Genomic DNA, 60,948 nt, shown 5'->3' on the forward strand with positions numbered 1-60,948 from the left:
ATGATAGCTTCGGGCACATCGTTAGTGATGGCGGGTCATCGGCGGCTCCGAGCACTTCCGCAACGATGGCGGGTCATCTGTGGCACAAAAAAGATACTCCCTCCGTCCAACAAAGGATGTCTCAACTTTTATTAAATTTAAATGCATCTATATACTAAGTCATGTCTAGATACATCCAAATTTTGACAAATTTGAGACATCTTTTGTTGGACGGAGGGAGTAGAAAATGATAGTGCTAGGGAAAACAGAGTAAATTTGATATATAAGCATTTGTAATGGCATTACTGGATAGAACCATTATTATTTTTCCTTGCCATAAGCTAGTGGAAGGCCATGCAAGAGGTAACAAAAACAAAGTCAGCACCAAATTAGAAAATAAATAAGGACTTTGTTGATGCTTTATTTGGGTTAAAATAGACTCAATTTCTAATAATCCTCACATCACACCCAAGAGAAAATAAAGTCTTGCTTTTGTAGGATAAAAATACAGTGAATAATTTAGTATAAATTGCCATATAAACATTAATCATACCCATCCAGATCAATGACTACAACGTACGGTACCAAGATAATTAAATCAGAAAAAGATAATGGAAGGAAAACATAGCACATGTTTCAACCAATTTGCCATGGCCATCCAGATCGATTTGTACCCAGATGATTAAATTAAAAAGAATAATTGGGTAGTACCCAGATGGAGAAGCAATTTACCTTGCGCTAATAAGAACTGGGATTGAGGGGATCAAGGGGACGATGCAGGGATGGATCGGTAGCCTGTGCGAGTCGGGGAAGACATGCTGGTTCTGTAGAGAGGAGGCGTCGATGGGGGAGAGATGAGGGAGGTGGGGGCAGAGCTTGGTGGCGGGGTGTTGCTTTGTGGTAGGGCGAGGTGTGGGATCCCCAACGGGAGCGATGCAGCGGAAGGCCGTCCGTGGATCTTGGCGGACGGAGGCACCGGCTTTCGTGCAGTGGGAGGGCGGCGGCGGCCAGGGCGAGGTAGCGAGATGCGGCGGCGGGCGCAGGAGGCCGCGAGAGGGAGCGGCAGAACCGAAGAAGAATCGATGAAGAGGTGGATGAAGAGGAACGAGCAGATCGGGATTGGGGACTTCAGGATGGCAGATCAGTCGGACGTAAATTAATAGCTAAACGCATCCCCAAAAAAGAATTAGCAGGACGTAAATTAATAGCTAAACGCATCCCGGAAAAAGAATTAGCAGTTGTTAGAGCTGATTTGTGAGCCTAATTGTTGGTAAACTATTAGGTGGGAAGGGTTGGTGTACGTTTTGCGGGGGAATTTATGAATAAAATATGTCGATGTCTTTATAAGCAGTGGAGATAAAAAAAAAATGCGGCAACGGTCTGTAAGCCTAGTCTCTTTTCCAGCTTCAATAACCGAGAACAAGAGAGGGTTTTGTGTTCGGCTGAACCCAGGACCCATCATCAATTGCCCACGCTATCACACGAGAATCCAGACTTCTATCTTATCCCGCCATTGCCAATGGCACGAAGGAACAAGATGCTCAACTATTGTTCCATGTCGACACAAAGCGTCCAGGAGCAAGGTTCAGATTCCGCGTCTCCTCTCGCCTTCTTAAGACCGCCGCAAGCAATCGAGCCGATCTCCAAAATCCAAACCAAGAGCCAGCCATTACTACTTCACAACAATCACAACCAAGCTCGCCCGTGCCCGATCGCGATGGCGACGCCGCAGCCGCTGACGGTGGACTTCGAGGCGCTGAGCTACATCAGCAGGCTGGTGGAGGCGTTCCAGGCGTTCGACGCAGACGGCGACGGGCTGATCACGGCGGCGGAGCTGAGGGGCCTGCTGGGCTCGCTGGGCCTGGAGAAGACGGAGCCCGAGGCCCGCGACATGCTGGCCCGCGCCGACGGCGACCGGGACGGGCGGATCTCCGTGGAGGAGCTCCTGGACGTGATGAACGCGGGCGAGCTCGGGCTGGGCGCGCTCGGCGCGCTGCTGCAGGCCGCCGTCCCGGCGCTCGAGTCCTTGGCGAGGGCCAACGGCGACGGGGCCCTGCTTGGCGCCGACGAGATGGCCAGGGTGCTGGGCACCGTCAGCGCCGAGGACTGCGCGGAGATCGTCGCCTGCATGGGCGGCGACGGCGCCATCAGCGTCGAGGAGTTCAAGCTCATGGCCGACCTGCTCTAAATCGATATTCTAAGCTTAGCCAGAGCGCACGCGTGTATGCATGTGCATTTGGGATTTGAATTTGATCGATCCAGTTATGTATTGTGATGTTATGATCGATAATTAATAAGCATGGGTACGATATGAGAGTTGTGCAGTTTGTGTATGCCTTATCACCGTTCCATCTGTTGGTTCCATTTTTGAGAAAAATATACTCCCTTATGAACGCACACGCATATTAGGGGGTAGTCCAATAGTAATATAGATGCAGATACTATACATCATTTTTTTTAATAGTACGTACTCTCACCCCATTCTAAAACATAAGGCGTATAAATTTTGTTGAGTCAAATTTTTGACCAAACTTATAATACTCCCTCCGTCCAAAAGCAAGTGACTCAAATTTGTCAAAATATGGATGTATCTATACCTAAAAAGCGTCTAGATACATGTAATAAAAAGTCACTTAATATGAGACGAGGGAAGTAGCAAATATCATCATCTACAATATATCAAATCATTATAAAAAAAAAAGCTCTACCATAAAATATTTTTTCATAGTGTATTGATTTGGTATAGTAGATGTTGATATTTTCTCTATAAGTTTTACAAAACTTACGGTGATAAATTTACTTATGTGACTCACAATTTGTAACCGGGGTATATGTTCAATCTTGTCACCAATCTTCCTTTCTTCTCTCTCTGTCCTGGGCCTGTTGGGCCAAAAGTCTATGAACATCTGCATCATGCCACGGCAGTTCGGGTGGAGAGCCACAATTTTTAATTTTTAATTTGAGTGAAGGAGAACCAGAATTTGACGGACACCACAACGTACAACATGTTTGTTGGGCTAAAGGGTCGAATGCTCGGAGATTATGGCTCTTCAAAATATTCTACTTTCAGAAGAAAAACAACAAGACGGCCCAATGGCCCATATCTTCTTCTCTTTCTCTTTTTTTTTTACCACACTCTTCTTCTCTTTCTTTTGTACAGCACCATGTCTTCTTCTTTGTGATCCACAAGAAATACCTCGGGATGCCGTTGGATAATCAATGCCCGTTCCCCATCCATTACCCATGGAATTGGGTCGGGTATGGGTAGAAAATATTTTGCCCAAAAGATGGGTCGGGTGTGGGGAATTGTCCACAAAGGAAACGAGTAAATGGGTACTGGAGTAATAGCCAAGCCTCAACCCAAGAAGGCAAGAAAGATAAAAAAGGAATCATAATCCTTCCGTATTGGAGAGGGATCTCCTGACTTAAAGTCGGTGACTTTACGCCCCACCTGTCTGGATGGATCCCCAATCCTTTCGTATCCCAAATTTACCAATCGTTCGAGGAGGTCGTGGGCGGCGGCAAACATCAACGTGCGGGCGGCGGCCGGGCAGGGGGCGGGCGGCGGCCGGCGCCGACGGGCGCGCAGGCGGCGGCCGGAGGCAGGGCGGCGGCAGCCAACCGCTGATGGGAGCGCGGGAGGCGACCATGGCGGTTCATACTCTCCTCCGCCTTCTTTCCGGCCCCTCGACTACTTCGATCCCCATCCTGATCGACGGCGACGTGCCTCGACGCCACGGCACGCGAAAGATCGGTGCGGGTAGGTGGTGCTGCTGCGGTTGCGGATTTACCTGCATATAATTAACCGATTTTGTGTCTGGATTTGCCATTGTTTAGGTGGTAGCATGGTTTGTATTATTTGGTATGAAATCTAAAGACCTCTTTGGATTGAAGGATTTCATAGGATTTTGGTTGGGTTCTTACCCATAGGAAATTTTCCTATAGAGACTCTTTGGTTCAAATGAATTCATTCTTCCAAAATCATATGGATTGGTTTCCTACACCCTCTTCCTATGGGAATTTTAGCAAGAGGTCTAACCTCTTGAAAAAATTCCTATGTGTCAATGACAGTGTGGCTTATACTAATGCCTATACAAGATCCATGTATTTTTCCTATGCTGCAACCAAACAACTTGTATTACTGATTCCTGTGTTTTGAATTCTCATAGGTTTCAATATGTCATGGCATCATATTCCCTTATTTTTCCTATTCCTCTGTTTTACAATTCCTATGATCCAAAGAGGCCCTAAATTTGTTCTGATGATTCAATATTGTCCTAACTAGCGGGTTACTCGCGCAGATTGCGCGGCTAGACTTATATAACAAATGATATTTTTATATTTTTAATTTTGTTTTTGTTGTCTAATAGATTAAATTCTGTATTTCCTCTGATTCATAATAAGTGTTTCTGATTTAGTACAACTATGGATCGGAGGGAGTATGCAATTAGATGTATTATATCTGGAATTATTCAAAGATTTTCATAAAATACTTGATTTGTTTTTTTTCACCTACCAAAATATATAATTTTGAATGCTTAGATTAGATGGGTCATTACATGTTTTTGCAAGAGAGTTTTGTTTTATTAACATCATGTGCAATACAAAAGTGTTAAGCTTCTACACGTAACATATGTATGTTTCAATTTCTATGTTAATTTTTTATTGTAGATATTTGAAAGATGTTTAGATCTATTTTATCCTTAATGTTTTTGTAAGCATTGATTTTTATCCAGCCCAATTTGCATCTATTGTGCCCATCACCCTTTTGCTTGTATGACTTTTACAAAGAAAAATTACGTTTGACACGAAATCTCCCTTATTTTGTATTATTGAAATTCACAAATATGACTATTAATTGTCAACAAAGTTGGTTAGCATTTATCTTTTACTCTCCTCCCCGATAGAGTATTCTCGGAAGCAAACTCGAAGTATTAATTTAGAAAATTATCCGATAATCTTTTTCCGTACTCTTGACTTTGTATTATCCGCATAGTAATTTATTTTCATTGCTCGATGGGTGGTACTCTTCTTTCCCAATTTATAAATATTTTTATCTTTTTTCCTTTTCCTAAATTACATGTCGGCTTGGTAAATCATGTTTGTATTTTTCTTTTTCCTCTCCCTGACTTCTGCAATTAACTCTCTTGCACGCAGAGAACTCAAAGAGTCCCACTTAATGGCAGCTTCCATGAGTAGTCTAATTGGTTCCATGTACATCTTGAAGTAATTAAGTATCATTAGTATTCGGATGGAATACACTTAGCGACGAAACTGATTATGAACTTGCATGTAGATCTTGAAGTGATTAGGGGTCCTCGATGAGTTGAGAAGAGAGGGCCTATTTAGTAGACTCTACAACTTGAAAGCTGTTAAACATAGATCGAACTCTCATTCTATTTTTGTCTATTGATATATCACAGCAAAAAGTGGAATAAGTTGACATGGAGATAGCATTGCATGCATGAACTTGACCTAGAGATTACCTAATTGATGCGAGAAGCAACTTGGGAAAATTTGTTTGGGTTTCATTTTTTGCGCAGAAGTTTGGATTGGCCCTGCATAGGATTCGATGAGCGTGTGGCTGGGTCCATGTGTTGGGCTGTTGGCTGAGGAGACGCCGGTGGCCGGAGAGGATGAGATTGCCGTAGGTGCCGGACAGCCGGGCGATCGATCCATCGGTCGTTGCCTCGTTGGCTAGGCGAGAAGAGGATTAGATGGTCACGGGTGTTCCGGTGTTGTGTGTGGAATAGCGTGGGTTGGCGGCAGGGGATGGCCCTGTATTTAGTTCTCTGCATGCGTACGTATAGCACCTGAACTCCAATTGCGTGCGTACAGTACCTGAACTCCGTATAGCACGTGAACTAGATATTAGATACCCACTGGATATGGGTAAAATGTGTAATGTGCAATACGGGAAGGATGAATACGGGGATTTTTTTTCTTTGGGCATAGGGAGGGCAATGCATGGTTAAACCCATACCCTCCCCGACAGCACCCCGAGAAATACCACCACTGTACACCACGTGATCGCGTCTCTCACGGTTAAATTACCGGAGATGAGTATAAATAATCCGCGCCAAAACCCCATTATTTCCTGTAGAATCCATCTGAAATTCTTGTGCTCTGCCTGACGCACTGGAACTTAACAAATTTTCCTTCTAGTGGGGCGTTGCCGTACTGTGTTCGGTCTTCTCGAAGAGCATGCATCTTGCACGGTGGGGTTGCTTCGATCTTTTCCAAACGTAAATCATTTCTGTACCTATGTGCGTGAAAATGTGCACGTGCTAGAGGAACGTTATTGGAGATGCGCGAAGAAAGAAAGACAGAGTTGTACGAGATATTTGGGACTAGTGCTTTTCGAAGACACCGCACGTAGGCTAGTTTTCTCCCAGCGGCGGCGCGTGCGGTAAAGAGTGTGGCGGCAGAGAATTTCACCAGAATGTTTTAGATCCTTGATTTGGACGCCGCCAGTCCGCCGGCGTGGAATCGATGATTATCCGTCTCCTGGTCTCTTTTTTTTTTTTCAAGTCTCCTGGTCTCTGCAGCAGGCTTAATCCTTGACCAAGTAACGGAAAACGGAGGCTCACAAAGCAGTCGCAGGAGTTGGAAGACACACCTACGTCATGACGCTGATCTCAAACACCACGACAAGGGAAGAGACGCCAACCGAAAAATATTGTCACGGCTTTGGACTAGAATTAGTTCAAAACCGTAACAATTTTTATGAAATGGAGGGAGTAAGAACTACCCAAAGTTAACCAGACAGCATCAGGAGACCCCTAAAGGCACAGATATCATTTGCCTTAGTTGGAAATGGCTGCGTACCGTTAATTCTGTCATGTGGGATATGGCCCCGTGCGATGCAAGTCTGCCGCCCGATAGGGAAAGGAGATGGCCCTCGGTATATGGCCCATGCGTTCTTCAGTCCCCTTCCGATCGTACCCTCCTTTTGGCACTATTATACGACACTGGTGTGTGTAAAGGAATTAGGAAAGGTCACCACTCACAAGGTGTGCTTATCTAGCAAAACCCAGTGGTTAACTGACGGACTGACAGTGACCCGTCAGAGCCTGGACGAGATCAGACGCAAATTTAGAAACACCACACTACCAAGACACTCTAACATACGAAAAAAAAATCCTCTAGCAAGCACGAGCTCTTTGCTACAAGTAGAGACAGACCTCTGCAGGGCAGCGGTGCAGCAGCGCTGGTCCCAGGAGGGAGCGCATGGACCAATTTCCAGGGTAAGGAGATGGATCACCTGCGGGCGAAAGGGATCGATCGATGGCTGCTAGATCTCCGCCGTTTCGTGGTGGTTCACACAGCCTCGCACAGCGTCTCCAACAACTTGACTTGGCCACGGATGCATATGGACGTATGGTGATTGCGTGGAGCGCCGGCGACGGTTGTGTCCAACTTGGCGAGAAACGCAGGGGATCGATCGATCCTGGTGAAATTGGACACGTTGGTGGATTGAGACTTCAGATTAGATTGCTGTGTGGATGAGCACTGATTCGAAGAGTGCGTTTCAGTTCCATCCACGTTGGTTGGAATTTTCTTTTTCGAAACGGACGTTGGTTGGAATTATTGGCTTCCACAAAATAATGCGGGGACGATATTATTTATTCCTGTGGAGAATAGTGCGTTATATTATGAAGGAGACTTGATGTCCTCTTAAATAAGGTAAGCTAGCTTGATTAGAGGTGGAACCAATGAGGAAAACGTGTGGTAAAATGCGATATTTTGTGATCTTTACGAATAAAACATGATTGGTTTGTGTTGAGCGCATCTTTAGATGCAGAGGTCGGATATTTTCCAGTTAGGCTCCGTGGGTGGTAGTAATACGGAATAGAACGATCGATCAATTCCCGTATCAATCGCTCGTCTTACTCCCTCCCTCAAGTTGGATCGTCTGTCTGTCCCTGAGTCAATCGGCGAGCCACTCTGAATTCCGGTCGGCTGAGGCGCTGATCCAATCTCCGGTCCGGCCCATCCCCTACTCCCCACCGGCGATCAATCCGTATGCCCTAGACGGACGGGCCTTGGAAGAACGAAGCCACGCAGTCATGAGCTCGGGACCGGACAAACCGACGATATCTCTCCGTTAAATATGTTTGCGCGTTTTTTCCCCATAGTAACCTAACCGAGACGGTCTCGTTAAAGTGGGTTTACTGCTGGTGCCCGAATCCGTTTCTCCTCCCCGCCTCCTCTTTTTTACTTCGATTGTAAGATTGTAAGATTTTGTTGTTTCCGTTCCGTATTGGAATGGAAAATGAGGGAGAGGCCCGATTCGAAGAAAAAAATATGTTTGCGCACAGACTATACTTCTTGCCATGTCAATTAAATATTGTTCATATATTTTAATGTGTCCGTTATATTGTTACTTCACGCATGGTCACTCCAGTGCTACCGGTTTCGCACACCAAAATTTTTGGGCAATGAAAATCAATGATCAAAATTGTAGTGTAGTAGTTACGTCCCAAAACGCCAACTTTGTGTAAACCGGGAGATCGCCAACTTTGTGTAAACCGGGAGATCGCCAACCTGAATTGTTTCCACCAGGTGCAGGCGTCACATTTATCTGAAACACTGCCTTGAAGCACCCATACCCCAAACATGGAAGAAAACGAAGACAGCAAGCAAGCCACTAGTATACCAGCTAGCTGCCAAGCTGGTGATGACCCCAAAAATGAATACATGCGTCCAGCGTGAGCCATCTCGGTGCCCCAACATCCGCATGCATCGCTACAAGAAAAATTTAAAAGGCGCCGTGTGCAGCCAGTGGTTTTGCTGTTCTGCACCGCCGCCGGGTTACCGGCATTGAATTCCAGCAACCAGATGCAGCTGATGAGGAGGAAAAAAAATCCCCTTAATCAAGGAAACGTTGCGGAGATTACCAGCAAAAGGCGACCGTTTTTCCTATGGGCGGCGCTAGCTGCTGAAGCTGAACGCATGTGTCGTTTCTCCGATTGCCATTGCTACTTACCATATGCTCTCTTGGTCACACTAAAAAAATCCAAGCTTATCCCATGCTTTTGCGCCAACTGCCAAGCCATTAGAAAAAAGTAAGAAAGCAAAGGCTCACGCTAGCATAAACCATAATCTAGCAATTTATCTGCTAACTCTGGTGCCGATAGCAACTTGCACGCACCTTTTCCTTTTTTTTCTTCTACTGCAGGGATGTCGATCGCAACGTGATTACACGAGACACCCACATGAGACACAATCTAACAGGGCAGTGCTAATAGGAAACGCACGGACTCAGTTGGGAACCATCAGGGCTCCACTGGCGCCGTCACTGTCGCGCGGGCCCCCACCCCGGAGGGCTGCAAATGATGCGAGAGCCAAGCCGTGATACAAGCACGCGGGGCAAATTGAAAAGGAAAAGAGCCGGAAAAAGGGACGGCTTTTATTTTATTGCCCTGTGAGTTGTGACAGGTGGCTTAATTTAATCCCCTTCCATTTCGCCCGTCTCAGAAGAAAGAGCGAGAGTACGTTGCCGCTGTGTAGGCAGTGCAGAGCAGAGCAGAGCTCGCGAGCGCAATTACGCTATGGAGAGCACAAGACGGCATGCGGTTTTCGGGCTTCTCTTGCTGCCGCTCCTTGTTGTGTCCGCGGCGGGCTCGGTGCCGGCGCCGGCGTTCTTGGAGGAGGACGTGATCCTCGGCGCCACGGTGGCAGCCTCGGCGGCGGGCTCGATGGGCAAGGGCGCGAACGCGAGCACGAGGAGGAGAGCCGGAGGAGGAGGGATCGGCGTTTGCGTGGGAGGGGAGAAGTGGAAGGAGGAGATCGCCGGGATGGCGGGGCGGGCGGAGATGGGGGCGTGGCTGAGGCGGGTGCGGCGGCGGATCCACGAGCGGCCGGAGCTGGCGTACGAGGAGGTGGAGACGAGCCGGCTGGTGCGCGAGGAGCTGGACGCCATGGGCGTCGCCTTCCGCCACCCGCTGGCCCGCACCGGCGTCGTCGCCACCATTGGCACCGGTCGCCCGCCGGTCGTCGCGCTCCGGGCCGACATGGACGCGCTGCCCATCCAGGTACACACCCCTGCTCCTTCCTAGCTACTACGCCAACACGTGCTTCCTTTTTAATTTTTGTACTTTTAAACGACGAACGACGACGACGACTCATCATGCAGCGTACTCATCTTCTTGTTGCTTTGAGTCCCGTTATATAGATATTGTTTTTGTAGAGTTCAAACACGTGTTTTATTCTGGTTTTTCGAGATGTTTATCTTCTTTTGGAATTCGGAGAGTGGACAGCCACTTGGTTGATGCGATGATCACCAATGCACTAACTTTTCTTCCCCTGAAAATGGCCGATTTCCTGCAATTTCCGTTTGGCCTTTGCTCTTCATTCACCTGAACACGTAGTTTGAGAAATTTTGGGGTGGGGTCGATAGTCCGTGTATTTGCACGTGCTTGTTTGTGTGGGGTCTGGTCACACTGGTCCGTCCTTACAGATAAGAGTGGGAATAAAAGGTTCTGAAATGCGGTCTGGTGTGGCCGTTTTGGAACAAGTCTCCCTGACTTTTGCAACCCAGCTGCAATTGCTCGCGGATATGAAAAACAGAAAAAATAGCTTTGCTACATTTCTATTGAAAGCTTTACAACACCATGACCAAATGTGTATATACATGAGCAGGAAAGCAAGAACCCAAAACAAAATGATTCCACGCCGATGCCTGAAATGGCACCTGTCGTTGGTTAAATCCCAGGACGTGCAAGCCGCAATTGCCCAGCGAAAACCCCCTCTTTCTGAGTGCCCAGAACTGGCAGCTTTCACGTCCACTAGAAAGCAAAAGAGACTTTTCTGCGAACCTCTTTATTTGTTGCATCCCATCGCCTTTTGTCTCTTCAACAACACCTGACTGATGTTTACTACAGCACTCTCTTCATTCTTGTACAATTATTTCCGAACTGTTAATCAAATTCTGTTTGACACGGCTCTGTTTCTGCTTGTGCCGGTTGGGTCGATCATCTCAGGAGGCTGTAGAGTGGGAGCACAAGAGCAAGAACCCGGGGAAGATGCACGCGTGCGGGCACGACGCCCACGTTGCAATGCTCCTCGGCGCCGCCAGGATACTCAGCGCTCGCCAGCACCACCTACAGGTACGTATAACGCCAACAGGCCAACTCCTTCCCTGAAGGGTACCGAATCACTCCATTATTATTCAGTGGCTTGCTAGCAATCTGCCCGGCTCTCTGAACTTCCAGTGGCTCTCTTATCATGATCTAGCTGTAGCTAGCGGTACGTTTTTCGTCTGTCTGCACGCCACAGGTCTCGCCACTCTTGCCGTGCAAGGGACTTTATGTATGTTCCTGATCACTACGGTAGCTTCTAGCTGTCCTGTGCTGATGTGATTTGCGGTTTGGGAGGAGTACTACTACTAGATTTGCTTTGGGGAAAGTAGATCCAAAGGTGCTTAGCTAAATCATTATCATAAGACTGTAATACTAAGATATATATAGCTAGGCACGCCTGAAGTGTGCAGCTGTGGTCTTGAAGTTTGTCGGGGTTGGGTTGGTGCGGTTGTTCGTGCAAGGCTCCGCAGTCATGGTACGGAGTACTACTATAATTTTCAACTGGCATCTGTCTTATTGCAAAAATGGAAGAACTTTGTTCTTCTTTATAAGTTAAAATCTGTTTTATCAATGCTTTGCACGCTGGCTGGTACCGCATTCCGTCAATTTGGTTCGCAGCTTTGGAAGCAAGGATCAGATGCCCCCTCGTGGTTAGCTGAATCCTTGCATTATTACTTTTAGCGACCGCAACTTGTGCACACATGCTGTTTATACATCATATATGACTAGTTAAAGTGTTTAGGCCCCTCTCGTAAAAAAGAACTGATATAATAGTTAGATGTGTTGAGGTGCTCAAAGCACTGATTCTCCCTCAGTGATTGACACGTTCGGAAATTCAGAAAGTGAACTTGATATGTTTAAACTCTTGACCTAACTGAGACCCCCAATTACAAGATGCAACTATGCGCAAGTGTCACTAAACCGAGCCTTTGCAAAGTGCATTCCCGCGAAAAAAAAGAGTGGCGTAGAAATTAAACAAGCCTGGTCCCTTATTGTTATACTACGTGTTGCCATCAAAAAAATTTTGTTACCGTCATTTATTTTCTTTGGTACGTAGTAAACCTGAAGAGCAGTGTAACTCCTTCCATCCATACAGAACAACAGAGTTCTTCAGTTAATTGAGAAAACACACCGGTGAAATTGCCGGCCTACGACAACCGTCATTTGACTCATTTTTCATCGGTGGCCGTGACAGTAAGATGCACGTTACTTTACCTCACCGGGCACATGTTATCCTGTCGATGTGAAATTTGTGTCGCCGTGTTCATCAAATCCGTCCCTACACCAACCACTCCGTTAACCTGTCCGTGGCGACGTACGGAGTCCTTCCTGCAGCAACCATAGGGCCCCAAAGTTACACTTCACCTTCCCAAAGTTAATAATCCTTGCTGCTCTTTGTCACGAGAACGAGAAAACTGAATCGTGTCGACGACAACTTGGTTTGTAATTGCGCAGGGCACGGTGAAGCTGCTGTTCCAGCCAGCGGAGGAGTCCGGCGTGGGTGCGAAGCGGATGATAGAGGACGGCGCCCTCGAAGGCGTGGAGGCGATCTTCGCCGTCCACGTGTCGCACCAGCACCCGACCTCCGTCATCGGGTCCCGGACGGGGGCCCTCCTCGCCGGCTGCGGCTTCTTCAAGGCCGTCATCCGCCCTCTCCGCCCCGGCAGCGGCGACCCAGTCCTTGCCGCTGCTTCCACCATCATCAACCTCCAGAGCCTCGTGTCCCGCGAAGCCGACCCGCTCGACTCCCAGGTGGTGTCCGTGGCCCAGGTCAACGGCACCGGCGACCAGCCGGAGCCGTTGGTGCTGGGGGGCACGTTCAGGGCGTTCTCGAACGCGAGCTTCTACCAGCTGCGGCGGCGGATCGAGGAGGTGGTCACGCTGCAGCCGCGGGTGCACGGGTGCGAGGCGGCCGTGGACTTCTTCGAGGACGAGAGCTTCTACCCGCCCACGGTGAACGACGGCCGGATGTACGAGCACGTGAAGCGCGTGGCGGGGGAATTCCTGGGCGCCCGGATGTACCGCGACGTGGCGCCCATGATGGGCGCCGAGGACTTCTCCTTCTACTCCCAGGTCATCCCCGCCGGGTTCTACTACATCGGGGTGCGCAACGAGACCCTGGGCTCCGTGCACACCGGGCATTCGCCCTACTTCATGATCGACGAGGACGTGCTCCCCACCGGCGCCGCCGTGCACGCCGCCATCGCCGAGAGGTACCTCGCCGCCGCCGCTGCCCGATCCCTGGACCTGGTCGAAGAACAGGAATTGTGAACTTGTGATCGATCGACCCGATCGAGACGCGAGTCCGGTTATTTCCGTTGTTGAATTAATCGGTGGACCGATGAACGCATCGCGTGGTCGGGTGATGGGTCCGGTGCGTGCATTCCGACGGAAAGAGGTGCCTTTTTCGGCCGATCACGCAGTGATCTGGGCTGTTTTTGCCTTGCTCATGTTTGGGGTGAAGCCGGATTCCCTGCGTTGAATCGCGGTCTCTGTTGACTGTTGGGTGCTTCTTGGTAGGCGTCGGGCCGTCGGCTGTTTGAGGCTTTGAGCGTGCGTGTTTCTGCTGCCGCGCCGACATGGGTTATGAATCGGGATGAGACGATGAGCTGGATTTGTAAACATGTAACTTGCCCGTCGTCTTCTGGATATCCTGGGTATCAAGAGGAGGTTTTAAGTGAAGTTTGTTGTTGCAGCTTTTCCTTTTGATTCTCTAGAAAAGCTGCTTTCTTTAGTTTGTTGTGTTTTTTTTTTAGAACAACTTTAGTTTGTTGTGTTGGAGCTGCATGGACAAGAATATGTCGTGGGCCTCAGCAGACGAAAAGAAATGACTTTTGGGCCTTTCAAGATGTAGCAAAATGGAGGAGTACACACCAGAGACAAGAGGATGCTCTGTATGCAGCGTTCGGCCTGGTAAACTAATGAGGCCTGTTTGGAAGATGACTAAACAGGCCTCTAACCCGTCTTTTTTTTAGAGAGAAAAGGAGCAAGCTTCCGATTTCATTAAAGAAATCAGCGTAATTCAGAGTTGTCTAGAGGTTCCAACAAGCGAAAATTAAAAGGAACTGCCAGGATAACGCCCAGCAGAACCAAACTCCACGCCTCGAACCAAAATTACAGCAGCCTAACAAAGTACCAAGCAGCCTTCAGAAACAACGGCAAACAGCATAAGAAGTGGTCGTTGCAACGCCCCCAGCCGTGCGCCTTGTTCAAGATATCAGTCACCATCCTCCGTAGCACCCAGGACTTCAGTTTCTCTTTTGACTAAAGCTTCTGAAGCGCCGACCAAAAATCAAGCCGTGAACCGTTTCACTAAAGAAAAAAAAACGGAGAACCGTCCATCTCCGGATGGTAAGACTCTGATCAGAAACACCTACACAAGTTGCTTGGATTGATGGTTCCCAGTCGCGGAGCCAGGAGAAAAATGGAGAAGGGGCAATTAGACATCCTGAAGAGGATAATACTCAAATTAAAGAGGACATTAATGGTGAAAATCTACTATTTACGCTTGTGTATTAAAATTGAGTGGGGACATTGGCCCTAACGGAACATGAGCTGGATCTGCCCAATGATTCCTCCCAAAACTCGCACACGGAAGATCAGGAGCAAAAGATTGGAAGAAACTCTAGATCTTCCGTATGAGTTTTCGGAGGAATTTCAGCAAAACGCTTACAACTACTCCTTCCCTACACAAATAATTTCTAGAATATGTCCTAAGTCAAAAAATTTAGGTTTGACCAACTTTGTTGTAATATGTGGCAATACATATAGCATCAAGTCGGTATATTATGAAATCTAATGATACTAATTTAGTGTCATAAATGTTGCTATGTCTTCCAACAAAGTCACTCAAACTTTTAATATATTTGACTTAGGATAAAATTAGAAGTACACTTATTTGTAGATGGAGTGAGTACGTGAGACCATCTTTGGTTGCGAATGACGCGAAGCGAATGGGAAGGCGCATAGGCTAGCTCTAGTATCTTGTATAAATGTTGGTTGTTATGTTTGGCTGAATCATCCACAACAAATCTTTATGTCCGTGTATATATATACATTTCTACTTCTCTGTTTCATAAAAAATGGCGCGGCTTTGACCTAATAAAGATTAGGTCGTTTCTCTTAAGAATAATAATTCAGAACCTCCTTCCTTCAGAAAAATAAGTTTAATTATATTGTTCTTTCCCGCTCAAAAACAAATTCAATTTATCTTCTTTAGGACCTCTATAGGGAGAGAGTACAAATCATCAATAGTAGTACTTTCTTCGATCGATAAAAAGTTTCATCCGTTTTGTACTAGGTTAGTACAAATTTTATACTCTCTCTGTCCAACAAAAGATGTATAAATGCATTTAAATTTAGTCAAAATTGAGACATCATTTATTGATTGGAGAGAGTATTAATTTTTTTTATGGATCGGAGAGAGTAACAACCAAGGCTGTCGACTTGTCGTTGCTAAGAGTTGTTACTCGTATCTAACAAGCACAATTATAAAGTATCAAGTAATCCTCGTGAAGCCCTGCTAACCGTTGACAGATGGCAATAACCTAGAACGAATAAACCAAACCGCGACTTGCCAGGACCTTTTCATCAAACATCGGTCTGATCGAGATTCGAGAATGTCCATTTCTTTTGGCCTCTGAAGACTTTTTGCAGGGGACAAGAACGCCAGAATACCGTGGTGCTGGGAGAGTTTGGAGTTGCCATTATCGCGACGAATTAACAAGACATTGGCGAAGGGCGGATGTGCGCTCGTGCACTCCATTCCAAATCCGGGAATCGTGTGACCGGTCGTGTCAACTTTTGGCTTGACGCATCCCTATTTTTCGTGCAACAGAAACGACCCCCGATAGAAAAGCAGCCCCTGCCGTGCCATAGCCGCCGCCGCCCTCGTCTTCTGGCCGGCCGGCAAAGAACGACGTCTTTGGTTCCTCTGGGCTTCGTGCTATCATAGGTTTTTAAATTAGGTTTTGATCAACCGAGGTATTATGGTGATGATGATGTCACTTTGTGGGTCAATAATAAGGTTTTTCCGACTCCTTATCCACCTCGTCAACGGCGATCCTGTCGGTGGCGTTGAGGAGGGCGGAACAGTTGGTCGCGTTCTTCTGGAGCGGTGGATCTAGTGTTTGTGTTTTGCAGGTTGTCTGCGTGTTTCGGTTTATTGGTTCTTTTTTCGATTGGTGAGGCTGGACCTGTTTCGACATCAACGTGAAGTTAATGCGGCTGGTCTTCTCGAATCCTTCTGGCCGGATCTGGGATGGTCATCCAACTCTCTTGGTCGTTTTCTTCTCCGGGACAATGGTCTGTTTCTCATATCATGGTCACCAGCGACTTCTGGGTCCAACCGATGACTTCACGGCTGCTACGTCAACAATGTTTTCGATTCAGAGCCCAAAAACAACATCGAGTTTCGTTCACGGCGTGCCACCGGCGAGTGCAGAGGAAGACAACGACTTATTTACAAGTACTCGGTGTAAAAAATTTTTACTTCAAAAATGGTTCTGTAAAAGTTGGTAGATTTAAATATGACCTTGACATTTTTGAAAAAAACTTTTGGCTTAGACGAGGATGCAAAGTGATCAAAATACTACTGCTCGTTCTCATTCAACATACATTGGAAGAAGATATTCCTCCGTCCCGAATTAACGTTAGATTTGCAAAGATTTTTATAAAAATCCACGTCTAATTTGGAATTAAGGTTGTATAACAATTCAAATCTTCATATTTGACGCACTAAAACTTTCAAGCCGAAAACGAACCCACCACGTCAACAAAGAATTTTTTTAAAAAATCGGTAAAAGACTCAAACTAAATATGCAGCTGACAAACCGCAGACCATGCGATGCCGTGCAGCGCTTTGGAATTGGGTGTTTGGAGGCGATCACTTTGCCCGCCTATCACATCATGCATTCATGCATGTGCTCTCTGCGTTCCTCCCCTCTACCGTTTGTCCATCTGTACCTACGATCACATGACCCGAAGAAAAAGAGCAGAGATCAAAAAGGAGGTCACGCCTGATCCATCATGTGACCTGCTACGGCGTAACGGGGGAACGATCGGTCCGCGTAGTTGTTGGATCATGAGCATATTTGGTCTGGATCCCCTCTTAAAAAAGCTTGGATATCCCGTCGCGTTGTGTCTCTCTCTATATCTCTGCAGATTACTTTGGTCTTTCACGGCTGAGATCCAACACGAAAGATCTATCTTCAGTCGTAACGATTGCGAGGCGCCGTATCTGAAAAGAGCCGTTATAGCGCGCTACGAGACGAGAAACCATGGTACAACGCTTTGAGCGTGAGTTCGTAGTGCCGTGCGACCCTTCAGCGTCGATGCACGGCAACTTTCTTTCCCACCTCGTGTAAGTGGCTGCACGGCCAAGTTGGTACGTACGTTATTGTGCTTGCGCTGCCCCGAAAAGGAAACAAAAGCTGGAGTAATCGACTGCACTTCGCTTTGCCTGGTGGACGTACGTACGGCTGAACCGGTCTGATGCGACAACGTTCATCAGAGGATCCTAAGTTCCCTAATAACTGCAACGTGCCACACGTACTGCTTCTGGCTCGTGCTACCGACTAGCTTTGTGGCAGTAGCAGAGAGAGTAGTACATCAATGTTTGGAGTGCCAACGAGCTTGTCGAGTCTTCGTTCATCTGCCTTGCTTTCAAAAGCTAAGAAAAATCAAATCGACTGAACACACCAGCAGCCAGCAGCCAGCAGTGCTACTAGCTCGTACCAACATTTGAATTCAAATCTGCTATTGAATGTTTCTTGTAAGTTATAAGTTTCCAAAGAGGTTCTCCGTTTTCAGCGGAGATACACAGTATACGGGATTTTTAGGATCAAAATATCAGCTGGGTGAAATGGAGCCCGGCTTTGGGAGTTTTGTGGCTGCATTTTGCGGAGCCCGATGACCTTTCGGTCGGTCTGTCTGTCCTTGGCCTCGGTTTAGCCCCGCCTCGAATCCTGCTCGTCCTCCTCCATTATGATGTTCCGTGACAAAAGCTCCTGCTACCAGCTAATGCGGCGCCCTGCACGACGCCCTACGGACGATAATCGTAGCCTGGCCAGATACAGGGATGCAGTGCTCAGTGGTCAAGTTTCAGTTTCAGATCTGAAGAACACTTTTACAGTACAGTACGTGTACATTCACAGATCTGAACAACCAACACCCTCTCCGCGCTCCACGCGCTTGAGCGAAACCAAGATGCAAAAATCCCAAGCAGTTGGGCGCAAACGCAAGCACAAAGGAGCACAAACACCATCAACGAGAGTCCCAAGTAAAGAACATAATTTCTAGCATATACCCATATACCAGTCCAGGGCCTCCAGGCCCCTAATACAAAAGCATCACCAGTTTCACCACGCTACAATACTCGCTAGATACTAGTGTATTATTATCCCGACGCTAACACGAGATGCAACGGCAGCGAGAAGCCGAGAACTAAGAAGAACAGCGCAAGCACGCGGTGGCTCCTACTGAAACACGGTGCCTCTAGCCGTCGGTGAAACGCCATTTTCATTTTGCTCCATGCACCGTTTAGCTGGATCAGCGGCGGTGGGGGCAGAAGGTGACGACGTAGGAGGTGCCGGGGGCGCAGGTGAGGATGGAGGTCGGGTCGTCGTAGGCGTAGGAGTAAGCCTTGGGGCACGCCTGCTTGAACAGCTTCGAGTACGCCGTGGGCTTGCACGTCTGCGGACCCCCAAACTGGCCCGTGCAGCAGTACTGCGGCGACCCGTAGGCCGCGCACGCGCTACGGCACCCCACGACACGCCCACCGCCGCGGACGGCGAGCCCGGCCGGGCACACGCGGTTCAGATCGCTGACGCAGCCAGCGGGGAGGCAGTTGGTGCCGGACCCGTGGTACGGCGTCATGGCGATGGGGATGTTGTAGCCGTCCACGAGGCTCACGTCGTAGAAGTCCTGGGACGTGCTGCCGGATGCTCCCAGGGTGATCTCGGCCAGGGTTGCCGGCGGGGCGCCGCCGGCGCCGTTGCAGTAGAGCGCGCCGCCGCAGTCGCCCGTGGCGCACTTGCCCCGGCCCGCGGCGTCGAAGCTGCAGCCCTGGCGGCCCCAGACGCGGCCTGACCAGCCGGCGGGGAGGCGGATGGATGTGGCCCGGTTCGGGAGTAGCTGCAGCCCGCCGCGGGCCAGGATCTCCTTGCCGGCGCCCGGCTGGATCCCCGGCCACACCGTCTCCCCGCACCGGTTGTACAGCGCCATCGTCGCCGCCGACGCCTCCCGCGCCGCCAGGAGAAGCGCGAGGATGGACACCAGGCCTGCAACCGTTGCCATTGTGTGTTTGTGTATTCTGAGCTGGTTGCTCGCGCACTCACTCACTGCTGGACTGGAGAGTGGAGTGAGGATGGGGACGATTTTGTGGGGTTTCTGGTGTGGTGTATTTATTGAAGGGTTTTGGGCGTGGGAAAGGTTGGTGGCAGCGGCCAGCGGGAGAGGGTTTTGGCAAGCTGTAAAGTTTGGGGATCGGCCTACCGGCTTTTGCCATGTGAGAGTGAACAGAGTGTTACCGTTCGTGACACAGAGCCACAGAGGAGGCCGCAGAGGGCACACCTACTGCTGGTAAAATCGTGGCCCTGCGTCGACTTCTTTTCCTTTTCTTTTAATCGTGGCACATCTCACCCGGTAATTCTTCATCCTGGTCTCTTCCGTTTCCGGATGGGATGAACCGAAGAACACACGAGGAATTCACGTGATAATCTCCTGCATAACGTCCACCACCCTCCCTCATTTAATGTTGCCAGCGTACGGACAAGACAAGTTTCAGACGCGTTAAATGTCTCCGCTACCGTGAGCGTGTGCGCGCAGCTGGGAGTATCTGTGCTATTCATGCTGGTTTGTACTAATTGAATGCTCGTGGCCCGGCCTGCTGTGGCTGTGCTACTCTTTGCTGTGTAGACGCGGCTAGCGATCTGCGGGACACGCCTGCGTTGATGTGCACATGTGCTGTATGGTTTGGGGACTGCCTGTGGCTTCAGGCCTTCATCCCGTGACATGTCCAGCCAGCTCTGCATGGCATGCCGATGCCACCATCTGCTCCTACAAATCCTCCTACACGGATGCGGACATGGATAATTGACAAAGGCATGGGTCCATCGATGCCGTGCCATAGAACCGTGAAGTCAACTGAACCAGGACCGACGTCAAGACTGATTTTGAAGCATCGATGCCGTGTCCATTATTTTGTTCAAGTGTCTTGGGCCCTAGGAGGCGCCGATGCCTTGCAAAGTCGGCACGGTAGCGCGCGCGAGGAGATCGGTCTGATGATCTTTTGCCGCAGATCGACCGGGAAGATGGGGTGCAAAGGGCCATGTGTATGCGGGCAGGCGGCGACGCGACGGTCGTTGAGAAAGGCAGCGGTGAGAAACGAAAATAAAGTGAGGGGACGCCGGGCAGAGAGATTCCCCTTGGGGCCGCGGCAGCATGGTCTGTCGTATGCATGCATGTCTCGCCTCGATCTGCGTGCAAATGTCAGGAGATAATTTCGACGGGAGAGAGACGTGGGAGAGGAGGAGGAGGAGAGTGTGAACGCGAAGCGGTCAAGCAGCCTGACTGAGTTCGCGCCGTATCGGTTTGCAGCGTGTGCTGGCGTGGGCTGCCACTCCGCTGCAGCTACAACCTACAGGCGACTCACCGGCGCAGGCACAAACCGGCGGGCCGGCGCAGTTACAATTGTGTAGCAGCCCTGTCAATTTTGTTAACTACGAGTGGTACACTGCGGAGTACAAAAATGTATGTGTGGCTGACAATATTTTTCAAGAAGATTTGGAACAGACGGTTTGCGAACAACCGAGTGTTTAATTTGCTTCGAATGAAGATCGCTCGAGGATTCTGGAATCAAGTACGTAGAGAGCAGAACGACCAATGCTATCAAAAAGAAGAGAGAGTGTTTTTTTTTTCATTGGACAAAAAGGAAGGTTGGAATGCTTCGCAGCCCAACAAAGGCCCAAGACACTAGAATCTTGTTCACTGACTGCCCAAAGGGCAAGGCCGAAAGAACATAGAGAATTAAAGGCCGAAAGGTCGAGTTCATGACACTCTAATTTCGTAATTTCAAGCAAATAGCCCGAACTCTGTTTGCGAGGGACAGGTGAGATGGCCGGAGACACTCATCTTGCGCCAAGAGTTACCACGGTTCTTTTTCTTGTTTTTACTCTGCATTTAAATAAAAAATGAACAGGAATTCTTGGTTTCATAGCCCTCCGTCTGGTATCGTGCCTCTTTTAATCAAATTGAGAAGTTTCTAATGGTATACTTTTTCAAGGTATAACCTATCATCCCAATTTTCAGAATGTAGGATGTGCTAGGTTTCGTTAAAAACAAAACCGGCAACTACCATTTAATATGAAACCATAAATTACTAATAAGTACTTTTTCAAAAACAAAATTATGAGTCAAAGTCCTACTTTAGTGGAAAACTATGGAGTGTTCTATTTTTCCTTTCTTCAATCAGCTTAATAAGAAATCAACTTGTATCAATCAATCTAATTGCTTAAATAATTAGACGCAAGATAGTCTAAACAAAGGAGTACATATAATAATAACCACTAATATGTAAGAAGAATTGAAATCTATTATTATTATATTTAATAACGTCCCTTTTTTGTAGGTTATTCCATAGTATTCGTTTTTACTCAAATGAGTTTTGGTAATCCATCGATATTGCAACAATTTATATTGAAAAGACAGTATCCATTTTATTTGATAATTCTAAATTCGTACATAGTACAATTAAGAATATACTCCTGTCTTTTAAACTGAAAAGAAGAGAGTAGCAGTTTACCTTTCTCTATAGCATTTCTGTATTATTTTTATGCATTTCAAAAAGACTACCGTGTTTCTGCTTCACCTGACAATTTTGGCTTTTCCAGTTCCGTACATAGGATCTTCGCTTCTGTTCCAGTCTATTCATGCAGTATTGAAGTGAAAAAGGGGCTGCATTTCTTTCCAAATGAGAGAGAAAATTCAGTTCCTACCAGGAACGAAATGCGTAGAAGATTCTTGTCAGGCAGTCAACTCAAGGTAAAAAGTGTAATCCTAGCCAGGCGTATCCTGTCACTACAGTCCAGGCAAAAAATACATCAGCTCAAAAAAGCCTGCACCAGCAAGGGCGTTTGGGGTTATCAAATAAATAAATAAAAACTATAAAAACAAGGGCGTTAGGTTTTTTTCTACCCTAGTTCTGCTACTTTTTAGGACCAACCAGAAATCCAGGACACATCATAAATTAATAATAAACCGGAAAAGGTCCAAGTCAATGTTTCAGTATATACTAGCTTACCCTTTCTGAGCCTAGTCACCACAGGAAGAGTTTTTCCAACAAGTACAAGTCAATGTTTGTTTCGAAAAGGAACTTCATATATATCACATTATGACAGGAAAAGGGAACCATTGCATCCAACTTACATAGCAGTATAGCACCATGAAGCTAGAACAACCAGTTAGAACATATAACTCCTTGGGTTCACTTCAACCTCGAGCTTTGAATTCCACAAATCATTATAGGCAAGTGAAGCAAGCATGAGACGAAGGAGCGACGTGTGTGTGTGTGTTTGCATTGGGGAAGAAAATTACCCAAGCACATGGATCAGCACACATGTCTGTGAACCTCCGAATATGACTTCCATAACCATATCCACTTGCAAGTCTGCAAGAGACAAACAGGTCTACATTTCCATCCCAATTATTCAACAGGAATTGCTTCAAGGCTACAACATATGATCAAATGAAGCAATGGCTCTTACACGAGTACTTGCAAGAAACGGCAAAACAATTGCTAGAATATCTCTCCAAAGCTTGAAAGAAGAAACGCTGCAGAAGTCAACATTTCAATTAGAACATTCAGATAATACAATCCATTAAACTTGTAATTCCATGTATACATACCTTTGACAGTTTGTGCGCTCTCAGAGTCTTGACCATGCGATATACTTTGGGTCAGCTCAGAAACACAAACTTGAGATAACAAAACAGTAGCAACTGCATCATCTATAAGTGATCTCTTAGATGCATAACACTAAATGATTTTCAGATAATCCATCATATTAGCTGCATATGATGGTTGTCAATTCTATAGATTATACAGCTCAATTTTTGCTCAGTCGTACAAATTTGACAGGATGAATCAGTAGCAATCAGCAACTACATGTATATAAATATTTTCTCTTCATTTCTTCAATGACCTCTCCAATTAATGAAACAACAACAGCAACATCACTCGAAATACCACAGAGAAAGATAAGGAAAAGCTCAGATTTCCTCGCTCGCAGCTTACACCACTGAATTATTCACATATCGAATCAACGTGGTAAGAAAATAAAAAAGAAGAAGAAGAAAGAAAGTAAAAAAAAAGCAAGAATTATCCATTCCTAGCGAGAGAGAGAACACCACCAGATCATCATCGGAAGAAGGACCAGAGCAGAACGGAGCGGGGGCAGCGCTTGTCTCGGTCTTTTTTCTAGTTCCCCCTCCCAATCCTTGCTATTCTCATGAGCTAGAGGCGGAGCAGCGTGTCGTAGCGGAAACTCATCTGATCGGCCTCGGCGGAGGCGTCGGCCCCGTCCTGAGGGGGCGGCATGTTCAGATCGAACGGCAGCGGCGAGCGGGAGGCGGCCGCGTCGTCGCCGTCGTCTTCGCAGACGGAGGACGAGGAGCCACAGTAGCTGCGGCAGTCCTCCTCCTCCTCCTCCTCCTCCCCCGTGATGTCCGTCGGGGCGGCGCTTCGGGCTACGGCCGGGGCGCGGGGGGCGCCGCCGCTCCAGGACTCGACGGTGCTGCTGTGGCTAGAAGTCGCGGCCGCCGCGGGGGGCCGCGGCAGCGGCGTGGCGGAAGGGAAATTGGTGCGGGCGGTGGGCCCGCGGAGGTTCCTGGCGGCGGTGTCGTACGCGCGGGCGGCGTCCTCGGCGGAGTCGAAGGTGCCGAGCCAGATCGGCGTCTTCTTCGTGGGGTCACGGATCTCGGCGGCGTAGCGCCCCGACGGCCGCTTCCGCACGCCGCGGTACCGGATCTCGACCTTGGGCGAGGCCTGCGGCTGCGGCTGAGGCGGCTTCGCCTTGCGCATCGCGGCCCCCGGGGCTAGAGGCTAGGGTTTGGTCAGTGGCGTGTTTTCCCCCTTTGGTTCCCGTGGTTTTTGTTTTCCCCTTGCTGGGCAGAAGGGAGAGAAGGGGCAGGCAGGCAGGCAGGCAGCGTTTGCTTTGGTTTCTCCTCCCCCACCTCGGCTCGGCTCTACCCGCCGCGTTGCCTTGCGCCCCTCGCTGGTGGTGGCCGCGCTGCTGCCAATTCTGCTTCACCACAATTTCTTTGGTTTCGCCTTTTCCTATTAAAAAAACCATAGCGTCGATTTTGGGTTGGCCTGCTCCTGTTTCTTATGGTTGGGCGCCGCGCGCAGCTGCAGCCGGACGGAAGGGGTACCACGCGGTTGACATATTCGGCTGCGTGTAAAGTTATTTCAAAGGATCTATTTGTCTCGGCGGGTGTTTCTGTGAGCTCCTTATTAGAGACTTCAACGTCTACCAGGCGGCTTAATATTTCGTCACAACAATCTAACAATTAGATGGATGTCAAATTGATTTGCCAATGTTTTAACTGTGTCTATAAAAGTTACTAGCTTTCGGTAAATTTTGCACCGCTAAAATGATTCTGAGACAAAATAGGATATGATTTGGCTGCTGGCCATTCTGCTCCACCACAATTTCTCCTTTGGTTTTGCCTTTTTCCGATTAAAAAAACCATAGCCTGGATTTTGGGTCGGCCTGCTCCTTGCTCCTGTTTCTTGTGCTTGGGCGCCGCGCGTTGTGATTCTACGGCAGCTGCATGCGGGCGGAAGGGGTACCACGTGGGGTGACATATTCGGCTGCGTTTAAAGCTATTTCAGAGGGTCTATTTGCCCCGGCGGTGTTTCTGTCAGCTCCTTGTCAAAGACTTCAAAGTATACCAGTCGGCTTAATATTTCGTCACGACAATTGGCAGGCAATTAGATGGCTGTCAAATTGATTTGCCATCTTTTAACTGTGTCTATCAAAGTTGCTAGCTTTCGGTAAATTTCGCACCGCTAAAATGATCCTGAGGCAAAATAGGATATGATTTGGCCAGCTCCGCCGGATCAAACTCTTGGTCGTGGCGATTCGATTTGCCCCAAGGAGCATCTCGGTAATGGTGTGTTGTTGGTTTTTGACACCGATCTATTTGAAAACCGGACGACCATTGTTCTCTACTTAATTGGTAATAAAGGATATCATCATTTTTCAAGTTTTCCGGAAAAAAAATCAGCTACCAATGTATGTGTGATTGTTGTAGCCGGAAATCGTTTAACTGAAATAACATTTGGTAGAATTGTTTTCTATAAAATTTCATCCGAAATTCAAATTTATAAGTCCACACATGCACCGTCTCATCGGGATCTACATGTTCTAACAACCGGTGGATCCATGCCATATGACAACTTCCTTTCATCTCGAGCTCTACTATCATTGTCGTGGCATGTTGATGTTGCTATCTCTATTAACACATTACACGCTCTAACTCTAATAATTTATTAGGCCGACTGTATTTCTCCACTCTTTCACTTCTATAAAGAACACATGGACCAACAAAACATCCACATGTGCAACTCTTATCTTATTTCCTCTCCTCCTGCCTGGAATGACATGGTCGTTCTTAATACGATGTCGATTAATTGTGATGAAGTGGAGGAGTATGATGGACCCCACTTAGAATGTGGATAGAAGCGGCAACGTTAATGTGTCTATCCTACAACTCTCTTTGACCACTTTTTCCTTTTTTTCTCCCATGTGCATAAACATAAGAGGAAGAGTATGATCCGCAAGCTGCCAACAATCCTCAAGTTGAAGTTGGAGCGGGTGGCACCGTTAAACGCGTTGAAGCTATCAACAAACCGCAAGCAGAAAGGAGAAGATAGTTGCGTTGACGAATGCGTGCATGCTACTGATGAGTCGCAAGAAGTAGGAGAAGGTACACCCAGTGAACACACACATGCTATCGACGGTTTTCGAGCCAGGATAAAGGTGGGCAGTCGCTGCTGCTCTGACCGCCAAACTCGACGACAGTGACAAGGTCTTCTGAGTTGTCACAATGTACGCTCCCAATTAGGTCAAGGAGTATGAACTATCAACATTGTTTATGGAATCATCCTCATGAAACTCGTGTGGGTAGAGGCAGACGAGTTGAGAGTCTTTCCAACGGTTACAAAGTTGGAGTGGGGTGTGTTTGGATGGAGAACAAAACCATCATGCAAACTTTTTTTATAGTGACCAAAATTTTGACTCTTACCTTTACGGTAACCAATATTTTGAAATGTCGATACTTCTTAGCCATCGCTAGTTAATTTTCTTGCCAGCATTGGTCAAAGAATGGGCAACCAGGATTAGGGTGGCTTCAAGCCAGAAACACCCTCTATCTCAGCATATCATTTTTCTTGAAGCCTTAATCGACGGCGATAACGTGGAAACTAAACAAAAGTTGCACGCTTCCCTAATTGCACAAAACAATTTGTAGCACAGAGGCATACGAAAAATCCCAAGACAACCTCTAAATTGAAAACGAGAGAGTACATTTTAAAATAATTAAAAAAAGAATACATGAAGATGCTTCGAAAATTTACTCATCTTCTCCCAAACTTTTGCAAGTACACAGCACATTCTGATGTCTACCTGCCACAATTTCTGGATTTTTAAAAACCAGAAAACACATTTCCTTTCCAAAATTGAAACAGCAATGTTGTCCCTAATGGTGTAGAAAACACATTTTCTTAGAGAAGATAACCAGTGATGTTCTCAAAAAAGAAAAAAAAAATAGAGAAGATAACCAGTGCTTCCACCCCTTAGTTTTTAAAATTTGTGACATGCGTTGGGAGCACGGTAGCACCAATTGAATGGGTTCATAAGACATGTGTCTACCATGTCACAAAGTTTCAAATCCAAATTCATTACAGGCATAGAGAAACAAAAAAGACAAATTCAGATGTGAGTAGGTCGCAAAAAGAAAAAAACACAAAGACAAAATTTCTGGCGTTCATGCTTAGATTTGTCTTTTTTTTTTCTCTGTGTATAATGAATTTGGAGTGAAAACTTTGTGACATGACAGACACATATCCTATGAAGCCACTCGTGTCGGAAGAACGGTATCATCCTAAGGAGTGAGAGCACCGGATATATTCTTCACTCAATTTATTTCAAAAATTTTGAAAACATTTTAGGAGTGCTAGTTGGGATCGCTGAATATCTTCTCCAACCTTTCAGCCCCTTTGCCCTTTGCCTTCTCTTGCACCGCTATTCGAGTCGCCCGCTCCCAACTTCCTCGCCGCGCGCACCGCGCATCTCGCCTCGCCCGTGGCTTCCCCCGCAATGAGCTCCTGCTCCTCCGGCCGCCGCTCCTCGCCGCCGATGGCCGCCTCGCCCGGTCAGAAGAGGGCGAGGGGCGACGACCCTGCTTCGCCTTCTAAACCCGACTCCGATTCCGCCCCCGCCAAAAACCCTCGCCGCGCCTTCTCCTCCTCCCCATTCGCCGACTTCGGGAGCTACATGTCCGCGAAGAACAGCAAGCTTGCCGCGCAGTTCGATGCGGACGCGGCCATCTCCGCCGCGACACCCGGCGGCGTGTTCGCGGGCGTCTCCATCTTCGTGGACGGCTTCACCATCCCCTCTAGCCAGGTGCCCGCTGCTTATATTGTAGTCGTGTGTTCTAATCGATTTTTTTCGAGCCTGGAGGTTATGGGAATTTATTATCTTCTCATCATTTGTTGTTTGGCAGGAGCTCAAAGAGATTATGCTGAACAACGGAGGTCGGTTTGTCAACTACTTCTCGAGGCATACAGTGACGCACATCATCTGCACACACCTCCCGGAGAGCAAAATGAGAAATATGAGGTATATAATTGCAGGGAGGTGATTTTAAAAAACTAAAATGAAGTGAGGCAAACTCTTTCTATGCTAATGTATACGGGGGCCATAATTATGTTTTTTTCGTTTCCTTGATATTGTTGCTGCTTAATCCAGAGCATTCAGTAAGGGACTTCCTGTCGTGAAGCCAGCGTGGGTGGTGGATTCCCTGGCAGAGAACCGTCTTCTCAGCTGTATTTTCTTTTCTCCTTCCTTTTTGTAACAAGTCTGTTAGTGCTGAATGATGTGCTTCATTGTTGCAGCTTTTGCTTGAATGCTTAGATAAACCATGTTGCTAGCAATATTGTTTATTAATACTAGGTTTTCTTGAGTTGTGAGTTGCATCTGTGCACAATGAATCCAAACATTGCCTTGGATAATATATGGGGTACTTTGCTAAAACTTCAGCACTATTTTGTAATGATGAACAGGGTATTATTGGCAAATGTTGTTTTTATCTTAATTAGGAAGTCCTGCACGGTTGCCATCCACTATTTTATAAAGTTTTGCCTAGTTAATTCATGATAATCTACAGTTCTGTAATAATGAACAGGGTATTATTTGGCAAACGTTGTTCCCTCAGCTACGATGGAATAGCCATAAATCCTTTTCTTCAAAATTTAAATATATTGACATGTAGCCATATTTGCCAGTAAATAGCAGGTGTTAGCCCAATTAACAGAATTATTTAATTGAACACGATATTGAATTTGTAATCATTATGGAGCGGTTCACTTTTTGCTTACCTTTTCTGCCTAGGACAATGGTTTAATCTATCTATTCTTGCCATGGATGCTTCAATTTGTTTCTGTCTGGCACATGCATAGCCTGTGATTTCTTATGACACCTGTAGTTTCTATCCACATACATTACTTTGTTTGTTGTTATGACCGCTGCTTTCTTATTTTTCACTAAGGTGTTCCATATCAAATAAGTCAGCATAATTCTTCAAGCCGAAAGCAGATGAAGCTTTCTGCTTTCTTTGCTGGGAAACAGAAGGGAATGCATCACCAGGGCGATCGAAATGATGAAAGCACAGACCCTGACTTCCATACTGTTTCTGCTCAGGCGGGATCACAAGACCAAAATGAGTCTTGTGAAAAGGAAGGATCATTAATGAATGCGGAGGTAGCAGAGGACTCACTATCCTCGGTTGAACGTGAAGTTCCCACATCTGACGAAAGAGATGGTGAAGATTTTGCAGTTGATGAGGATTACAGTGCTTGTGAAACAGCATTTTCAGGAAGTATGGATGATGGCATGGATGATAAGCTTTATGTGGCTGATTCCCCTGATGCTATGTCCATGTGTCCAGACGTATGCGGCACAGGCTCTGCAGGCAGCCATTTGTCGTTGGGTCTGTTGGAGAAAGATGCTGCTAAATCTTCTAGCCGGTCACATTCAACCCTCACGGATCCTAATTTTGTAGAAAATTATTTCAAGGCATGTTGCTCAAACAATTTAGCATGTTCTGTTTTCATAAGTTTTTAGCATGCGGTGGTTCAAATATTATAACAGTGCTACCGAAGTCTTGAATCTATTCTCTTGTATTGTAAGGAGTGGATAGAATGAAATCTTGTGTGCAGCAAGTGCATTCTGAGAGGAGGTTTAAGTTTAAAAAAAATAAAATTTGAAGTTTCTATTTACTGAAATACTTTGTTGCTTTAATTTGATTATATCATCAAATGCCTTTTTCTTAAATGTTCTATTACAGTTTATTTGATACACTGATTTAAATTTACCATGAACTTTATTGGAAGTCTAGCATTCTCGACTGCATTTCATCGGGACCTGGAGAAATCGTTACCGCCAGCGCTTCTCAAATTTACTTCAAGCTAAAAGCAGTAAGGGCAACAATGGTCACATGGAGAAGAAGAAAATAATCATTCATATTGATATGGTAATCTTGTCATCCTTTTGTGCAGTGCACATATAAATTGTGTTCTTATAATGCTGAATTTAATCCTGAAGGAAAACTTTTAAATTGCACTAATCTTCTAAATATTTATACAATTGTGTATTTAGCTGTACAATTAGGAATATCATTTCGTAACTTTTGGTTATCTGGGTTTAGTTGCAAAAGGAGTACACTGAGCTGTGGAAACCCTGACCAGTTCACAGTTTTGCAATGAGTCCAGCGAGCATAGCGTTGTATTCTGCCTGTAAAGGACACATCATCTTCCGAGAGGAATGTGCTAGAAAAGAGCTAAACATACATTGAGTTGTCAGTGCATTCGATGCCATCAACCTAACCATGAATTTGTTTTCCATGTAATTGAATTCCATTGATAAAAAAGAATCATCCCAGAGACTAGCAGCAAATCAGATTTTCAAACTTCAGTCCAAGCAACGGGTCAATCAATTGTTGAAATTTCAATCGTACTTGAAATCAATTCTCACAGAAGACTGAAAATCAATATTTGCTTTTTTATTTTGATCCTTGGGGTTACCTTTCTGCAGTTCCAGTACCATATTTTGGTACTGCTGTCATCAGACACACGCCAGAGCTACTTGCGTTATACTTCTTTGTCGTTCATTGTCAAAAGGCTCTCACATTGGTCTTTGTACCTGCATTATACTTGTTATCTTGATCTTTGACATGATCTTTTTTCAATTCCAGGACTGCTTTTTTGTATCCGTCGTCATCAGAAATAGGCCAGAGCTGCACGATAAACCGGTAGCAGTTTGTCATTCTGACAATCCTAAAGGAACTGCAGAAATATCTTCTGCAAACTATCCTGCACGAGACTATGGTGCTTTAATTTATTGGAAATCACAATTGGAGCTTAAAATCAGGTTATGTAGACACATCTGAATATATTTTATCCTTTCTGTTGTGGATTTTAGGGATAAAGGCTGGTATGTTTGTTAGAGATGCCAAAACTCGGTGCCCTCACCTGACGGTTGTTCCTTATAACTTTGATGCATATGGGGAGGTATACCTTTTAGCTTACTATGATGATCATTTCATCTTGAACTTTGTTGGGATACTGCTTTTGTGAAAATTGAGGTGCTGGAATGGAACTATTGTAGGTTGCCGACCAGTTCTATGGTATTTTGCATAAATATTGCAGCAAGGTTCAGGTTTGTACTGTACTATCCTTTGCTTACTCAGCATGTTTTCACGTTGATACAATCCCTACACGATGATTGCCCCATATACATCCACAAGTCTAACAAAGTTATTTAGGCTTTGAGCTGTGATGAAGCATTTCTGGATATGACTGAATGCTTACACGATAATCCAGAGGAAGTTACACAGAGAATGAGAAATGAGATTTTTGGTACAACAAAGTGCACTGCTAGTGCAGGTATGGCTGAAAACATGCTCCTAGCCCGTTTAGCCACCAGATCTGCAAAGCCGAATGGACAGTTATTTATTTCATCTGAGAAGGTATGTGTTCATCTTGATTGTACCCATGCTTACCTTTGTATGTACTAGCTGAATTGAATGACGGTTCTCTTTGGAACAAAATTTTGTAGGAATTTTACCTATTTCCCGCATGTTTCTTGCACTTGAAACGAGCCTTTACAGTTGATTGCAACTGAGAGGTTAACCACAATTGCTTGTTGACTAAGAGTGCATGTGCTATTGTTTAGTAAATGTTACCTGTAATTTTTCTCTGGGCATATTAAATCTGATGAACTATGCCGTAGACTATTAATGGCTATTCAGCTTGGGAGTACGCGGTAAATAAGAAACAACCTTGGGAGTTTGTGACTTTGTGTCATGTACATATTTTTGTGGACAATTATTGAGTGTTGATTTAGTTTTGGTTCAAGACTTCAGATTACTAGTGGTATCTGGTTATCCTTTCAGTTACTGTGTTATTTGAGTTTAATGATTTCACTTTAGTCTTTACATATAGTTCAGTATAATTCAGGACAATTAATTAGTGCAAGGATTGTCCTTCTTATTATGGCACAGTTTTGTTTTCTTGCTTAATCGGCTATCGATTCCAAGGAAATGAAATTTCTCTGAGCATCATTGTTACAGGCTGATGATTATTTGAATACCCTCCCTATCAAAGCACTTCCAGGCATCGGTTATACTGTTTCTGCTAAACTGAAATGCAAAGAAGTTGAGTACTGTGGTCAGCTTCGCAACATTTCAAAGGTTTGTCTACGTTATCTTTGTGTGGTTTAACATATAGTCATCCGCTCCCTTCAATGAAATTAAGAAGTGCATGGTCGAGTGGTTTACAAGTTTACTTATGCTTGCTTGACTGCATTTTACTAATATTGAATCGAACGAATATCAGTTCATCTTTGATATCTGCTATGCAATGACCATATCCATTTTCATAATCTCTAATCTCTAGGTCTATGCATGGTTTCTACTTTCTTTACTGATTCCATTCAACAAACTTTACTACCATGCAACCCTTCTTATGTAGGATGCTCTCCAAAAGGACTTCGGAAAAAAGATTAGTAACATGTTATGGAGCTATTGCAGAGGAATTGATCATTCTGTTGTTGAAGCTGTTCAGGTAGAAGCATTCTAGTTACTTTTTCTGTTGAGAGAACCTGCACTTCTATTGTCAAGGTGCCATTTTTTCGTGGGAACATGCATATTTGATGCCAGTTTTGTATTATGTTTGCATAACTAACCATGGTATCTTGTAACTGTTATGCTGTTAGCTCATTGTTTCAAACGCCTTGAATTAATTGCATTTTACTGTTGTTTTTGCCTGATTTGAATTTCTAACCAATTTCATATTGACATGCAGTATGCCTTCTTAATACAAGGGAACAAGAGCACCCCCAAAATTCTAAGAGTTGCTTTTCCAAACATATCCTTAGGAAGAAATTAATCACATGAAGGATGCAATAGATATGAAATCAGATTAATATTGCTAATTTCGTGCACATCACAATAAAATGTGGAAGATAATATTTCTTAAAGACGTAGAAAGTGTGCTACAATACATTCTCCTTTTCTCACAGATTGTAGCTGTCACAAACTTGGAATTACGAAAGGCATAGGGGAAAACGAAATATTATGTAAATGCTAATTTTTTCGCTTTTCAGCATTGCTTCCTTCCTGCAAATATGGATCACACCTTTTTGATTGGTTTTGAAAAATGATGCTTTCCTCCTAGCTTCTGCGCGTAGAATAGATTGTTTGCTGAAATGCAACTGTGTAATATGGCATTGCGTTAGTAAGAGCTGAACATAGCGTGTGCAATTAGACATGCTAGGACTTTTTATTTACTGCGAGCAAGGAAATGCTAGGACTAATGTGGTCTCCAAGTATAGTACTCCCTCCAGCCAGAATTACTTGTCGAAATATTACATGTATCTAGACGCTTTTTAAACATAGATACATCCATATTTGGGCAAATTTGAGACAAGTAATATGGGTCAGAGGGAGTAGTTCTTTTGAATTGAATTAGCTGTTGACATGGATGCAGTATTTGCTTCTTACAGGGATCAAATGGCTTGATTTTATCGCTGATATTTAGCAGGAACTATGTTGATTTTAGTCATCCTTTCTTTTGGAATGGGATGCCCTGAGTTTTTTTTGCTTCACATATAATACAGGAAACGAAGTCAGTTGGTGCTGAAGTCAATTGGGGAGTCAGATTTAACGAGAACAAAGATGTGCCCCTTTCAACTTTTCTGTTATGTGTCATTTTTAATGCTACGCCTTTTTGTGTTTAATATTTTTATTCTCTGCAGGCGGATAACTTTCTTGTTAACCTCAGCAAGGAGGTTTCTTTACGCTTACAAGGATGTGGACTACAGGGCCGTACCATTACCCTTAAGGTTGTTTCTATTGATTACAAATCCTCTCTCCACTTCCGTGGCAATTGGTTGATGGTTCATAAACTATATATTCTGCCTTGAAGGTGAAAACAAGAAGGAAGGGTGCTGGAGAGCCAGTAAAGTTTATGGGGTGTGGTGACTGCGAAACCATGAGCCGTTCCACCACAGTAAGGGTTAAATTGTGCATGTGGATAGATCGAGTTGTGTCATTGTGTTGTAATTTTAACTTCTTTTTGCCTTTCTGCATCAATATGTTATTTGTGTCGTGGTGTTATTATTTTCACCATTTTGCAGCAAGGGTTAGGCAAGTATTTATCCTAAAACAAGTTCTCAGTTCTTAGTGCGCATGTGTTTTACCTGTTTTTTCTGTTGCATTCTAATGCGAAATGTGATATTTTTTATCACTGTTTTTGTAATCTTTTCCGATGCTGTTTCAAAGATAACAGGTGCAACTGACAGTTTAGTCACCCTTCAGAGAATTGCAAGGCAATTGTTTGCAGCTTTTCATGTTGGTAAGGTTGGCGCATTCTTTTTCATATCTGATATACACCCTTGTAGACTCTGCCATAAAAGTCTAGCCTTCTGTTGCGGTTACTTTGTTAAAGACTAAGTTCTGCAATGCCATATTCTAGATGTGAAGGAAGTTCGGGGAGTTGGACTTAAAATGTCGAAGCTTGAGCATGCAGATTCAGCTCGGGGAGGTATCTTGTAACTATTCAAATTTTCATATATCCGTTTCTCTCTCTAATGTTTAACACCCTTTTGGCCTTAGTATAAATCCGTCTTGCTATTCGCATCCGGATAACTAAAAATACTGGCAGGAGTTGGGCCTGAAATCACAGGCGCAAGTTAACCATTTTGAAAGTGGCTATGGTGCTTAGGAAGTTTTTTTGTTAGTTCTGACAAATTTAAGAGTACTGCTGAAGATAATGTGTATATCATTGCTGGAATAAACAGCTCTGTTGTGCTACAACTACTGGCAGGGGTGCATCCAGCAAAAAATTCCACTGGGGTTATTCTATTAAATATGTAATATAGTCATTGCCTACTTACAGGTGCCATTTTTATTTCTAAAGAGGATTCAGATTTGTACTGTCATCAGCTAGTCATTTGGGTCAAATGACCCCAATGCTTAGATGCTGGATCCACCCCTGACTACAGGTTTAACATCCAGCACATAAAGCCATAAAGGCTTGAGTGCTCTCACCAAACTAGATAGCATCTGTGAATAGCTATTGCACAAAATAAGTATGATTTCCTCTGTTTGGAAATACAATGCACATTTTGTCTTGCACATGACCAACGAGATATCAGAAGTGAGTAGACTATATCTGATATTTTCTCTAAAGTACTACCCCCTCCGATCCATAATAAGTGTCGGTAGATTTAGTACGGAGTTAGTAGAAATTTGTACTAAATTTTGTACTAAATAGCCGGCACTTATTATGGATCGGAGGGAGTATATTCAATGCAATGCATGTATGGAACACAAAGTAAAACTGGATATTTGTTAGAGGTACAGAGGGAATAGCACACTTAGTTTGCATTCGAACATGAAATATGCCTATATTTATGAACAAGAAATATGCCTATATTTATGAACAAGAAATATGCATAATCAAGCTAATCAGTTAATGCATATGCCAGAACCACTGTAATATTTCCCACACATGTTGTTAGGGCTGAAAACAGAGCCGAATATTTGTGTCCTTTCCATGGAAAAACAGAAACCGAGAGGAAATATGGGAACGGAATTTTGCAGAACGGAAAGGAAATGGAAATTTAGTTGCCGAAACAGAAAGGTGGGCGGAACACTGGCGGAGACGGAATATTCTGTGTCCGTACATGTGGAGTTTTTGTTTGTCTTATTTTGTAGCCTAGTCTTGTTGGACCCAACCCAAGCCCATCCGCATCGACCACATGGTAACCTAAATACCTATTTTCTCCCCCGAGTCCCCTTAGTGACCCCCTTTGCGATCCCACATCCTCCATGTCTCCATGGCACCGCCACCCTCGGCCCCCAGTCTTCCCTGGTGCTGCTGCACTGACCACTGATTGGCACGGCAGCGCTTATGTTCTTTGTCCGATGCCTGTCCTCCACCCCTCTGACACCTACACCCCCGCTGACTTCAGTGTTCCGGCGAACACTCATTTTCATATCTGTGTCCGTATCTCATTAACCGTGTCTTTGTTTCCGGCAGTATCTGCTTCCTTATATGTTTTCGGGATTTTCATTTCTGCTTCTGCTAAAAAACCGGAAACAAATACAACAACACCCAATTTCGTCCGTTTTCGCTCAGTTTTCACTTTTTCAGCCCTAGTTGCTGTAGTGTTTATGTACCATTGCTTTTTAAAGCTAATCAGTTAAGTCATGTGATATCAGAAGGTGCCTTTCCAGGACATTAATGCAATAAGTTGACAACTTTTATTTCTTCCAGACCACCCTTATGACAGCTTGCCCTAGTGCTTCTTAAATGTTTTTTTTACCAAAAATAGTGACATTGACAAAGCAGTCCAAATACTATGTCCAGGTTGCAATGTTGATAGTTTTATGCCCAAATCCTCTTAGGTGCACTGCATGTTCTCCCTTCCCTAGCGCTTAACTGATTTTATGCACTACTTATCTTCTCATGGTTGTTATTTTTCAATGAAGCACCACAAGGGAACATGCTTAAATCATGGCTTGGTTCATCATCTGAGAAGCTCAAGAATCAGTGTAGGGAGGAAACCTGTTTGCTTGGAAACAATGATGATGCAGGTATCGTGCATTTCTGTTTTTCATATCAAAGGCGTTGTTTCCATCGTGTAGCAGATGCATTCTTCTGATGTCATGTTACATTATTCTTGCTTCATAGCATTGGATTTGCAAATTTTCCATCGTGTTAAAAAAACCGATTTTGACTTGTCAGAGTTTGTCTAGGAACCAGTGAGCTGCGAGCTTCGGGAAGCTCCAGACCATCATTTACGGGTGTGGCATCCCACTCATCAAAGGTGAACGTTACAAGTAATAGGTCCACCAGAGTTCCTCCTGTTGAGCTGCCACCATTATCCGAACTTGATTTGGAGGTCCTCAAGAACCTTCCTCCAGAGATAATGTCAGAAATGAATGACATGTACAAGGGAAAATTGCATGGTTTACTGGACATGACAAGCCGTGATGAAGGCAAGGAAAACAATTCAAAATCTCATGTTTTACCTGCTGTTACTCAGAACTCCGTACCTGTTTCTAATGCAAAGTTGCATGGATATGGAGAGTGCAGAGACTCCATGCATTTGGAAAAGCAGGATGATATTAAGGTGAGCTGAATAGTAAGCTTAAAACTGGAAACATGGTGGGGGCATACAGTTCAAAACTGCTACTTGTTATCTTCATACTTGGAACCATTCCTAGATTATTCTAATTGTTGCCATTACTCCCACAGGGAGCATCAGACGAGGAGTTCTCGGGTGTTCGAGCTGCCAATGCTTCTTGCTCAAGAGACAGTGAAGTGGTTGATGCAAAAGGTGTTACACGGCTTGATTTCATGCCTAATTCTCTAAGCCAGGCAGACTTAACAGTTCTGCAGGAATTACCTGAGGATGTCAAGGCTGATTTGTTTAATGTGCTTCCATTACATGGGCCAAGAGATCCAACATGCAGCATTTCCAATGTTACTGAAAATAAATCTCAGAGTGATGGAGGACCCGATGATCCAAAACATCCAGTGATTTGTCTTCTGCCGGGGTGGGTTGAACAGTTCAGGGTTAGCAGTTCCCTAATATTGAATGCTATTGCGGAGCAACACACAAATTCTATCTCTAGTCGACCTTTATCTTCCATTTTGGAGCATGTTTCTTCCCTTCTTCCTCTGTGTCCTAACTCAGGTAGTGAAGAATGGAACAACACGCTTTCCTGCCTCTCTGAGCTTCTTACAGAGTACGTACACCTGAAAGTCGAGTCTGATATTGAAGAGCTGCACAAATGTTTCCGTCTTTTGAAAAGGTAAAGCATTCAATTATTCAACCATCATTAGATATGAATTTGTTGGAACATTCTTGCGGTTTTGTACAGCATAGTTACTGAAACATGAATTGATATTAGGCGTTGCAGCCTCTCTCTCTCCCAGAGGGATGTAATTAGTCATGAAACTGCATTGTTACTGTTAATTACTGAGCTTCTCATTGTAGGTTCTCGTCGGTATCTGATCTATTTCTGGAATTGCATGATAGGATTCTTCCTTTACTGCAGGTAAAAATCGACATGTTTAATATTATCATCAGTTGTTTCAACTTAAAAGTTAACCAGCACATGTCGCCCTGCACCACATGTGCATAAATTTGCAAGGTGGATGCACCTAGGTCCGTCAGTTCAGCAATTCAGAAACTGGATATCTAATTGCTTGGTCATTTTGTAGGATTCTGTCAGTCAGCATTATGGTGGGATACTGCATTTCTAATGAAGTTCAGGTGATACTAACAATTACGCGATAGAAAAGATTGGAGTGGTGCTGCTGTGCTGGTCTCTTTGTGCCATTGTTTTTCAACGGTGAAGCTGCCGCCATCACGCTACTTAACCATGGAGTGCGATTGGTTCTCCTTGTCTGCGGATATTGACTGAATCAGGGTTCTGAATGCCAGCCCTGTTGCTGCGTCATTTAGGAGGGGATCATGTACACATGTAAATATTACTTTCTGCATGAACGATGCCATGAGCTCGCGTTTTTGTTCTTCGAAACTAACTTGGCCTATTCACGTTTCAAATCCTTGATGTTACGCAAACCTTGTAATATGCCATTTCAGATCATGACGAGGCAACTGACACCCGTGTGAAATTTGGAATACACCGGTCCAGCTTGTATGCAATCTGTGTTGAGAACATTTCTGATCCTTGGATGAATGTATATGTATGACGTACTATTCAGTTCAATCTCGTTCTATGTCAAGACTAGCAAATCAGAACTTGTGGCAAGTTAAATAACTCAAATTGCCAATTGGAATTCGGACAGGAGAGTTCAAACTGCAAAAGGTACAGAGCTCGAAATGGAGCTTTATTGACTACTTAAGGAAACAGTTACAATCACGAGCATCCAATTGCTCGATGAAGCTAATTGGAGCAACAAAATACCACAGAACAGTACCATTATGTACAATGCAAGATGTCTGGGTGGTGCTTAGAAAAATTAACCGGTTTTTGTTAAGCACTGATGCTTATTTAGACTAAACAGATGCCTAACTTGGCACCTCCTCTATACAAATAAGCACTAGTGCTTAAAAAAATGTTTGGTTTATTTTCGTAAGCACCTGTCTTAGCACCTTGCATTGTACATGCTCTAATGCGTCATCTTTCGACTACATCTTTCTCAACATGACTACTCTCCTTTTTTTTATTTAATCAAAGGGTTTTCCCAGTTTCATTAATGAAACCATATATAGTTATTACAAGGAGTCTTAACATAAAAACTGGAATAAGACTACCAGCAACAGATCTCTGAGACATGATCAGGAAGATACTAGGCCTATTACATGACTAGTCTCCTAGCTAGAGCCCTAAGCCCCTAAACCCTATGAAGCAAGCCTGGAGACGGAGATGGTCTTCTTGACCATCATGGAGCTCCCGCACTTTGCTCGGCTCCTCTCCTTGATGATCGGGTGCATCTTTCGCTGCCTCTGCTTCAGCATCTCCGGCGCCTCCACGACTTGTATCCTGCGCTGCCGCTTCGCGTTCTCCGCTTCTTGGTACCCTTCCTGGAACTTGCGCTTTGTGGCCTCCATGATCGTGTCGGCAGAGCAGAGCCCGGCACGGTCGCCGCGGACGACGCTAACGGCGGGAGCGGGAGACACCTTCTTCGGCAGCGGCGCCTCTTTGATTTTCATCATCTTCTTGGCTGTCGTCTCGAGGATCTTGCTGGCGGCCGGTTTCTTGGTTGCAGGGACATGCTGTTGGCCGGCGACGGTCTTCTTGTTGCTGGGCAGCGGAATCTGGTCCAGATTCTCCATGGCCGCTTGGACCGTGACGAGTTCGTCCTGGACCGACGCCCTCCACCGGCTCATGATGCCGCTGGCGAGGACGCGAACTCGCTCCGAGTCGTGCTTCAGCAGAGCGCCGACGGCCTTGGCGAGATCGGTGGTGGCAAGAACCGTCGGCATCGCAGGAACGAGCCGCAGCGTCTCGAGGGATTCGGCCATGACCTCGTCGAGGACGAGGCAGAGCCGCTCGGCCTCGCGGGCGTCGTCCGTGGCGTTGCAGAGCAGCTCCAAGATGTCTCCCCTGATGCGCCGGAACTCGTCGCGGCAGAGGTCAGGGTCGGCGGCCTCGATCGCGGCGTCGATGCTGGCGAAGGCGGCGAAGAAGGGCTTCCAGCGGCGGAAAGGGCTCTGCGCGGCCATGGCGACAGGCGAACGCGAGAGCACGAATCTGGGGCTTGGATGGATCGACAGCAGGTGGCTTGAGGAGGAAGGGATTAAGGGAACTTCGCAATTCGGCTGATGGATCTCCTCAGCTTATATCGAGAATCGGGAGTACGAGTAATGCTCGAAGTCGGACTCAGAGCAAGGAAGCGCGTGCTTCAGACCTCCTGTCCGAATTGAATCGGGTTCAAGAATAAACCGCAGACGCACGCGCGCAGCCATGTGTTGCGCGGGCGCTACGTAAACTTGGTCGGCTTCCATGGCATCGAGCCTGACAGCGGACAGCCTGAGCCATGTCCTACAGGAGCTCCTGAGCCGACGACGGCAAGTGTTTGCTCGTGGTTTTGGACGGGCTATTCACCAGCGACGGTCGTGGTGCTCCAGCGTGCCCGTGGTTTGGTTTGCAGGCACCATGCCACGCTTGGCATCCAAGCGTGCAAATCCAAATCAATTTACCAAATATGAACGGATTTTTCTCGAGTTAGATATGACAAGACGACTGTCAGTCTGTCATGATTCAGTTTATTCACTTAAGAGTTGCACGGCGCTTAGTTTTTGTTAGCTAGTCGGCAGAGGCCAGCGACGCGCTATAATGGTTTGGAAGTAGTCCCGCTAAAACTATGATGATTTAGCGCTAAACAGAAGAAATGCTAATAGCCCAACAAACTGGACATGATTTAGAGCTAAATCTTCATCACCGAACCAAAAACATCGGCCCAAGGGATCGTTCGTCCGGCCCATTCCCGATTCCCTCTTTTGCCCTTTGTAAATCACCACGTGAACCTAGCCTCGTTCCCGGCTACTCTTCTCTCTAAAAATTCCGTCCAACAAAAAATGTCTCAACTTTAACTAAATTTGAATGCATCTATACACTAAGTCATGTTTAAATACATTCAAATTTTGACAAACTTGAGATATTTTTGTTGGACGAAAAGAGTAGTTGAGTCCAGTGGACGATTTGCAACGGCATCATTACATGTGATATACAAATAAGAATCTATTCAAATCCAAATCGCTTAGGACAATCTCTAAGGGTGTGTTTCGCTCAGGGTTGGGGCCAACCCATGCGGACTCGCTCGGACAAGACCATTGTTTGGTTGCCAATTAGCTCGTGGGCGGGTCCACCAGGAGAGAATATTCGGCCCAGATGCTGGTCTGCGTGACTCGACCAAATCGGCCGCATCATGCGGCTCACGGGCTTTTCGTCTCTCTCGCCGTCTCTCCCCTCTTCTCCCCCTCCTCCTCCCCACCTTGGCTACTGCGGACCCTGACAGCAAGTGACGGCCTCGAGCGCGACCACTTCCTTTGTGTCACCGCTGCTGGTCGGGCCACCGTCTCCTCCTCCTCCTCCTCCTCCTCCTTTGTCAACTCTACAAGAGCATCAATGGGTGGCCCGGTCCATGGTGGCGTCCATCTGGCGAGGTCGGCCGCACGGAGCGAGTAGAGGATGCCTGCATACTACATGTACCGTCACCTGGCAGTGACCGACGCAAGTGCGGGGAAAGGGAAGGGAGGTGTGGACGACCAGCGAGACTCGAGAGAGAGGGGAGGTGATGGCGGCGGCCTACGAGGCAGTGGCGGCCGCAGGTCGTCCTCACGGCGAAGCGGTGTCAGGGAGGTGGGGGGTGGAGGGGATGAGGAGGAGCCCTGCCGACGACAGCATGGAGAAGGTGCTCAGGGCCGAAGTAGTGGAGCGGCATCGCTGGCCTGTGAGGACGACCTCTTAACCAAACATGAAACAGCTGGTTGACTCCACCCCTCTTAACCAAACACGAATTTTGGTTGGCTTCAGCCCTAAAACCTGGTTGGGACCAACCCACCCAACTCTCTCGAGAACATATCCTGTGCTCCCATTCTTTTAGGTGCTATCGTGCTCTCACACACGGTAGCATTACAAAAAAAATTCAAAAAATTCGAAATAAATTGAGTGGATTCATAATATATGTGTCTATCATCTTGCAAGTTTCAAATCCAAATTCGTTATATTCACAGAGAAACAAAAAAAGATAAATCTGGATGTGAATAGGTCGTCAAAATATAAAAACACAAATGACAAAATTTCTAACACTATTCATGTTTGCATTTGTCTTTTTTTTCTCTTTGTGTATAATGAATTTGGATTTGAAATTTTATGATAACATAGATGCATATCTTATGAACTAGCTTAATTTATTTCGAAAACTTTGAAAACTTTTTAGGAGTGCTTCCGTGCATTGGTAGCACGGTAGCACCTAAAGGGGTGGGAGCGGTTATTCTCTCCCCAACTCCAGTCTCCAACTAAACACACCCTAAATGTCTTAGGGTCGCTATATTTGCGTTATATCTTTCTTAGCTGTTGGAGAACGGTCGCTAAATGGTTAAGCCCGCTATTTAAAAGTTTGGTAGATAGTGGCGTTTGTATAAAACAAGGGACAACATTCACAAGACTCACTCCCAGGATGGGGGACAGATGGATTACCTGACGATATTTTGGAAATTTGGAAGAACCACAAGATCTAAAGGGGCTCAAAGGAGAATGATTCAGGCTTTTGAGTGCCAACATTGTTGCTGTGTCATGTAAGGGGGGAATCATCTACATCTGTAAATATTACTTCTACATGAACGATGCGACGAGCTCGCATTTTTTGTCTTCGTAACTTAGCCTATTCTCATTCCAAATCCTTGATGTTACCCAAGTTCAGATCGTGACAATTCAGATTGTGACATTTCGCATGGATGAATGCATACGATGGTTTGCTGTACATATGTACTCCGTATGTATCGAGTCCAATTTCGTTCTATCTCTAGAACAGAAAAAACTGAAACTCTTGGCAATTCTATGAACTCAAACTGCAAACTGGAATTCGGACAGAAGAATTCAAACTACAGTACAAAAGTAAAAGAGCTTTGTCGAAATGGAGCTTTATTGGTTATTTGGGCAAACAGTTACAGTCACGAGCATCCAATTGCTCGACGAAGCTAATTGGAGCACCAAAAAACCACAGAACAGTACAATGCGATTTCGACATCTTTCATGTACATCTTTCCCAACATGCATGACTACTCTCCTAGCTAGAGCCCTAAACCCTACGAATCTTCGAGACGGAGATGGTCTTCTTGACCATCATGGAGCTCCCGCACTTTGCTCGGCTCCTCTCCTTGATGATCGGGTGCATCTTCCGCTGCCTCTGCTTCAGCATCTCCGGCGCCTCCACGACTTGTATCCTGCGCTGCCGCTTCGCGTTCTCCGCTTCTTGGTACCCTTCCTGGAACTTGCGCTTTGTGGCCTCCATGATCGTGTCGTCGGAGCAGAGCCCGGCACGGTCGCCGCGGACGACGCCAACGGCGGGAGCGGGAGACACCTTCTTGGGTTGCGGCGGCGGCATTTCGGTGATTTTCCGCGTGTTCTTGGCTGACGGTTGGAGGATCTTGGCTGAGACAGGTTGCTGGTCGGCCACGATCTGGTCGGACATCGGAATCTGGTCCAGCTTCTCCGTGGCCGCCCTGAACCTGACGAGGTCGTCCTGGAACGTCGCCCCCCACCGGCTCACGATGCCGCGGGCGAGGACGCGAACCCGCTCCGATTCGTGCTTCTGCAGAGCACGGACGGCCTTGGCGATGTCCGTTTTGGCGAGCACCGTCGGCATCGCAGGGACCAGCCGCAGCGTCTCGAGCGATTCGGCCATGACGTCGTCGAGGATGAGGCAGAGCCGCTCTGCTTCGCGGTCGTCGTCCATGGCGTTGCAGAGCAGCTCCACGATGTCTCCCCTCGCTTCTCGGAGCTCGTCGCGGCGGAGGTCCGGGTCGGCGGCCTCGATCGCGGCGTCAACGTTGTCGAAGGCGGCGAAGAACGGCTTCCAGCGGCGAAGAGGGCTCTGCGCGGCCATGGCTGCCGGCGAACGCGGGCACGAAGCTAGGGCTTGGATTGGATGGATAGCAGGTGTCGTGAGGAGGAAGAAAGTAGTGGATCGAACTGCGGAGTTGGGCTGATGGATCTCCTCAGCTTATATTCGGGATTTCGCATTACGAGTGATGCTCGAATTCGGACTCAGAGCAAGGAAGGTAGGAAGCGCGTGCTTCAGGCCTCCTGTCCGAATTGAATCTGGATTCAACAATTAACTGCAGATCGACGCACGCGGCGAGTTGCGCATCCAGCGCGGCACATCACAGCCGTGCGTTGGGCGGGCGCAACGTCAACTTGGTCGGTTTCCATGGCTTTGAACAGGATCATACCAAATTTAGAGACAGCAATGTGTAGTCACAAGCAATTGGGAAATGAGATGCACGGCTACACACATTATTGTAAGTGAGCTTCTAATTCTTGAGGGAGGATCTACTTTTGTTTCCCGCTGTTGATTTTGCTGCTGCTACGTCCTTTCTCGACATTGTTTTCTGACTTCTCCTTCGTCAGCTGTACCATGGAGCCAACAAAGAAGGAATGAGATGTGTAGATAGAGATAATTAACCACATAGTGCTCAATTAACCATTTAGAATTTGCAGATTTACAGGGGGCGATTTCATATAATTAACAGTTATATCAAATACCTTTTCATGTTTCTCCCTTATATTTGTAATATGTGTCAACCAACATTTTTTTATTTTACCTAGTCCTTTTTTTAATCCTAGTAAGATTGTTTGGAAAAACAATCATATATACCCTGCTTAGTTAAACTCCAAACTGGCTGGCCAGTCCCTTTTAATTTTTACATAGTATTTACCCAGTCTGTTTTCTTTACCATGTCAGTTCCAGACCCGGCCAAACCTGTAAATTTTTGGGTTTTCATGTGGCAAAGAAAACGGTCCAGTCATCCGCCCATGTCACATTTGACATCACATATGGGTCTAATCGCTCAGAAACGCCACCAATTGTCTTAATCTAGCAGATTTGGGTTATGTGAGAACATCGGTCCAAAGAGTTGTGATTCTATGAGAAAATAGTGACAACCGTGGTTCTGTGAAACCCTAGTCACAAAACGTGTGTTTTTGTAAAATTTACTCCTAAAACTATAAAAAAAAAGTTTGCAAGTAGTATTTTTCCTTTTCAAGTTTAACAATGGTTATTGTCGTGTAAAAATCCAGAATAACATAAATGTGGTAAATATACTTTGAAAGCATAAATCTGTTAATCGATTAACGGAAGAAGATGGAGCTACCTTTGCTTGGCTTGCCTTATGGTACTTGTAGCCCTGAAACGAGAAAGTATGAATTTATAGTCAGAAAGTGTTGTGGTTGTTAATTATATAATTAAGATGAACCCCTAATTTAATTAGTTGTAATAATGTCTTGAGACGTGTACTGATCACATCTACTTAGAATCTAAGAGAAATAATCCCTCTGTTTCACAATTTTACATTTGGGTTTATCCTGTATCAGACTTGGTCGACTTTGATTGTAGAAAAAATCTCAACAAATCCCCAAAACCAAATAAATGCAATATGAAAATATGTTTAACAATAGATTTAAGAGATAAGTGCTATATATTTTTAATCAGTGAACTAGTGCGAGTGTAAGTTTCATGCCTCTCATCCGTGTAGATTTAGTCACAATGATGGTTTCGCTCGCTCAGTTCTGTTTTTTACTTGACAAGGACAGCTCGAAGGTGGTTTCGTGATCATGTTAGAATCAGGTTTGACCGAACCAAACCACCATCGGGACCAAATCTATACTTTTTTTCTTTACCTTGAGGGGTGAAATTTACACCAAAATAAAGGGACAAAACCTATGTACACTCGCGCAGTAGTTAAGGACAAAACAGCTCACTCATCTCTAGATTTAATGTTAGAGTTTCGTGCTGCATATGACAAATAAACTACATCTACGATCACAAAGATTGACTTAGGACATACCCAAATAAACATAATCCCGCTTTTCCATAACCTAATATAGTGCATTCTAGTTTTGTCCAAATCAAACATTCGCAAGTTTGACCAAGTTAATTTGTACAAAAAATATCAACACCTACACACCAAAATAGCATCATTATAATTTATCTTTTAAATGTACTTTTCAGCATGCATTTATTTGATATTGCAGATGTTGATATTTTGTTCACAAAACTGGTCAAACTTAACCAGGTTTGTCTTAGGCCACAATAAAAACGAGGAAGTATATTACAGTACTCCCTCTGATCCATATTAATTGTCTCAAATTTGCCAAAATATGGCTGTATCTATGACTAAAAAATGTCGAGATACATACATGTAATATTTCGAGAATTAATATGGATCCGAAGAAGTAGTATATTGTGAAACAAAACAGAGTACTAATTAAAGTGTTACCAACTTGAAGGGTCTGATTGGTGTGCGTGTGGTTGACGTGCGGGTCATCAAATCTCAAGAAGAAAATGGTCTTACTTTATCCGTCCCGTACAGATAGTCGCAGTATGTAAAAACCGGAGCGAAGTTGCTCCGACTCTTTTCTCCCACGAGGTGATGGTAGTCATGGTGTTCCGCCCCTCCGTAGAACGGGATCAGCTTCGTCGGGTTGAACGGGAAGTCGAACCTACACAGGCCGGCATATTCATTCATTTCCTTTGAGATACTCCCTCCGATCCATAAAAAATGTCGCCCACTTAATACAAAATTTATACTAACTTAACTTAGTACAAACTGCGACACTTTTTATGAATCGGAAAGAGTACGATCATCGCCAGCCATTTACTTACCCGCAGTGAGTTTCGACGAGGACTAGCTGGAAAACGAGGAACCAGAGCCAGAGGGTAATCATATGGCAGGGCACGAGTGCGGGGCCGGCCATGGCGGCGACGCCGAGGAAGAGCACGTCGGTCCAGTGCGCGTAGGGCGCGGCGAGCGCGAAGGGCGCGTTGAACCGGTGGTGGACGCGGTGCACGTGCTGGTAAGCCCACGGCGTGTGCAGCAGCCGGTGGAACCAGTAGCCCGCGTAGTCGTTCACCAGCTGGTACACCGCCAGCTGCGCCGCGAGTTCCCCCGCCGACGGCAGCGGCAGCCCCGCCCGGATCCTCAGGAGCTTCACGGTCGGGTAGGAGAAGAGGCTCAGGACGCCGCCCGAGAGCAGCAGAGCGCGGGCGCTGTGGAGGTAGGACCGGATGAGGATGGACGGCGTGGGGCGTGTCCGGGGCTGAAGTTTGTATGTCGGTGTGGATGTGGTGAGCTCGAGCAGTGAGAGGGGGAGGGCGGCGAGAGTGTAGACGAGGAGGAGGATGGCCACGGTGTGGCAGAAGAGGAGGTGGTCTGGAACGGCTGCCGAGTAGCGGAACCAGGCGGACTCTGCCCGTGTCATGACGCGCCCCAGCGCCGCCTCCGCCTCGGCCGCCGTCGCGTAAGGGAGCATAGTCGGTCGGATGATCACCAGGTCAGTTCGTGCATGCAGCAGCAACTGGTGCAGCTCGTGCTTAGATGTCTGGGTCGATCCAGTTTTATAGTGGTTGCTGAACCATTAGAAATGGACAAGGCCGGCCGGGGGAACCGGACGGGCCGGGGGATTATATGGTTGAGGACCACTCATTGGCCATCTATAATTTCCTCCAGCCGATCGACGACCGTGGATGAAAAAAAAGAAGGCACGGAGTATAAAAACCGATGCAACCATTGATGCATGTGCTAATTTAGTAGTCACTCTGATGCTAAATTCTAACTCAAATTTGTCCAAATAAAAATGTATCTATTTTGAAAAACGTCTGGATACGTGTAATATTTTGATAACAAAATTTAGAATCAGAAGGAGTACTAGTGTCGCGGGCATCACTGGACTAGGATGTGGATTGTCACTACTCCAGAAAACCTCTTCAGTGGTGGTCAAAAAATGGGGTTGGTGACGGTGATCACGCCCGCCACCAACTCTGCGTCACTGGAGGTTTTAGTGCTGGTGACGGGTAAAATACCCGCCACTGCTGCACCGAGATCATCAATGGCGGGTAAAATACCTGCCACCGAAAACCTACAAACCGCCACTGTAAATCCCTCCAGCACCACCCGAAAAGTGCGTGGAGTACATCAGTGGCGGGCAAATTACTCGCCACTGGAAATTTCCAGTGGCGGTCTTTGGCCACCGCCACTGGAACCTTTTCCAGTGGCGGTGGTGTATAACCGCCACTGGTACTGTTTTTTTCCGAAAAAATAAATAAATTATTTATAAAAATAAATATTCCTGTAGTACAGAAATAGTAGGAATACAGCACATAATAGGAATACAGCAGCACAGTATACAACACCAAAGAAACAGAATAGCAGCAAATATATTACAAAATTTCACACGAGTTAAACATTCAAGTCACATGCATGTATACAAAGTGTTTGAAAGAATGAGCCACAAATAGAAGTGTTCCACATAGTTTAGCCACTTTTGGCGACAATCCTGCCGCCGTAGTAATCCCCGCTCGATTTGAGGACCTTCTTGTTAAGGATTTCGCCGATGTCCTTCTGGATCTCGTACACGAGAATTTCTGAGTTGTGCCCTAACTCGGCGTTGGCCAAAAACCAATTCCTCACTTCTTCGAAGGTCTTCTTCCCCTTTGGCTGGAAGTCTTGATCATCTGCTGAATTGTGTGCGCGCAGTAGTACCCACAGTAGACGGATCCTTCAGGCTGATGCTCGCAGGGGAAGTTAAAAGTGTGCCTGAGGGGAGCGTCATGATTGCGACTGAAGCTAGGCATCGCGTACCATTTCACCGCGTCGCGATGGGCTGCGTCGATGACATATTTGAGCGGCTCAAAGTCGCGTTGTGGTTCATTCCTCTTGCGTCGCAGTGGATCAAATAATGTGAACCATACCATATCGAGGCAGATGGCGATTGTCACCCAATGGCCGCTGTTTCACAAAAGGACGCACATTGTATTAGCCAAATAATATAACAAGCAAGTCTTCCGACGGAAAAAGATGTATGTATTCACGCGAATTGAAAACAACTTACTGTAGATGGTACAATATCAATACAAAACGGCGGTCTTGGTGCTTCAACATGAATTGAGTGAGGTATTCAATTGCCAACCTTCTACTTTCGGCCAACAATGGGTCTGGACCAAGCAAAGTGGCGTTGAAGAGAAGGGGGTCGGCGACGGCCATCCCATATTGCTTCACCCTATAGGCCTCCCTCGTGTAGTGTACACATCACAGTCTTAATATGGCGTTGTCGAGGCACTTGCGGGTGAAGAGGTGAAACAAGTCGAGGAAGTCAATGCCAAAGGTAACGTCGTTTTCCCTCTGGATGTCCCTCGTATTGGAGTCAAAGAAGCTATAATGCTTTGGCACTCGAACCCTAATTTCCAGATTTGTTAGGTCTGCGCCTGATGATGCCACATTCATGTACTTTTCATGGAGCTCTTGCACCTCCCGTGGCAGGCGATACAGGTCATCTAGGGACACCATTGGTTGTCCGGGGTGGAACAACAAAAATTGGGAGAATCGCCTGTCCACAAAATAAGATCCATCAGGCAATCTATCTCCAACACGAGGGTGGGTGGGCATCTTCAGAATGTCTGGTCGCTCTTCCCAAATTCCTTCTATCTGCGGCGCGATCTTTGGTTTTTTTCCCGTAGAAGACGACTCTTTCCCCTCCTTGGAGGAGCCCTTGCTTGCCTTGCCGCCTGTCCCCCTCTTGTTTTTCCTGCATCTCAGGAAATTGGAACTGTCCGGTTTATGCGGGACCTGCATCCCAGATGGGGCACTTGGACGGGGCTCCAACGGGGCCGATTGTGCTGCAGCTCTCCGAGGGACGGGTCGGATGGCTTCGAGGCTTCGGGTTTGGGCGGCGACGGAGGATTTTGGCCTGCATTGTCGTCGCTGCACTCTGCCGCAGGTGAGAAGTCTCGTTCCGCGGGCTCATAGTCCAAAGGACCGGGTGAGGCGCCAAGCGGCGACGGAGACGTCAGACGCCGGGCGGGTGGAGACGGACCGAGGCCGGGCGAGGGAGATGGAGACGGAGAAGGCTCCGTAGCGAGGATCACCAACCTCCTAGGCCAGATGAGGTAGGAGTTGGCGCAATCCCTTAGGGTCGTCGCCTCTTCGTGCGGAGGATAAGGGACCGGTTCATCCTCGAAGCCCTTGAGCACGGAGTCCACTTGCACCCTGACCATGTCGTCTCGCAGGGTCACGTGGTGCACCACGGCCATACGCGGCATCAGCAACCCGCGCGCGCCCAGAGAATTCCCCACCGTCGGTATGTGTAGCCGGCATTTGACGCCCTTCTGTGCATGACAAACATGGCAACATCATTAATAGATTGGAGCATGATAGTGGTATTTCACTATTTTTCGTAGCACGGGAAGACGCTAACCGTGAGGTTCTCGTCGGGTGGCCCAAGCGGGTCAAACTGGCACTCGGTGCCGGAGCATGAGGTGCTCTTATTGGGTAGTGGGGATGGATCCGATGTGGGTGGGGTTGGTTGGATGGGTGCCGGCGGGAAAACACCGTGATCAATGAAGTTGTCGACGTCACGCTGGTCCCTTGCATGCCGCATGAGCTTCCTTAGCTCCTCCCTCGCCAACACCCGGATCTTCTGATCTAATTCCTCTGAGCTCTGTTCTTTGCTGGACGCCCTTCTGCGTTTGCGGGAACCTTGCTCTTTCGCCATCTGCCTGCGAAAGGGCCCGGAACCGACACCTCGCATATGGCCCCCGTGCTCATCTCGTTGCAGAGCGTAGCTGATGGCATCATCCCACTGTTGGTTGATAGACGAGTGGGAGCCATCCGACTCCCACTCTGCCATTGCAACCTGTATACAAAAAACAACATGCTCGGTGTTAATCTTATATGTGAGTATAAGAAGCCCAACCGATAAAAAAAGATGTCAGGACAAGGCCTTACGAGTGCAGCCTCTTGCTTCTCTGACATAGGCTCCAGGCCCGCCCACTGATTTGCGGTCATGGATGACCGCAGCCATTTGCTGGAGCACTCACCGCGAAGCAAAGTTGGGACCCTCGGCTGTATACCGGCTTGGTCCAATGCGGCGTCCTCCTTCGCCCACACCTTCTCCTTTCCGGGGCATCCACGACTGCCGAGGCGGTGGTCGAAGGGCCTTTTCTCACGAAGCTCCTTGTACCATTTTTGGCTGGCCTTGAATTTACGAGACCTGACCCACACCTTGAACCTCTCCCAGTCCTCCTCCGAGATCCCCTTCCAGTGCTTATTAACCACTGTCTTCCGGTCTTTGCCGATGAGCTTCTTGCAGTTATATTGCCACGTGCTCTGGCCCTTCCTCATGACTTGGTGCATCCGCCACTCCAACCGTCTCCTGATCTCATCATTGGCAGACACGAACCGCTTCCATGCCGCCTCGTAACAGTACTGCTTCACATCTTCCGGGACGTCGCTCCATCTTTGGTAGATCCGAGCGCGTACCAGTACGATGGCGTTGCATGTGTTCGAGAATTTTTCTGCAGCCTCCACCGATTCCTCTGGGTAGCTTTCTTTATTTAGCTTGGTGACGACCCACGACTCCGTCGGCACCTTGTTCGTCCCCCGCTTGGACTTCGACTGAGTAGTCGACTCCGTAGCCTGAGACGTCGCACCCTGGGCTTCTTCCTCGTTAGCTGCTCCTTCAAAGAACAGCTGCTCCTCGGCTCCTTCTTCGCCGTGCTCGAAGCCATCGCTCATGACAATTTCCGAGCCCGAGGAAGATGCCCCCGCTTCTTCTTCGACTTCTCCCTCCACAACCAGCGGCTGCTCAGGCACCTCTTCAACGCGAGCCTGAGGTTCCTATCCAACACTTATAAAAGTAATTTAAAAAAACAGAAAAATTTGGCATGACCTATGTTGTAAAACAAGAAAATTTCGGCATGACCATTGCTGTAAAACATCAAATGAGTCTGCCCGAATTTTATACCTGCATAAAAAAAACTCCCACCCACATATACCCCCTCGGCATGATGGCTGGACCCTTCTTAACGACCCGGCACGATGGCCGGGCCCACATTCCTCATATCAACCGACACAATGGTCGGGATCACATGCACCAATAACAGCACCAACAACAACATATTTATCAAATAAGCATCAAATTAGCTTAAGCACCAGCAAGTTAACCTAACTAGCAGTAACATATACTAATAAGTGAACAGAAATAACCACTTATAAGTTATATAACAAAAAATTAATCAATTAACTAAACTAACAACAAATTAACCCTAAAAAGCAAATTAACCCTAAGATTCAAATTAACAGCAACCCTAAACAGAAATTAACCCTAAGATTAAAATTAAACATAAGATTCAAACCCTAAGATAAAAAAAACTTACCTCGGCAGTGGCAATGACGGCGGCGGCGTCGTCGACGGCCGGGGCCGGGGACGGCGACAGGGCCGCCGCCGGGGCCGGGGAGAAGAAGGCCGGGGCGGCCGGTGGAGGCGGCGGCGTCGAGGCGGCCCGGCCGCGCCCCCGGCGATGTGGGCCGGGCGGCGGCAAGGCAGGGCCTGCGGGGCGAGGGGCTTCCCGCTCCTCGTCGTCCGTTGCAACGCCCCGCTAGGGTCCTTCGAAGACATGGTGGCGGTGGCTAGGGTTTGCGGCGGCGGCACGGGGAAGGGCTGCGGCGGCTAGGATTTGCGGCGGTGGCACGGGGAAGGGCTACGGCGGCGGAGTCGGGCAGGGCTTCGCCATAAGGTTAGGAGTGAGCGCTGCCGGTCTGGGAAAGACGCGCGTCTTGAATACGAAATTTTCGCAAAGTCTCGCCCTGTGATATATATAGGGAACATCACCAGTGGCGGGTATTTCGTGGATACCCGCCACTTGTGACCCTTCCTAGGGTTATTGGTATAGGAGACCACCGGTGGTGGGTATTTCCGGATACCCGCCATTGGTGACCCACCGGTGGCGGGTATATGAAAAACCCGCCACTGGTAATTGGAACAGCAGTGAGGGTTCACCACATGCCGGTTCCACGCACCAGTGGCTGTGATATTGTATATACCCGCCACTGGTTAATATTTTGGCTCTACTATTATATTCTTATTATATTCTGTGTCTCTCTGAAAATTATGGCACCTGTATTTTAAAGTGTATAATAATTATTTCTTGTCTCACTAAAGATTTCAATGCTAAATACATTGCTGAAAATGAAATATTTATGCTCTTGTAGTGTTTACTTTGGTTAAAAATTGTTATAAATTACAAAAGTTGCTCAGAATGGTCTAATATTTGGCATGGAGGTTTCTCACACAACAATATGCCTGTATATGAAGTTTGGTGTCAAAATTCCAAATGAAGCTCATAAGAATACCATATTGGGATCATCTAGGTAGATATCTTTGATACCTTCTAAGCCAACATCCAAATTGTAACATTATAACAACTTTGGGGTTGATTTTTCCATGTGGCTTCATTAGACTGAGAGATGTTCCCATGCCAAGTTTCAGCTCATTTTGATGAAAATTGAATTTTATGGAATTAAATTAGCACCAAGGCCACACATAATCACAGAAATTTGTATGAAAATCTATGAATTAAGGTCTAAAACTTGTATTGAGAACAAACAATATGACTATACACCCAAAAATACAACTGCTATATTTTTTGGCAACACAGAGAATATAATAGGATTATAATAGTGCATTCTGAAACCATTACCAGTGGCGGGTTTCATACAACTCACCGCCACTGGCGAGTTGGACCAGATTTGGGAAATCCCTAAGTCCTGTAGCATTCATCTTTGACGGGTTTCAGGGAAATCACCGCCACTGGTGTCCACTTCCGGTGGCAGGTTTCCCTGTAATCACCGCCACTGTTACCCCTTCCAGTGGCGGGTTTCAGGAAATCACCGCCACTGGTGGCCTTGTGCGGGCTACCGCGCGAGGCGAGGTGGGAGTTTAGTCCCACCTCGCTAGTTTACAAGCAATTCGACCAGTATATAAGGCTTTCCTCCCTTCTCCCACCAGCTTCCGAATATTCCTCTCGCCTGTCTCATGTGCTCCTCGCCTGGCCCGTGGGCCCAGTACCTGTACTGTTCTTTGTGGGCTCGGATTACAACCCTGTGGGCCCGGGTCTGCTCTGGCCTAGTAGGTAGTAGGCTGCTCCCGGATTCGCCTGGCTGGGCCCGAACTCGAAACGCTCAGATGACCCGGGCGGGCTTAAAAACTTTTTTTCTCCTTTATAATGAAAATAACATGTAATAAGATTTTAAAAAAATCCATATCTCTTAATTGTTTTCGAAATCGAAACAAGCAAATAAAATATGCATTCACAGTAGAAAAATATTGCGAACAAATTTACGGCATTTGTTTTCAGATTTGAACAAGTTAAGATTCGAACCTCGTTAGAATTCAAATTACACTGAAAATCATCAATGAGCATAATTAATCAAAATTTCACAAATAGTGAACTATTGGACAATCTTGTCTTTCTTCTTTGTTGTCTTCTCTTTCCTCTTATACGTTTGGACCTCATCGTGGCTGCTTCTGGCGTAGGCCTCGTTTTGTGTGGGTAATTTTGACTTATTTCTTGTCTGGATCGTCCGTCTTGCCACCTCTTCTTCTTGCCTGGTCGTGGGATCGGGGAAACCTTCATAGTCTTGTTGTGAAGTTACTCCGTCGACCCCAACAATACCCCTTTTGCCTCTCCTCACGACTACACAGTTTTTCGCTATCGGGTCTTCTATGAAGAAGACTTGTTTGCATTTGGAATCAAACTGCCATGGTTCAAGCAGTGCCGAGATTCTTTTGACGTTCACCTGATGACGGGGCCTCTTTTGGAAGAATCATTGTTGTGAACCTACGATCTTCATGCCTGACATCGCGTGCCCATCTGATGCGAAACATGGCGATGGTGGGGAAGGTGTGGTCAAGCTCCCAGATCTCTTCGACCACGCCGTAGTACGCTTCAGTCTGGCCTTCGCTGTCGGTCCCCGTCTCAGCTACGAGCCCTGTACCGCTGTTTTGATACGTACTCTTACGGTCTTGAGCCTTGGTGTAGTACGTATACCCATTCATTGCGTACAATTGGTATGTCACGACGTTGCGGTCGGGAAGCCGTGACAACTTCTGGACAATCTTCTCATCTTCACTCGGCGCAGCCCTCGGATACCAAAGATCCTTGAGCCACATGGCGAATGTAGAAAATTGTTTTCGCTGGATCCAATCATCATTCCTGTTAGGGTTGAGGTTTCAAAATTCTTCGATGTGCTTGTCGATGAACGGCTCGACCTCTGGCGTGAGTTGCAGCACCATTGTGTGTGCTCTTATAAAGTCGTCCATTCATTGGTGGGCATGCACATTAAGATCCTTCCGGCCAAGCCCACCTTCACCTTCTAGCTTCCCCTTATGTCATGATTCGGGGACCCCTATGGGTTTGCGGTCCGCCAACCAATCAGTGCAGAACTGAACGCACTCTTCTGCATGATAGCCTTCCATGAGGCTTCCTTCGGGATGTCCTCTGTTACGAACATATCGCTTCAGCACCCCGTTGTATCGTTCGGGCCCAAACATGTTGTGCAGGAACGATGGCCCTAACAACAAGATCTCATCGGCGATGTGGACCATCAGATGGACCATAATGTCGAAGAATGTTGGGGGAATGAACATCTCACATTCGCACAATATCTGTATCATTGCGTCCTCATTTGTAGGCAATGGTCCACCCTGATGGACTTCTGGCCGATCGTGTCGAAGAAGTCACAGAGCTTCATGACCGTCTCTCTCACCCATGGCTCCATGCAGCCTCTTATTGCAACCGGAAGTAGCTGCGTGAGAATCACATGGCAGTCATGAGACTTCATGCCTACCAGCTTGTGGCTCTTCATGTCAACGAGTTTCTTGATGCTGGATGAGTAGTTCGATGGAACTTTGATGCCATGGAGACACTCGCACATTCTATGCAGCTCGGCTTTGCTCAGACTGTAACACGCAGATTTGCATCCTTGTTTTCCTGCGGCGCCTCTTCCTCTATCGGCCACAGCTTCTCCCTTATCCCCATCCACTGCAGGTCCTTCCGTGCCTTTGGTCCATCTTTTGACTTGTCCGCGTGGTGCATCATCAAGCCCAACAGGCTGTCGCACACGTTCTTCTCGACATGCATGACGTCTATGGTGTGACGGCTCTGTAAGAACCTCCAGTAAGGCCGCCATCTGGACCAGCAGCCGACTGTGCTTTCCCGGCCACGACTTTGAGGTCCCTGACAAGTTCGTATACTTCATGTCCAGTCAGTTCCCTCGGTTTGTGCCGCCTCTCTGCCCTCCCGTTGAAGTTTTTCTTATCATCCCTCCACGGGTCCTTCATCTCCAGCCACTTACGGTGTCCCATGTACACAATCTTTTTTGATTCTGGCAGGAACAACCCTTATGTTTCGTCCCCGCACTTTGTGCACGCTTTGTACCCATGTGTTGACCCGCACGATGAGTTCCCGTTCGCCAGGTAGTCATGCACACATGTCAGGAGAGCTGCTCGAAGGGTGAACTCCTCCTTCTTATGAGCGTCCCAAACCTTTCGACCCTTCTCCCAAAGCTCCTTGAGCTCATCCTTCAGCAGCTCCAGATACACGTTCAGATCAGCTCCAGGCTGCTTAGGGCCCTGTATGAGCATTGATAGGGGGATGTACTTCCTCTTCATGACAAGCTGCGGGGGGAGGTTGTATATGAACAGGATCACCGGCCATGTGCTGTGTTTGCTGCTCAAGTTTCCGAACGGATTGATCCCGTCCGTACTCATCCCGAACCTGATGTTCCTGGGCTCTCTGCCGAACTCGGGGAATTCGTCGTCCAGAGTCCTCCATTGAGCCGCATCTGCGGGGTGTCTGAGGACTCCATCATCGTTGCGGTACACGCCCTCAGGATCGGTATCCGCCTGAGTCGCGTCGTGGTAGATGAACCACCTGGCCTCCTTCTTGTTCTGGAACCAACGCTCCAGCCTGGTGCCACACGGGAGATACCATACCGTCTTTGCTGCCGCACCACGCTTCAATTCTTCCTCCTCGCCGCCGTCAAGATTAGGTCTTTCTTCCTGTATTGGGATGTTTTGCATACTGGACAGCTGTGCATGTCTTTGTAGTCGCCCTTATATATGATGCAGTCCAGCGAACAAGCATGGTATCTGATGACCTCTAACCCGAGGGGGCATGTAACTTTCTTCGCCTCGTACGTGCTCTTAGGCAACTTGTTGCCCGGAGGAAGTACCGTACGTAGGTAACTCAGAATCTCCGTGAATCCCGAGTCCACGATGTTGTATTTTGCCTATATACGCAAAAGCTCGAGCGTTACTTCTAGCACACTGTTATCCATGCCGGCATTTTCATATATTGGTATCTCGGCTTCCTCCCTCAGCTTCTCGAACTTACGGGACACCCTCTCATCCTCGGGGTCATCCAACTGATTCTGCAGATGCTGATCGTTCATCATTTCAACCATCCTATCGGTTGGAACGTCCTGTACTGGATCCTCGCCACGGTATGCTTCTTCACCAGGCTGGTCGTCAGACTCCATGTTTTCCATCTCAATGTCGTCATCGACTTCAATGCCATACTCCCCATGAGAAGTCCACCTTGAATAACCAGACACAAATCCCCGCATGAGCAAGTGCATCTCGACATCCTTTGACTTGTACAGCTTGCTGTTCCGACATCTCACACAAGGACAACACATCTTATCACCCCCTTTCCTATGCATATCTTCCATACCGGCATCGATAAAAGTCTTCAGCCGTTCTATCCACTCAACACGTAACCTGTCCTCGTACATGCAAGCACGGCCCATCGAGCTACAACACAATTGTTTTTAAAAATAAAGAAATCAGCTGGATCGACAAAAATGGAAAATTTCGGCATGACCTTTGCTAAAAAATAGCATTTTGCACTACGAAATTTGATGCCTGCATCAAAAACAAATTACCCCCACCCACATCGGCACGACGGCCGGTATCACATCACATAAGAAATACATGGCACGAAGGCCGGTGTCAACACACATTTAATATGTTTGGACATGCACGTACATCGGTCCCGAGGTTAAGCTTAACCCTAGGGCTAACCCCCAGGGGCTAAGCTCCCCCATAAGCAGTTAGAGAGAGAGCTGCACAGAGAGAGAGAGCTGCAGAGAGATAGAGCTAGAGAGAGAGAGCTAGAGAGAGAGGGAGCTCATTGGAGCAAAATTAAAACCATAGAGAGGGCAATCCGGGGGCGGGGGGGGGGGGGGGGGGGGGAGAGCAGAGCTATGCTGTGGGGGAGCCACAGATAGAGCGGGGGCATACCGGGGGAGCCGCTACAGAGAGATCGGAACCGAATTTCCTGCCGGCGGCCAAGGCGTCATTAATGGCGATTTTGCCAAATTGGAGAAGAATAGGAGGAGGAAGAAGGGAGAGGAAGAGGGAGGAGAAGGAGGGAGAGCTACCTTCCGGCCACCGCCTTCAATTTTGGTAGGACTTCGCCGCCGGTGAGGAGCAGAGCCGCAGCTGGTCCAAGACAGACGCGCGAGCTCGAACAGCTTCGGACTCGCATAGTACTTATATATAGGAAGGTCACCAGTGGCAGGTGTACAGATAAACCGCCACTGGCGACCTCCAGCGGCGGGTGGAAAAATAAACCGCCACTGGAGGCCTCAGCAGTGGCGAGTAACCTGAGGCCCGTCACTGGTGCTCTCCCACTAGTTTCCCCTCTTTAGTCCCACCTCGCTAGTTTACATGAGGTTTGACCAGCATAAAAGGGATTCCCCCGCCCCATTTACCGGTGGTTACTACTCAGTGCTCAGCGCGTTTCCCGTTCCGGTTGAGTTCTAAACGAATGATCGGGCGGTGCTTAAGGGGTTCAGGAAAGGTCACTGAGACTGAGTAGTACCATCATGTATCGGGTGGCCTACCAGTGGGGGGTATTTTTTACGGCCGCCACTGGTTGTTAGGGTTTCCATGGACATTTCCAGTGACGGTGACAAACACCGCCACTGGTGATGGACCACCATTGGCGGTGACTTGTTTCGGGATAATATTCACCGCCACCGGTGGTGGGACAGCAGTGGCGGTGATTATCACCGCCACTGGTGGCGCTCGTGGATGCCTCGAGAGGCCTTCAGTGGCGGTGTGTGTTTTGGTCCGTTTTAACTGCCACTGGAGGAGGGTCACGGATGAGATTTCCTGTAGTAGTGTTTACATCGCATGAAATTAATAATCTTGTTGGCGAGTCATTAGGTCACGATCCGTACGTATGCCGCATGCATGTGAGCCTTCTTGTGCACACGTTTAAGTCCTTGATAAAGACAAGTTGCCGGTAGTAGTCATATGGCTGTGGGCACAGTAAAGGAAGATGGTAGTTGTTAGTTAGCACTAGTTTTGCAACAATTTGTTTCATTTTTTAGCTGAACGTTTTACAATGGTTTCATTTGGCATGGTGAGTAATATGAATTAAAATCACCACTTTTTATGCAAAAACAGTTACTTATAATTTTCTAGAGTCGATTAATATGAAAAAAATGAAATAATCCTAACACATTATCAAACAACAATTTTTTTTGTATGATATATGTTGTTGTAGAACAACACTCAGAATATAGGGTGCCAATTAATAATAACACAAATGCAGGCGTATACAACGGGCGAAGGTCACCGTGTATATAGAACACAACTAAGTTCCTGTATGTACGCCGATGTCGATTTGTGTCTCCGGCGTCTCTTTTCATGAGACAATTCACAACGGCTCTTTTCTAGCTTATCACATGAAAATACACTCTGGTTCGATAATTCAGAATAGTTACTCCCAAATATCTGAATATAGAAAGTTCTCGAGAATCTCAAATCCATTTTGATTTTTCTTTAGCCAATCAAATCCATTTTGATAACCATATTTGCTTGATCAAAACATGATATCACTGCTGGTGGGCCATGTTCAATCACGCTTGGGTCCAGCTAAAATTAACCTGACGACGATGATTAAGTATCGCCATTGCCCATTGGTTCTCAATAAAAAAGGGTAATGTTGTTAGAAGTTGCAAGTTCACATCAGTGATCGCGCACTACAGCATGGGCAATCAGGCCTAGCTAAATGCCGATGGCGATGGTCAAATCCACTAGTTCTCAATAAAACCCGTTGAAAACTTTAATAAATGAGCCTCACCTAGTTGAATAAATATATTGGGCTGGAAAGCTGACGTACAACGACCCCGCAGGAGGGAAACTCCACTACCGCATAGCTATTTGATCGAGCTCAAATGTGGAGTCGGCGAGTCTTGTGCATGAAAAAAGAACCTCAAATGTGGAGGCACACACCCTGGCAAGGGCTTGAACTTCTCGGCAAGTTGGCCGATATCTCTGGCTTGTAGAGTTCCTTTTTTTATCCCTCTAAAGAAGTTAGTTAATCAATAAAGTGGCGGCCTCTTTTCCTTAAAAGAAGAACCATTTCCTAAAAAAAGAAATATTTGATCGAGCTGTTCTAAGAAAATTTACTTGATCGATCGGATAGAACACAAATCGACGTCACCCTAGCCGCCGGAGACAAGAGTCCCCAAAGTCGTGATCTTCCGCCGGTCCTCTCGTCTTCGATCACTGACTCGGTGTCGAGAGATCACAGATGAGCAGAACCACAAATCAACATCTAGACGTACGACCTGCATTGCAAATCTCCTGTCACATTGCGTTTAATGATCTTAAGTTATCATCGTTGGGTAGCGACTCACACGGATTTTAATTTTATCAGGCATCTTTATTGATAGTTTTTATATCTGTTTTTTCATTCCTTTGTACTTTCTTTTTAATCATCAAAACAAATGTTTCATAAAAAGCGCGTGTATCTTTCCGAAGCATGAAATTGGAGGTGCCATAAGACAAGACAGAGACACTGATATGCACGGTTCTAAGCTTAGTAATTAAAGAAATTAATTTGATGAACTTTCTGTGGCAGCAGATTTCACCTTATATTATCTCGTGCACCGCAATGTGCGTTACTCTGTAGGTTGTGTTCGGA

General features: G+C 46.6%; 8 protein-coding genes across 9 annotated transcripts; 3 read left to right on the top strand and 5 right to left on the bottom strand.

Annotated features, from left to right (window-relative positions):
- The first annotated feature begins 1,483 nt into the window (after nucleotides 1-1,483).
- On the top strand, nucleotides 1,484-2,312 carry LOC104581489 (probable calcium-binding protein CML29). The gene has a single exon (XM_010229088.3). It carries the CDS (start codon nucleotides 1,499-1,501, stop codon nucleotides 2,165-2,167), a length of 669 nt encoding a protein of 222 aa, XP_010227390.2. The 5' UTR covers nucleotides 1,484-1,498; the 3' UTR covers nucleotides 2,168-2,312.
- A 6,882-nt stretch (nucleotides 2,313-9,194) lies between these two features.
- On the top strand, nucleotides 9,195-13,779 carry LOC100840072 (IAA-amino acid hydrolase ILR1-like 6). Its single transcript, XM_010229089.3, has 3 exons — nucleotides 9,195-10,016; nucleotides 10,965-11,090; nucleotides 12,519-13,779. Exons 1-3 carry the CDS (start codon nucleotides 9,534-9,536, stop codon nucleotides 13,332-13,334), a joined length of 1,425 nt encoding a protein of 474 aa, XP_010227391.1. The 5' UTR covers nucleotides 9,195-9,533; the 3' UTR covers nucleotides 13,335-13,779.
- A 4,552-nt stretch (nucleotides 13,780-18,331) lies between these two features.
- Nucleotides 18,332-19,474, bottom strand: LOC100830907 (thaumatin-like protein). The gene has a single exon (XM_003563416.4). The coding sequence runs from the start codon at nucleotides 19,356-19,358 to the stop codon at nucleotides 18,612-18,614; it is 747 nt and encodes a 248-aa protein (XP_003563464.1). The 5' UTR covers nucleotides 19,359-19,474; the 3' UTR covers nucleotides 18,332-18,611.
- Nucleotides 19,475-23,130: 3,656 nt separating this feature from the next.
- Nucleotides 23,131-24,398, bottom strand: LOC100831216 (ethylene-responsive transcription factor 3). The gene has a single exon (XM_003563417.4). It carries the CDS (start codon nucleotides 24,139-24,141, stop codon nucleotides 23,575-23,577), a length of 567 nt encoding a protein of 188 aa, XP_003563465.1. The 5' UTR covers nucleotides 24,142-24,398; the 3' UTR covers nucleotides 23,131-23,574.
- Nucleotides 24,399-27,331: 2,933 nt separating this feature from the next.
- Nucleotides 27,332-38,602, top strand: LOC100831516 (DNA repair protein REV1). 2 transcript variants are annotated; one of them, XM_003563418.3, is made up of 21 exons: nucleotides 27,335-27,748; nucleotides 27,849-27,964; nucleotides 28,094-28,170; nucleotides 28,893-29,419; nucleotides 29,742-29,876; nucleotides 30,597-30,729; nucleotides 30,824-30,912; nucleotides 31,010-31,060; nucleotides 31,167-31,370; nucleotides 31,974-32,093; nucleotides 32,374-32,466; nucleotides 33,521-33,580; nucleotides 33,659-33,745; nucleotides 33,829-33,912; nucleotides 34,185-34,257; nucleotides 34,378-34,446; nucleotides 36,399-36,503; nucleotides 36,666-37,042; nucleotides 37,168-37,727; nucleotides 37,913-37,973; nucleotides 38,140-38,602. In XM_003563418.3, the coding sequence occupies exons 1-21, from the start codon at nucleotides 27,443-27,445 to the stop codon at nucleotides 38,179-38,181; spliced, it is 3,369 nt and encodes a 1,122-aa protein (XP_003563466.1). In that variant the 5' UTR covers nucleotides 27,335-27,442; the 3' UTR covers nucleotides 38,182-38,602. The 2 variants fall into 2 exon arrangements, with proteins under 2 accessions (XP_010227393.1, XP_003563466.1); XM_010229091.3 differs by lacking the exons at nucleotides 37,913-37,973; nucleotides 38,140-38,602 and having other exon boundaries at nucleotides 27,332-27,748; nucleotides 36,666-36,908; nucleotides 37,006-37,042; nucleotides 37,168-37,436.
- A 684-nt stretch (nucleotides 38,603-39,286) lies between these two features.
- LOC112269999 (probable mediator of RNA polymerase II transcription subunit 26c) lies at nucleotides 39,287-40,111 on the bottom strand. The gene has a single exon (XM_024457600.1). The coding sequence runs from the start codon at nucleotides 40,109-40,111 to the stop codon at nucleotides 39,287-39,289; it is 825 nt and encodes a 274-aa protein (XP_024313368.1).
- Nucleotides 40,112-43,191: 3,080 nt separating this feature from the next.
- LOC100840684 (probable mediator of RNA polymerase II transcription subunit 26c) lies at nucleotides 43,192-43,998 on the bottom strand. Its single transcript, XM_003560444.3, has one exon. The coding sequence runs from the start codon at nucleotides 43,996-43,998 to the stop codon at nucleotides 43,192-43,194; it is 807 nt and encodes a 268-aa protein (XP_003560492.1).
- Nucleotides 43,999-44,341: 343 nt separating this feature from the next.
- On the bottom strand, nucleotides 44,342-47,551 carry LOC100832018 (methylsterol monooxygenase 1-1). The gene is made up of 4 exons (XM_003563419.4): nucleotides 46,777-47,551; nucleotides 46,466-46,613; nucleotides 45,266-45,298; nucleotides 44,342-44,522 (listed from the first exon to the last, which is right to left on the bottom strand). Exons 1-4 carry the CDS (start codon nucleotides 47,421-47,423, stop codon nucleotides 44,445-44,447), a joined length of 906 nt encoding a protein of 301 aa, XP_003563467.1. The 5' UTR covers nucleotides 47,424-47,551; the 3' UTR covers nucleotides 44,342-44,444.
- Nucleotides 47,552-60,948: the final 13,397 nt, after the last annotated feature.

The sequence above is a fragment of the Brachypodium distachyon genome, chromosome 1 (genome assembly GCF_000005505.3).
Source record: "Brachypodium distachyon strain Bd21 chromosome 1, Brachypodium_distachyon_v3.0, whole genome shotgun sequence".
NCBI lineage: Eukaryota > Viridiplantae > Streptophyta > Magnoliopsida > Poales > Poaceae > Brachypodium > Brachypodium distachyon.

Excerpts from the sequence above, each read along its gene's own strand:
- LOC104581489 (XM_010229088.3), top strand. The coding sequence starts at position 1,499 with ATGGCACGAAGGAACAAGATGCTCAACTATTGTTCCATGTCGACACAA.
- LOC100840072 (XM_010229089.3), top strand. The coding sequence starts at position 9,534 with ATGGAGAGCACAAGACGGCATGCGGTTTTCGGGCTTCTCTTGCTGCCG. Across the intron at positions 10,017-10,964 it reads TGGACGCGCTGCCCATCCAG|GAGGCTGTAGAGTGGGAGCA; the intron begins GTACACACCCCT and ends CGATCATCTCAG. Across the intron at positions 11,091-12,518 it reads CTCGCCAGCACCACCTACAG|GGCACGGTGAAGCTGCTGTT; the intron begins GTACGTATAACG and ends GTAATTGCGCAG.
- LOC100830907 (XM_003563416.4), bottom strand. The coding sequence starts at position 19,358 with ATGGCAACGGTTGCAGGCCTGGTGTCCATCCTCGCGCTTCTCCTGGCG.
- LOC100831216 (XM_003563417.4), bottom strand. The coding sequence starts at position 24,141 with ATGCGCAAGGCGAAGCCGCCTCAGCCGCAGCCGCAGGCCTCGCCCAAG.
- LOC100831516 (XM_003563418.3), top strand. The coding sequence starts at position 27,443 with ATGAGCTCCTGCTCCTCCGGCCGCCGCTCCTCGCCGCCGATGGCCGCC. Across the intron at positions 29,877-30,596 it reads TAATCATTCATATTGATATG|GACTGCTTTTTTGTATCCGT; the intron begins GTAATCTTGTCA and ends TTTCAATTCCAG. Across the intron at positions 34,447-36,398 it reads TGCAGATTCAGCTCGGGGAG|CACCACAAGGGAACATGCTT; the intron begins GTATCTTGTAAC and ends TTTTCAATGAAG.
- LOC112269999 (XM_024457600.1), bottom strand. The coding sequence starts at position 40,111 with ATGGCCGCGCAGAGCCCTTTCCGCCGCTGGAAGCCCTTCTTCGCCGCC.
- LOC100840684 (XM_003560444.3), bottom strand. The coding sequence starts at position 43,998 with ATGGCCGCGCAGAGCCCTCTTCGCCGCTGGAAGCCGTTCTTCGCCGCC.
- LOC100832018 (XM_003563419.4), bottom strand. The coding sequence starts at position 47,423 with ATGCTCCCTTACGCGACGGCGGCCGAGGCGGAGGCGGCGCTGGGGCGC. Across the intron at positions 45,299-46,465 it reads ATCTGTACGGGACGGATAAA|GGCTACAAGTACCATAAGGC; the intron begins GTAAGACCATTT and ends TTCTCGTTTCAG. Across the intron at positions 44,523-45,265 it reads ATAAGGCAAGCCAAGCAAAG|CTGACGAAGGAGAAGTCAGA; the intron begins GTAGCTCCATCT and ends TCCATGGTACAG.